Here is a 66,684-nt window from a genome sequence, read left to right as displayed (position 1 = left end):
TGAGTGGAAAATTGTTCCATGATATATCCCTGAACCGTATCTTCACACACTACACAGCAAGCTACCAGAGTTAAATGAGCCACTTTCAAGCTGGCATCCCTGTTTTGGGCATGTCATTATAGGCGGAAATCTTTCAAAGAAATTCCAAAATAGCAGATCGACAAGTTCACAACGCATCGCGACACATTGTGAGCTTTTAGCTCAGTTATCTTTGCTATCTTTGAAATAGAGCTTGAGTTGTTGACATTGTTTTTCTAGAGTGTGATCGCAGCACAACAAAATGTGAGCAAGACAGTGTTTGGGAGCTACAGTGTGTCTCAACTGGTGTCTCTTTAGCTACGTTGTAATGTAGCCCTCTCGCTCTGCCGTTATGATACCATGGATCAAGAGGAAACTAAAGAGAGACTGGATTAAATATTAACAAAACCTGACACAGTCCCTGCCATAGACGACCCCCCCCCCCCCCCACACACACACACACACAAACACACACCGTCCCCGCTAACCACCCCATCCCACACGATAGGCCAACCCAACAATAAAAACATTCCCACACGCGCCGGACAGAACACTCGATCCCCGTCGAAGACTGTCTAGAACACACTTCTCCGCTGACTTAAAATAAATCTTATACCAATCTATGGAGAACCTGTCGAGAGGAGTCTAAGGGTTCCTGGCACTTAGCTGAGTAGAGAGTTGAAAAAGGCGGAGGGGGCCTTACATTATTTATACGTGCTAATGGTGCTGTGACTGGCTGTGTGTGAGTGTGCGTGTGTGCAAATGTGTGTGTGTGTGTATGTATGTATTAGCAACAGAACAATCTGCTAAGACAGACACACAGCTGTAATCAAGGCCATACATTTCCTCTCCCTCTGCCGTCCTCTGCTAACAGCGGGGTCAATTGGAGTCAGTTTTGTAGCGTTCGGAACCCTTGCAGTAGATTATCTTCTTCTAATGGAGACAAAAGACAATGCTGCATAGATTCCCATTGCCGTAGGAAAAGATTAACTCTACTGAGCTACTGTAGGTAAATATGTCTTGTACTGTGCAGTACCGCACACGGTTTCCCGTCCCCAAAGTCACCGCTGCAGACAGAGCCGTGCCAGGCAGAATGTATTGTACAGCACAACTACCACAGATAAGAACAATAGCTCATGTACTTAACCTAGTTTAGTGCACAAAAAGGAATCCATTTGTGTTCTCACTGCACACAGCTCTTAAACAGAGCAGCATCACAGGGGGTGGAGGGGCGGGGTTACTGTTGCACCACTAGATACACACATGTGCCTCTAATTTCCTATGGTAGTCCAGGAGTATCCTTCAACATCCTATTGTAAAGTTTACCACGGGAGAGGTCTGCGTATTAAAGTGCCCTGAGAGAAAAGCTAAATGATCTAAATGCAGGCAGCTGCTCGCTGCTAATATGCCATACTGTAGATAGAGAGGCCCTGGCGAGGCTGGACTATACGGACCAACAGGCTGGCTGTAGGATATAATTACTATAGGATCTCTTTCATGTGCCTTAATGGGAACAATATGAAGACTAATGCTATGGTGTAGGGGCACGGGTCTTTTAAACCAAACTGTTGTTTCGGAACACAACAACATGTTTCGGTCACCACAAACTCTTGTCAATGCTGGTTATGTGCGTTTGAAGTCATGGAAGTGCCTGATATGCTCTCATGACATAACGTTGACGTGGCTGGCTAGGCTGTGATCCTTTGCTCTCGGCAGATGGCAGATGATGTGGTCTCATTGGTGTAGCATAAACATGGCTGGGAACCGTAACACCACCATGTTCCCATTTACTAGCTACACCTAGAGGGATGCACTGCCAGATCCTCTTTAACCCTCAATAGAGAGTACAGGACCTGTGAGAACAGGTGCGATGGGAAATGTTGAGACACACTTTGAGGACATGGAACGAAAGACAAATGGCTCAACAACGCACTGCTTGGAAAACAAATACACCAACACTGTGTCTGATCATCATTTTGATGGTATGCTGACATGCAAACTCTATTAAGCTGTCTTCAAATATGCAAAAATGATATGATTTTACAATGATTACATATTCACTTTCCCAGCTGGCTGGCTCCGAGCGTCTCCATTTGTCATCGACTATTGTGTCCAATTATATGATTAGCTTTGAACACTCCAGCACTTCGAGAGCTCTCGTGTGTTCCGCCGCAGCGAGTGATTCACAAACAAAGTCATTACAACATGTATTCACACATATCAAATAACAAAACAGATGGCCACTGCGCTTGCTGCCTGATTTGTTTTCCACACGAGCGATAGGGGGAGAAAAAAAAAAGTATTTTCTCCTTGCTTTGTTTAATGCTGACTGTTTTTATTCCCAAAGAAGAGCAGCTGGCTGTCGCGCTGTTAGATCAGCTCCTATGAAAGACAATCTTGTTTTCATTAATTTCTCTACAACAAAGGCACTTGTTGTGAAGATTTAGAATTACAGCGGGTAAAGCTTCAGGATAATTCATCACAGGGACTTGACAGGAGACTTAATTGTTTTAAATGCCAGTTGCTGCATGGAGCGTGGTTGGTTTCTCTTTGATGTCAAACAGGTGGGACAGATAGACGACCCTCTGATGTTTCATTTGACCTCTGACCTCTCCCGTATAAATCCTCTTGTAGTCCGGCGGCCAATAAACCCATCATTGTGTGATGAACTGCAGTACCCAGAATTCCACATGTCGCGGCGATTCCTCGATCCATTCCTCCTCTTCCAGGCCTACCATCAGAATATAACCAACTTCTGAAAATATTTTTTGCCAGGGGCACCCGTACAAGATTTGTGTTGTCAATTAAAGTGGACTAATAGATAGACGATGGACATGACACATGTAATGTCAAGGCTTTGCACAAACACTGTTCAGGAGTCTGCAATGAGAATTAGTCCTCACACCCTGGAACCCCCTCAAGGACGCGTTATTTGGAATCGCACATGAGTTCTGGGCGGAGCCGCTCGTTTTCTATTATGACACAGTTGGTCCGACCAGATTAACATTAACCAGGTTAGCATTTAACCAGCGTCGGCAGGTTAGCATTTCACCAGGTTAGTATTCACCAGGTTAGCATTCACCAGCATCGGCAGGTTAGCATTTCATTAGGTTAGCATTCACCAACATTAGTTTTACTGAGGTTAGAGTTAGGATTACGGTTAGGTTTAGGTGGTCGGACCACCCGGCACCTCCTCGCGGTCGAAGCAAACACAAAGGAGCGCTCCCTAGCTCTGGTTCAGCCAAACAGAAGCTTCCGTGGGCGGGGTTTGCCCTGTGCAATTCCAAATAAGGCCTCAAGGACCCCTGGGGGTCAGTGGACCCCACTTTGAGAACCACTGGCTTCCATCATCCCACACCCTGCTTGTTCACTGAATGAAGCTTTAGTGTTAGTTTATGCAGGACACAAGGGTCTCGCCCGCCTCAGCTGTAATCAGCTGTCAGTCAGATCCTTTTTCTATTCCTCATTCACAGCTCTGCTGCTGGTCATTACGTCACACTGTCACACTCCAATCAGAGCTCACGCTCTGTAAGGGAGGCATTCTTTAAATACAGCTTGCACTCACTATAGCTCTGCTTGCTTGTCTTGCTTCCTGCTTCAGATCCGCTGCCGCTGAGCTGCATTGTACTGCTAATGTATGGGGGTTTTGCATAAGGTTCCCTGAACTGCTTGGACAACATTCAGGGAACATCTCCTAAAGCGGAGATCTTCAACCCCAAGTTTAACTGTATTCCATTTGTTGCAATAAATTCCCATTTAGACCTGAACGCAAATCTGTGTCACTTTAGATTTGAACCACTTTAACCATTATTTTATGCTTTAACTATTGAAAAATAGCAGATATACAAGCTCACAACCAAGCTTGTAGATCTGCTATTTTTGAAAAATATTGAACATTTTTTGCAAGTCTTTGAATATTTTTGACCCAATTCTATTAAATGTCTTCTAAATCCTTCTTCTAAATCAGTGGATCTCAAAATATGTTGTTCCAGGGACCCCCCAGAAGCAAATATTTGAGTTTCAAATTTCTCAAATTTTAAAAAGATATATTCAAAGATGTGCAAAAAAATCATGTTTTTTCAAAAATAGCAGATCTACAAGCTTGCAGCACGGCACCCAGCACTTGTATATCTGCACTTGTATTCAATAGCTAAAGCATTAAATAATTCTAGGCCTAAATGGTTAATCTACTTTGATGTGAGTGTTCCTGACCAAACCACCTGACCTGTTATTGGACTTGCTCTCAGTGTGCGCTACCCAATTCTTGTGTAGTGTAAAAGTCAAACTTGCTCAGTCAAATTTTGTACTTGTATAAATTACAAATTACAAAGTACATTTTCTTCGCTTTAATGAAATGTAGACATTCAAAAGGTTGTCTATTTTTTGTAGTCTGTTATTTTAACTCAGAATGTGTTTTTTGTAAGTTTGGGTTGATGAAGGTCTAAATCAGTGGTTCCCAAACTTTTCAGATCGAGACCCAAAAGAGACATTAGACGTTAAACACAGTTTGAGTACCTTTTAATGTTTTTTTTTCTTTCATAAATATGTCCTATTTTATACATTGTCTAATGACAGTGTCACAAAGAGATGCAATACATTATAACTTGTAGTTCTGCTTTTTCCCCCCTCTTTTTGAAAAATCTAGGAAAATGTCCTCCGATAATGACATACCCACAAAAGTCTGATGTGGGTTTTTATAACTAGGCTATTTAACCAATGAAAAGTATTTACACAAGCTTACAGTATGACTAAACAACTACATTGGATCCATTGAAACACTGTTACTTTCCCCCCCCCATTATCTGAAAGCTTCTTTTTGGGATATACAAAAGGTTTCCGCCCAGCAGCAACGATATACGGTACTGTATTTTGTCCAATTTGTAAAGTGTGCATCCTCTGGGGCCATACCATAACAGTTCAGAGAGCAGAGCAGCTATGCTGCTTATGGTTCCACCACAGAACCATGACCCTGTAATCGCATGAGACACTGCCTAGTCACTCTGGGACACTGACTCACTGTCTAAGCCAGTTAGAACTGAGTAGATGTGACACACACTCACACACTCACTCAACCCCCTTCATTATAGCAATAGGCAGCTACAGTCAGGGGCGTCACACCAAATTCTGGGCCCTGGGTACAAGGATTCACTGCGGGCCCCCCATGAATGTTAACTATTGAAAAATAGCAGATATACAAGCTCACAGCGCGGCACCGAGTGCCGCGCTGCAAGCTTGTATATCTGCTATTTTTGAAAAATCGTGAAAATGTGTGCAAGAAAAATGTCAAGGACCCCCAAGATGATATGTATTTGGCCACGGACCCCGATCTCAAAATATTTAGTTCCAGGGACCCCCAGAAGCAAAATTTTAGTTAGAAATGTTCGCTTAAAAAATACATATATTCAAAGATTTTCACACATTTTCACAACTTTTCAAAAATAGCAGATCTACAAGCTCGCAGCGCGGCACTCGGTGCCGCGCTGTGAGCTTGTATATCTGCTATTTTTCAATAGATGAAGTTATTAGGGCCCCTCCACCTTGGGCCCTAGTAACTCAGTCCCAGTGGTCCCACTTTCCTACCCCTTGTGACGCCCCTGGCTACAGTACACAGGATTGCCATGTATCGGCGTATTGTGCTCCACAGCCCGCACAATGTTTATGCGGGACAAAATATGCAGACTATTACAGTCAAACATGATTTTTTACTCCTCATTTGAATTGGAATAACCGCTGTCTGTTTGGTGTTTAGAAGGGACAGGACTAAGGAGTGTTGCAAACTGAATGCTTCTGCTATGCAGCTCCTTCAACCTGAGAACAAGCTAAACAGGGTCATAATCTCTGCAATTTAATTTTTAATGTGCTCCAACTTTGAAAATGTCATTGTATCTCATCTGACATGGAGTTATAAATAAAGGGGGATTCATTTTAATGTGTCTTTACGTAAACAGCTTCATTAGTAAACGAGATAGGCACCATAAGGAAAGGAAAAGTGACACCTACTTTTACACAATGATTGATAGGGCAATGTGAAAACAAATTATGCCACCTTTTTAAAGGGCAGTGGGTAATTACAGTCCTTGGTTGACAAATAACACTTTTAGCACCCAGATCCTCTTAATTTTAGAGAAGTTAAATTATGAAATTTATGTCAAGATATATTTTTCCCTCTAAAATTAATATATATGTTATTGATTGATAGGACCTTTAAATATATCAGCATCTGCAGATATCTTCTCAGGATATTAGTGCACATCATTTCACAGCATATCGGTACTGTTGGCATTCACTTTGTTAAAAAATACATCCTGTTACGTGATACAATGCTATTTACATAAGAAGATAGGGATCATGGTTATTTTATGGAACATCTGATTGTTTTTCATGAGGAGTCATTTAGGCTTCACAGCTCAAAAGTATAATGACTGTTCTTGAAGCGAGTACTCCGTGACATCGTGCAACCAACACAACTTTCTTTTGTACATTTTTCACTCTCTAGAATGATCACAAGGACATGTCAGATCCGGAACTTCCATTTGTCCAGGAAGACAGGCTTGAGATTTGTGTTTTCTGTGCCATGCTGCCATCAACTGGTCACGACAGGAACAACGGTTTTCAAGACTGGTTGTACAGTAGCTATTGTGTCCTGTGTGAAAGCACCTCATTTTGCTCACCAGGATGGTTTGAGAGTACGAATTAAGCTTGAGTCAAACCGTCTCTGACTCATGCTTAATTCATGGTGCCATGGCATTGGTCCGAAGGTTCATTAGTCCTGTTGCTCGCTGACAAAACACAATATTAGTAGCTTGAAAATCAGTTATTTTCAGCAAGTGACATTTAAATACTCCGTCATATGATGGAGTATTTAAATCAAGCTTCAGAGTTCCACAACTGCTGCCCTTGACACCAAGGCAGCTTCTGTTTGTGTATTCTACAATTCAGCTAATTGCATTTAGCTGGCGTCTGAAATCTAAATTAGTCACTGATTAAAGAAGTAGAATGACAACCAGCAAGATCTGCGTTCCCAGTAGACTGGGGTTGATAACCAGTGCTCTCTGTGAATTGATACCATTATGCATAAACATACAACAGAGCAAACATGGCTTAACTTCCCAATTTATATGCAGTGCACACTGTGGGTGGTTATAATTACACAATACAAATGACATACAGTAGTTTGAAGCTATCAGGAAGTAAGCCTGAACACATGCACCGACACAACAAGAGTGACAGTGACCTTAAAGACATCACCGCATGCAGTTTCGTGTCGGTAGCACCTTTCTAGTTCTTTCACCTTGATAGAAGGTAGGGGGGGGTTCTATATTTATAGTAACCATTACCACATTGAAGGCTACATACAGCAGTGGTGTACTTTACTGGAGTATTTCCAATGTTCAATACTTTTACGTCTACTCCACTACATCTCAGAGGCAAACATTTTACTTTTACTCCACTACAATTATTTGACTATTGTTACTAGTTACTTTGTAGATTTTGATTATTATTACAAAATACACTATCCACTTCAGCCCTATATACATTTCGGCCATTTGAAGATAGCTGAACTACAAGCTCACAATGTGTCGTGGTGCGACGCATTGTGAGCTTGTAGATCTGCTGCTATTTTCAAAGATTTTTAATATACATTTGAAATTTAGAAATGGGACATTCTGCATAATGATTACTTTTACTTTTGCTACTTTAAGTATATTTTGATATACTTACTTTTGTACTTTTGCTCAATTACATTTTGAATTCCGGACTATCAGAGTATTTCTACATTGCAGTATTGATATTGCAAGTGCTTTTTAGTATGAACCACTACCACGCTGAAGGCTACAGTACAGCACAATCAAAATGATCAAACCTTCTGTTAGCCTTCACACACCCACACCTGAACTAGAGATGCCGGTGCCTTGTCTGCCAGTGCAGAGATGGGCTGAAATTATAGCTGCTGCAACTCTCATGGGTGAGTCAATCAGCTAAGAACGCAGATGTTGGTGCTACAACAACAATGCTCCCATACTGTGAGTGTGAATTTGCATCTCAGAAATTAATTACAGTTTTTGATCCAGTTGATAATGAGCATCATGTGTACAGTAGAGTTACACTATGCCAGAATGTGCAGGACGTCAGATGAGTCCTATCAGGGACGAGCAGAGAATGCTAGAGAGGCAGGGTCTGACATTTCTAAAAGGGCCTTTTAGTGAAAACAATAGAAAATAGCCGAAAAATAGCCGACCTCCAAGCTCACAACGTGCATGTGATGTCGCAGTTGTGAGCTTGGAGGTCGGCTATTTTCTGTGCTTGATACTGTCTACCACACTGAACTAAGCATAATCAAGTCAATACTGGGGATGTGGCATAATGGAATGGATTTTTACACAGAGAGGGCAATTCCTTCAACATAAGATGCTGCATTCAAGTGTCCAAACTTCAAGAGAGTTTGGACAAGGCAATTCTCTTGAATGCTGCCTTCAGGTACGGCATGGAAAGAAGGCATTTGCATTTCTTTCACCATAGTAAAAACTGCATTCATGGTGTCGAGAGGGCACTTTTAACAGACAGATAAAGGGCAGAGGCTCAAGCCCCCTTTGATTGTATATGTGTGCACGTGAGTCATATCACTGTGCTGGGCAAGTTGCTTAGTGACCGCATGCTGCCCGTGTGCGTGCGTCTGCTCTTCCTCCTGACGCTGCGCAGATAGTTCCTGTACAGAATCACACTGATCACCCTGTCCTGGAACTGCTTGGAGACGATGTAGTACAGAATGATATCCAGCACCGTACTCAGGTTCATTAGGAAGGTGGTGAAGGCTCCCCACGTGCTGTAGACCCCTCCGTCGCCATGGCCCTGCTCCAGCAGTTGGACCACCAGGCACACGTGGAAGGGAACAAAGCACACCAGGACCTGCACAATGAGCGTGATGATGATCCGGATGGACTTCTGCTTCACTTTGGGCTTGAGCTTAGAGGTGCGTCCATGGAACAGGTTGTCCACTATGACGATGTAGCAGATGATCATGATGGCCATGGGGACCAGGAAGAAGAATATGAGCCGCACAAAGTTGACCACGTTATCGCGGCGCATGTGGACGATGTCGCGCAACTTGACGCAGGTCGTGAAGTTGGAGGCGAGGTCGGGGTCCTCCCGAGGGAAGAGCAGGGGCACGGTGCTGCCAAGCGTCATGATCCACACCCCTACGCATCCCACCAGGGCCTTGGGGATGTTCTTCAACTCTTTGCTGTGCTTTGGCTGCACGATGGCCACATAGCGGTCCGCGCTGATCAGGGCAAACAGCCACAGGGCCATACAGGGGTAGAAGACGGTGAGAGCCGCACTGACCCGACAGAAAAGGTCCCCAAATGGCCAGTGGTCCTGGTGGTAGTAGACCATCCTGAAAGGGAGAACTGTGATGTAGACTAGGTCCACTACGGCTACGTTGATCATGTAAACAGTGACTGAGTTCCTCTTCTTGGTGGTGAGAGCAAACACCCACAATGCTGTGAGATTGACTACTACTCCTATGGTGAAGATGAAGCCGTAGAAGACCAGGCCTGCCATGCGGTACTCTCCGGGCACCTGCTCCATCCGGGCTGCACTGGGCTGCACGTGGGGCCCCACGGACATATTGGACATATCCATGTTTATACTGCGACCTCCACATGTAGCAAAGAGAAAAGAGTATTTTATTAAATCCCATTTTCTTTTTCTACATTTAAAAATATATTTCAAAAGTATGGTTAATGAATGATAATACTGCTCCAATGACGGGCGCTGTCTATCTGAAAATACATTTGTGGTTATGGTGCTGTCATGCAGGATGATTTGACCTTCCTGGCCGCATGTGGTCTAAAACTCAACCCCCCCCACCAAACACCCGAAATGCATAGAAAACTAGGCATTTTGGCACACAATACAAACACAACATGCATCAGGTTACTGATCACCATTTTTTGATTGGGTGGGCAGGATGCTTGTGTAGGTGAAATAGGCTCCCTCTCTCCTTCACTCTCTCCCTCCCTCCCTCTCTCTCTCTCTCTCCCTCTATCTCTCTCTCTGCTTCTCTCTTTCGCTGATCAAGCTCTGGTCTGACATCATACACAACAGAAACAAATGGGGGTCCGTGCCACAATACATATCAATTAAGGGGTCCAATTGACATACAGTAGAAACACTGGTATACTGTGCCAGCTGAATAAGTGAAACCACTGGTTGGTAATGTTCCAAAACACTCTCATGGAGAGATGATGTTAAAATGGCAAGGGGTATTTCTGGTTGTGTCTACCGGTATATAAATTACTGTTTGCGGAACCCTGCGGTTGGTAAGTAATTTGAATACTTATTTTTGTTCAGCACGTGCAGCTGCAGTATGCAAAGCGGAAACTTGTGCGTCTATTTCTGTCTGAATGTTTTACCCCAGTTGAAGCTCAGTACGAAACGAGAATGGTCCATGATATCTGTCATGGCACGTTTAACATTATTGTCTCCACCAGCCGAAGGCTGAGGGAGAGTATGTTTTCCCCTCCGTCCGTCCGTCCGTCCGTCCGTGCGTGCGTCCGTGCGTCCGTGCGTCCGTCCGTCCGTTTGTCCGTTACCAGCTAATCTCCGGCGCCGTTGGCCCGGTCGCTGCCAAACTGTGCACACACACTTACTCCCTCGATACCAATTCAGAACCTCTGCCCCAAATATTTCACATGGGCCTGTTCTAGCGCCACCAGGAGGCCGACTTTTGTAAAACTAACTTTTGCCAGTACTCCTACAGATTTTGTCCAAAAATCACGTAAATCAGTAGACAGTATCTCTACAGTCATGTGATCGACATGGATGTGTCAGATTTTCCATATTCCATCCTGATTGGCTAAAACTGGCTTTCAAAGTTTGTAGGATTGGTCAGTTTTGAATAAAATGCCTGAAATCCTGAACGCAGTGTGCGATTTTGGTGAAATTGTGCATGCACATTCCCAATAGGCAGAGGAATAAATGCCACTTAAGAAAAATCAAATCAGCCTCATGGTGGCGCTATAACAGGCCGATTCATGTTTTCACCTATAACTCCACCGATTAGTGTCAAACTTTGTATGCGCACTCTGGTGGAGACCTGTGCTCGGAAGAGCACTGCTTCTAGTTTGAATCTGTGTCTACTGTGAATCAGAACAGAATGAGTAAGATGGGAACGGTAAAAAGAAAAGTGAAAATGAGCAGCATTGATCATCTTTTGGCTGTCTTGGAAATCACATGACTTATTTTCAAGTAGTTTGATGCCTCCACTTTTGCTTTGAGAAAGGATGTTAAATATTATGTGTGTCCATTTGATTCACATAGAACATTTTCATACGAATATGTATACATATTTAATTCTGTATGTATGATTTAGGTAATTACATCGTTTACATATAGAGGAATGTCTAAAAACAATTACTGAAACAATGACAAAACAATTATTTATTTTTTAAACAATTATTTAAGGAAAAGAAATTAAGGAAAGAACCTGATGTTCTCTACAATACAATGATCCGAATCTCAGTGTGACGAAATGATACAAAGTACTGCCTGTGCAATATGTAACATGTTGAAATACTGCTTTTCATCTTCATCTCAGCAATCAAAGAGATCAGATAGCATTGCTTACACAAATAAATAACCACACTTACCACAAAGCTTTTGTTTTAATTTTGTATCATCTCCTACTAGTGATCAGAATCCTGACAACGAGCCCTCACCAATAGGTTTAAGAAGTGGCAAGAGCTGGCAGCCGTCTCACTGCTTTGTTCAGATAGGGGGAACTGAAAGCTTTGTTTAGATGATTTGAATTGATGCAAGAGGTGTTGAGATGGAGCATGAGAATGAAGCCTCTCACAGTATACTTCCTGTGTGAGACTCGTGACAATTCTGTAGTTTCAGTGGCGCATACCGTAGGTGCACCACTACAGTATCTGCAAAGTAGGACACAAAAAAAGTGCTACGGCTTTCCGCATTCTGCAATTACACCCCCTTAAAGAAAATGATGTGCCATTAGAAGTGGGAGTGTGTTTGGCAGGCAGAGAGATGGCAGATTTAGGGCGAGTTATTGATTGGAAAAGTGGGGTCTGTCACAGCACATTAGTTCTCAGGGGAGTAATCCACAGCAGGTTGCTGTGAGAAGCATCTGCTGCCGGAGAGAAGTAATTAAAAACAGGATGTTGAGGCAGTTGCCATATAAACAGGAAATAAGACGGTGGTAATAGACACTTCACGCTGATGCTGTGAGATGGTTTTTACACCGCGTCGACTTAATGGATGCAAAGCGCATACCTCAGGTGAAACACTCAAGGTCACACCGGACCTGGATTGAATACAGATTGAAGTGCTTGTGCGTCTGTTTTTGTTTGTGTGTACTTTGTGTGTGTCCACGCACGCACAAACTTCCACACGGTTGTGTGCATGCATGATGTGTGTGGGTGCATGGAAAGCACGTACGTGTTGTGGGTACATATACAGAAGTGCAATTACACTTACAGTAGGGTGTCTGTGTGTCTGTGTGTCTGTGTGGTTGTGTTGCGTGTGTGTGTGTGTGTGTGTGTGTGTGTGTGTGTGTGTGTGTGTGTGTGTGTGTGTGTGTTTGTGTTTGTGCTTGTACATGCGCAATTGGTATAACATAAGGTGCAAAGTCCAAACTGAATTCAGCATAAGTTCATAGTTGCTCTGTTAACTCATCTTCAGTTCTGGTCAAACTCTAGAACCTTGTCTCCTGTCACATTTTCCCAGACCTTTTGACATTTCCCCAACTGTGCCATGTGACTGCTCTCCACAGTCCATTTCATCTCCACAAAGGTTACATCTATTTGTCACCTATTTTCTCAGTTGGTTAGTTGGGTACATTTCTGATGATATCATATCTGGTGGTAGATTAGTAGCTATCCTCGCCAGGGGATAACTAATCTGTCTGTCTGTCTGTCTGTCTGTCTGTCTGTCTGTCTGTCTGTCTGTCTGTCTGTCTGTCTGTCTGCATTACTGTGATCAGCCAATCTCCGGTGCTGTTGGACGGATTAAAGTGAAACTTGGACTAGCAGTCCAAACATTTTCAAATCGGCCTCACCTTTTGAACCATAAAGAATACAATCAAATTTTCGATTTCTTGGATCATGGCACAACTTCCCATTTGCCACATTGATTTCATTTAACGTTTTCTTCAAAACACACTTTTTGCTACTACTATTCTGTCCAAACATCACACAAATCGGTACATTACCTCTACATTCATGTGACCGTCCTGTCTGGAACAGACAGACAGACAGACAGACAAACAGACAGACAGACAGACAGACAGACAGACAGACAGACATTTGGTGGTTTATATGTTAGATAATCGTTTGGTATATTCATCTTTTATTCTAACTCGTAGCGCTACTAGCGAGACTCAACTAATTGATTCACATTATGTGGGGAACAAAAACAACGTGACGCCAACCTGCAATCCATTTTTTCCTTTTTTCTAAACGGGATCACACGGCTCAGTTTTAGAATGAACCAGGCACTTTGCACACAAACTGCCTGTAGGCCAAGGAAGAGCCTCTTTCGCAACGTTTTCAAATCTGCCAGATGGAGGCGCTATAACAACCACTTCACGTTTGGCCTATAACTCTTGAACCGTGGGTCGTACAATCAAAATATTTTTATCCCCTGGATTCCTTGGATCAAGTCCACATATGGGCCCCAGCCATTTGTGCCTGACTAGATTTTCTGCCAGTTCACATTTCTTCAAAACACTCTTTTTACTATTACTCAGTCAGATTTAGCAGGTTACATTCCAATTGGCTATGATAACTGCCTCCCAAACATTGTGGGCCCTGGGTATAGGCAACCTGGCCTGGCGGGGATCTGCAGTCCAAGGAGTGTACTTTTCTAGTTGATGCATTGTGTTCGAAGAGCTTCATTGTGGTGTCAAAGTAGATGGCATCTGTCTCACTCTCTCGGTAAAACATGGGGTATTATTGGCACAGCTCTTGCATGGAAGCTGTGTATTTAATCTAATTCTTATTCCTGAGAAATAATTATCTATCTGCTCGTCCTCTCAATGTGTCTTAAAAATCTCAGTGCCAGATGGCACTTTGTGTTTATCGCAATATGTTGTTATGACAACAGTCTGTGTGATGTTTTCGTCTCTTTGATACCCATCATGCAGTTGCCTCTGTAAGGCTTCCCCTCCATAATGAATCTCTGGTCTTTATTAATCAAATCATGTCTCATACACAGTATAGCGATGGACTTTTCCCCCCTTATGGGTCTGGGACGATGCCTGTCATAATGAGTGTGGCTTCCACAGTATAAATGAATGTTTTTTTCTCGTATGGGTCTGGGACAATGTCATAATGAGTGACTTCCTATATTGCCTCTTGCTGCGTTTCCATTGCATTCTATCTAATCTGTGCAATTTCACAGTTCATCTGCCAGAGAAAATGATTCTGTACAACTTCATAGTTATTGGTGAAGGCATAATTTTAATTATTACGTTATTTTTTGTCCTTATTGTATGTACACTATACCGGATTATATGAATTGAATTCCTCTGAGGCATCCAGGTGACTTTCTGTACTGATTTCAGTTTTTAGTCTACCAGTACATCACTGTCCTCTAGAGGCTGAAACAGATCACTGCAGGATATCATATTTTAGACCTTTAGGCAGTGGGACAGGTCTGATACAGTCAATTAAACCCAATTCCACCTGATCAACAACAAAGTAGGCCTAACAAGTCACACTTGAGTTTTTAATTACCAAATTAAGAGAATATCCATACATTAGAAGAAAAATACTTGATGGGACATGAAAGTCTTCCCATGTGTGTTCTCTCAAACTATCTACAGATAAATAGCAAGACTGTTTTATCAAACAGTATACTTCTTTCTCCATTTGTTTTTAGCTCTAGTTGTATTCCAGAGCATTGCCTTTACTTTACTCTTCATCATTATATTCTGCAATAACAATGTTGCATTGTTAACTTGACAGTATAATACAAAAATATAAATTGTAAATCATCTCTATCCTTATACAGTAAAAAGACAATATGTGAAAAAAGGAAGTGCTGTTAAAAAAGACCAGAAAGAACCAGGTAGTACGCACATCTTGTAAAAGATTCTCCGGGTGCTGAGCAAAAAAATAATACGTACAGGAGAGAAGGAGAGGCTCGCACACCGTCATATGCTTCCAGGTAAGTTTATTTATTTAGCAACGTTTCGACCACATGTGGGTCTTCTTCAGGCAATGAAGCATATGACGGTGTGCGAGCCTCTCCTTCTCTCCTGTTAAAAAAGACCCCCACATATTTACAGCATTTCAAACCTCTTCCAGGTCAACTTTTAAACAACTTTTGCACAGTGTGTGTGGATGTTCCAGCAGCTCAGCTACACCTCGAACATTTTTCTTATCCTTTTCCACGAGAAGAAAAATACATTCCTATGTACAGTAAAAGCTGACTTGTGTGCCAGACTGTCTGTCATTGTGTGCCAATGTGTTGAAGAGGGAGATCTAACAATTGTCACCTTATCCAAATTGGTTAGAGTATGTGTGCTCCATTTATAAGGTCCTCTATTTCTGACATATCAAGAACACTAAAGTTGCATTGATTATGGTGGCCTCCCAGAGATGAAAATCCCTCCGATCCTGTGCGACTCAGGCTCTCAAGTCCGCTCTTCCCCTGTCCGTTGATTGTACGTGGACTTTGTGGAGCTGTTGAGGCGCATTCTGTTGCCATCGACGACGTCCCTGGAACTACCGTCTGCCGAGGTCCTCACAGCGCTGGAGAAGGACACACTCGTCTGCCTCTTTAGCAGCTTCAGCACCTTCTTCTTGTAGCCCTTACAGGCAAAGAAGTAGATGAAGGGATCCAGGCAGGAGTTGAGGTTCATCAGACACACCGTGATGTGCAGAGACACCTGGAATGCGGTGAGCTCAACGCAGCTGGGCTCGTACACTAACTTGCGAATCATGTACTGCAGGAGGTTGATGTGGTACGGGCTGTAGCAGATCACAAACACCAGGGACACGCCGCAGATCATTCCGATGGATTTGCGGCTGCGTCCTGACTTTTCGGTGATGCGGTTTTTCTTGGCACTGCGATAGAGCTTGTAGGCCAGGATGGAGTAGCACACCAGGATGGTGACCAACGGGATCACATAACCCAGGAAGACGGCACCGATCAGCGGGTAGGCAATGTTGGGCACTTTCTCAAAGTTAGGGTACTCCATGCAACTGATGTAGCCGTCGTCCGCCTTGTTGATCATGGGCATTCCGAGAAGGGGTAAAGTCTGCGCGATGACCAGCAGCCACACGCCAGCACAAATGTAGCGCACGCGTCTGACCTTGCGGAAGCGGGCAAAGCGCAGTGGCAGGCACACAGCGATGAAGCGGTCTATACTGAGGCAAGTCATGAAATTGACCCCAGCGTAGGTGTTGATGTAGAAGATGATCCCCGATATCTTACAGAGTGTGTCACCCAAGGGCCAGTGGAAGCCCTGAGCATAGTACATCAGCCTCAAGGGCAGGGAGAGGGTGAAGAGGATGTCAGAAATGACCAGGTTGAGGGAGTAGATGGTGGTTGAGTTTATCTTCTTCAGATTGGGACGGATGACATGCAGAGCGAGGGCATTACCCAGCAGCCCCACAACAAACACAATAGCATAGAGAAGAGGGATGAGGACCTGGGCATATTTCCTATGGGCGTACAGAGTAAGACACGACTCGTTCTTGGCCAAATAATTGGTACTGAGTGTAGGGGTAAAGCTTGCAGGCTCCATAGAAGAACTCATCTTCATTTTTGGTGTTTAGGGATGCAGTAACTGCAGGAGAGAGACAGAGAAAAAAAAAAGTATTAATGTTAATGCATTTTACTTCAGTTGATGTTCTTTTGGTGATCACTCTTGGCACATAGAGTTTTCGACTTTTAAAGAACAGATTTAATTCTAATCTTTGTCTGATTCTGGAGTGTAGCTTTTTGCAAGTAGTGGTGGGCCATTCTATTTGGACCCAGATAGCTGACAATAGGTGAAAGTCCATGTACACAAATGAAAAGTGCTACTGCAACCTCTTGTACTGCAGGATTCCCCTACAACTCAATGCAGAAGTAAGGCTTTTGTAGACACTCTTGTGCAAGTGTAAAACCACAAAAAGTGTTTTACATATAGTAGCCTGTGTACTTAAACACTGTCTCCTGCGTGGGAAACCCAACATCTACATCTCAGTCAAAGGGGAATCTGCACTGGCCCCAAGTGTAAGTAAGTAAGTGTTTGAAACATTTTTACAACACAACTCTTGTATGGGTGTCCCTGGCATGGAAGCTTTTGATTGGCTGAACTGGCGCTAGGGAGCGCTCCTTGTTTTTGTTCACTTGGACCGCACGGAGGTGCGATCACACACACAAACCCAACCCTAACCTTAACCTCAGTAAAACTATGCCTAACCCTAACCCTAACCCTAACCTTAACCTCAGTAAAACTATGCCTAACCCTAACCGTAACCTCAGTGAAACTAACGCTCTGAGTAACTAACCTGCCGACGGATGTGAAAAAAACCGGCTCCGCCCAGAACTCATGTGCAATTCCAAATAACGCGTCTTTGACATGGGAAGGTTTGAGAGCCAGTGCTATAGTCTAGGCCAGCAAGATGTGTGAACTGTTGCGACAAAAGAAGGCTAGAAACACAACCACCCTAAGGACTATTAAACCATGGATTGACATCTAGACCTACTGCACATACAGTATGAAACAGAGCTGATGCCTTTAAATGAATTTTGAGAAAGAATAATGCTGCTATTTGTACCCTGTGTATATAGGCCTATATAAAATGTCACAATGCGACATAGCTCTGTTTACTCAATGCTGTACCCCCTCCAACTGTATATATGTTCCCCATTTTCAACTGTTTTTTATTGTTTTTGTGATACTTGCTTTGGCAATGTAAACGTATGTTTTCTCATGCCAATAAAGCTCCTTTGAATTGAATTGAATTGAATTGGTTCTCAACCTCTTCAGGCCACAACCCCCAAAATAATCATATTTTAATTTTATTTTAACTGGGGACCCCCCACCCTGACGAAGAGTTGAGGAATTACATTTTGATAACACGGTTCTAGATCTACATGCTCATAATGCCTCGCATTGTGAGGCGTTGTGAGCATGTAGATCGGGTATTTTTCACATTTTCTGCCTCTAATATTTGACAATTTAGCCAATGTTTAATTTGTAATTTTAGAGGTACTAAAAAGTCCTTAAATTGTCACTTTGGAAATATGCAGATACCTCTATAGTCTATACACTTACACTTTATGTTGGTTTGTTTACTGTTGAGTGAGAAAACAATGTTTCACATTAAGATAATCATCTGGGGACCTCCAAAATAATTGCTTTGCTGTGGTTTGGTGTTGTGTCGTGTGGGGACGTTGCATATACTTTAGGTTGAATGTGGTGTGTTCATTGTTCAATCATTACTGCGCTGCCTCATTCTGTCTTCCATTTTTCAACCTCTCTCTTAACAGGACCAGTGGAGAAGTCAAATAAATCGGTTGTTAAAAAGAAACTTCAGCAATTGAACTGCCAATCTGAATGTTATTTAACTTAACATTTATATCTGTAATAATGTGTAGATTTGAGGCTATATGTTCCCCTGGTTATGCTTGGGGAAAAAAAAAGAAAAGGGTACTGACCATGATACTGACCAATATTGACATGATACTGACCATATTATACTGACATGATACTGACCATATACTGACATGATACTGACCATATACTGACATGATACTGACCATGATACTGACATGATACTGACCATATACTGACATGATACTGACCATGATACTGACATGATACTGACCATATACTGACATGATACTGACCATATACTGACATGATACTGACCATATACTGACATGATACTGACCATGATACTGACATGATACTGACCATATACTGACATGATACTGACCATGATACTGACATGATACTGACCATATACTGACATGATACTGACCATATACTGACATGATACTGACCATGATACTGACATGATACTGACCATATACTGACATGATACTGACCATGATACTGACCATATACTGATATATACTGTAGACCATGATACTGACATGGTATTGACCGTGATACTGACCGTGATACTGACCATATACTGACATGATACTGACCATATACTGACATGATACTGACCATATACTGACATGATACTGACCATATACTGACATGATACTGACCATATACTGACATGATACTGACATGATACTGACCATGATACTGACATGATACTGACCATATACTGACATGATACTGACCATATACTGACATGATACTGACCATATACTGACATGATACTGACCATGATACTGACATGATACTGACCATATACTGACATGATACTGACCATGATACTGACATGATACTGACCATATACTGATATATACTGTAGACCATGATACTGACATGGTATTGACCGTGATACTGACCGTGATACTGACCATATACTGACATGATACTGACCATATACTGACATGATACTGACCATATACTGACATGATACTGACCATATACTGACATGATACTGACCATGATACTGACATGATACTGACCATATACTGACATGATACTGACCATGATACTGACATGATACTGACCATATACTGATATATACTGTAGACCATGATACTGACATGGTATTGACCGTGATACTGACCGTGATACTGACCATATACTGACATGATACTGACCATATACTGACATGATACTGACCATATACTGACATGATACTGACCATATACTGACATGATACTGACCATATACTGACATGATACTGACCATATACTGATATGATACTGACCATATACTGATATATACTGTAGACCAGGGCTACTCAACTTAAGATGGCTCAGGGGCCACTCAGCAAAATACAAAAAGTCAGAGGGCCGCAAGATAAAAATGACGGTCGTATTTTTTACATTTAGTCTAGACAATGATTTTGTAACACTGCATGAGTAGTCTAAAAATTAAGGAAATGCACTAGAAAACAGCCACATTTCCATCTGTAAGGACAAACCTCAAAGAACAAAAAGAAGAAATGATTAATGATGAAGTATGAAGAAGCAAAAAAGTCTTGTATAAAACAAGACAAAAATTGTTTCTTAGTGGTTTTGGAGAGTAACTGAAAAATTATCAGAAATTATTTGCCCACACATTAGACAAAATATATTTTAATTGGTATGACCATGGCAGGCCGCATAGACATGCTGTTGGGGCCGCATGCGGCCCACGGGCCGCAGGTTGAATAGCGCTGCTGTAGACCATGATACTGACATGGTATTGACCGTGATACTGACCATGATACTGACCATGATACTGACCATGATACTGACCATATACTGACATGATACTGACCATATACTGACATGATACTGACCATATACTGACATGATACTGACCATATACTGACATGATACTGACCATATACTGACATGATACTGACCATATACTGACATGATACTGACCACGCACATCCCCCTGTCTTTGGTGCTGAGCTATAACTGACAGTGCAGTAATACTAAGAACAAACAAGGTAGCCCGCACTCACCCAGCCAGCACGCCCACATGGGTCCCGCATGGGTACGAGTTGGGCTACTTGGGTACCACGTGGGCATGGGCTTGATGTGGGCAAATTACATGGGTCCCACGTGGGATACATGTGGGATACCTGGGCATGGGTTGGAAGTGGGCTTTCCCACATGGTTCCCACATGGGCTACATGTGGGCTAACTGGGCATGGGATTGAAGTGGGCTGGCCCAAGTGGTTCCCACGTGGGCTACATGTGGGATAACTGGGCATGGGATGGAGGTGGGCTGGCCCAAGTGGTTCCCACATGGGCTACATGTGGGCTAACTGGGCATGGGATGGAAGTGGGTTGGCCCTCGTGGTTCCCGCATGGGCTACATGTGGGCTAACTGGGCATGGGATGGAAGTGGGCTGGCCCACGTGGTTCCCGCATGGGCTACATGTGGGCTAAGTGGGCATGGGATGGAAGTGGGCTGGCCCAGGTGGTTCCTGCGTGGGCTACATGTGGGCTAACTGGGCATGGGATGGAAGTGGGCTGGCCCACGTAGTTCCCGCATGGGCTACATGTGGGCTAACTGGGCATGGGATGGAAGTGGGCTGGGGCACGAGGTTCCTGCATGGGCTACATGTGGGCTAAGTGGGCATGGGATGGAAGTGGGCTGGCCCAGGTGGTTCCTGCGTGGGCTACATGTGGGCTAACTGGGCATGGGATGGAAGTGGGCTGGCCCACGTAGTTCCCGCATGGGCTACATGTGGGCTAACTGGGCATGGGATGGAAGTGGGCTGGGGCACGAGGTTCCTGCATGGGCTACATGTGGGCTAACTGGGCATGGGATGGACGTGGGCTGGCCCACGTGGTTCCCGCATGGGCTACATGTGGGCTAAGTGGGCATGGGATGGAAGTGGGCTGGCCCAGGTGGTTCCCGCGTGGGCTACATGTGGGCTAACTGGGCATGGGATGGAAGTGGGTTGGCCCACGTGGTTCCCGCATGGGCTACATGTGGGCTAACTGGGCATGGGATGGAAGTGGGCTTGGCCACAAGGTTCCTGCATGGGCTACATGTGGGCTAACTGGGCATGGGATGGACATGGGCTGGCCCACGTGGTTCCCGCATGGGCTACATGTGGGCTAACTGGGCATGGGTTGGAAGTGGGCAGGCCCACATGGTTCCCACATTGGTCTACATAGATTTTTCAACTTCAAGCGTCAATCACTGGTTCCCACATCGGCCTATTTTTAAATGTATTTTTTATTTTATTTCAGTTATTTTTTGGCTGTGAATTGGCCTAGGCAATGAGTGGGGAAAACTATTTCCTTTGAATGTTTCCATATGGACTTACGAAGTCTAGCCTAGTTATTAACAACAGCTTGACCAACATATCTATTCAGGGGGTTATGTATAAAGAAGAAAAATAATAATAAAGAAAAACATCCATGACTTTAATGCTATATCAATTCCATGCTGTACCGGTACCAGTAGGAGAGATAACAGGCAGAATGTTGGCCAAAATAACACTTCTACTTTCTCTAATTGTGTAGACTTGTTTTAAATTAAGTAATGCAGATGTTTAACAATAATTTAGTGTAAAATGAAACTGTAGATCTATGAGGGTCCATTTGGTCACCAACTCGCCATCATTTAGCTAGGGACCACCTGGAACGCTCCCAAAAACCACTGGTGGTGTGTGTGCGTGTGCGTGTGCGTGCGTGCGTGCGTGCGTGCGTGTGTGTGCGCGTGCGTGTTGTGACATGTCTGTGTGTTGTGACATGTCTGCTTTATGTGCTGATAGGTACTTTTACAATATAATAATACATAATGCACATTATTTAAAAGTCAGTAGCTGATTATACTTGATGCATTTTGGACAGACAGACAGACAGGCACATTGCACGCACGCACGCACGCACGCACGCACGCACGCACGCACGCACGCACGCACGCACACACACACACACACACACACACACACACACACACACACACACACACACACACACACACACACACACACACACAGAGAGAAAGAGAGAGGGAGAGGGAGAGAGAGAGAGGGCAGACAGACCAACCAGGGACAGAATCTCATTACCATTTGAATACAGGGTGAGTTCACACGTCACTGTGAAGTCCATCTAACCAATCACTTTCCTTCTCAGATTTTGAAAAGTAACTCATAGAATTAGGAACTCATTTTCCACTAGGCTACTGTACTGTACTGTCTTGCGATTTGGCTTAACCCACGGATGGACCTTAAAACATCTAAAAGTATGGTAAGTAGCCTCATTGTCTACTCTATATTCTAAAATGTTCTCAAACTAGCCCAGAGACAGGCTGGTTTTAACTCAAGGTTTGTTGTTTTTGTCAGCTTAACCAAGGACATTATCTTAAACAAGTTGCATGTTTTAGCTCTAGATTTAAATTTGTTATCACATTGTAACCAATTATTTCAATTATTATTATTATTTAATTATTTAGTACAGCCAGATGCTTAAAGGTGGGCCAGAACATAACTTTTTCCCTCCTCAAAGATGTGTAGGCCTACATTGACATTTACATTGCTTTAACTTTTGATGGGGTCCTCAGAGTCACTAAAGGGGGTCCTCCAAATCTTTGTGTGATAGAAACCTTATTTTCTCATTTTTTATATTAACCACTTGAACCCTAGCGTCCATATTCTGAGAACTTGAGCCAAAAATAGCAGATCTACAAGCTCACAACGCCTTGCACTGCGAGGCGTTGTGAGCTTGTAGATCAGACATTTGGGCAAAGAGGTTTTGTAGAGAGGGAAAAGAGCAGACCAAGTAGTGAGTGAAATGTCAACTTTATTAAGTATTGACTGTTCAAGTGGTTAAATATCTGAAACACAAATCGACATGGATCCAAAATACAATGATGATTTTCCTGTCATGATGAAACTATATGGAATCTATGTAAAGGTTTTGGTGGTCCCTGCTTCATCTCTCTCAACTAAGGGGTCCGTGGCCTGAAAACATTGAGCATGCAAAACCAGTTTGTCCACAGTCAGCAGGCACGTAGACAGTAGGCAGCTGATAGCATAGGCCTACTCAACTTGCTTATAGAGATGCAAATTTTTGCTATTGTGGGGGTTTACTTTGGGTCATCGTCACCTGGCTTTACAAAGAATCAAATGTGCACATGCTTGCCAAATGGTCTGTCTCCTGTGTACTACACTATTGGACTAGTTACTTATTTAGAATATTATTAGGCTATAAAACATAGGCCTACATTAAACTCTTCAGCCCTATACATTTTGTCTATTTGAAAATAGCCGATCTACAAGCTCACAATGCGTCGCAATGCACTTCACTGGCATTTCGCCTACTAAAATCTCATTCCTGGTGACGCCAGTGTAAGTGTGTTTAAAGATAGAATGACTACTTTACATTCATATCTTGTGGCTAATCCTTTCTTTGACTTTTGCCATAAACTCAGGAATTGCCATGTCGGAGATATCTAAGGTTAAGGCTTCCTGGGTGAAGGCAAGATGGACAGACCAGTGGAAGGCAGCAGAACCGTCCAGGCTTCACCAATTCATCAAGGATCTCACAGATGTTCCTGACCAGCACCTCCCCCATAAGGAGTGGACAACCCTCAATCACCTGAGGACAGGTGTGGGACGTTTCAGTGCAGCACAGGATCCATCACAGACTGTGGAGCATGTGATGACCAGCTGCCCTATATACCAGCCACTGAATGGTGATCGTGGCCGAGAATGATCATGACCTAGACAATGACACACTCGACTGGATTGCTGCAACGGAGTGTAAGGACATACAACAGAAAAAGAACTGGATGATGTGCCATCCCAATAGACAAACTCTCTCTCTCTCTCTCCCCTGTGGTTGGCTAAAAAAAACACCCACAAGCACAGCGGACCCAGATTGATGAATGCAACATGAATGAACACTGGATTCCAGAAAACCTATGCCCTAAAACAATTTTGTAAAAAAAAAAATCAAGATTTTGATGCACCTCTTACACAATTTATGTTTTTGGACATTTTTTATCCTTTATTTTGTTCTGTTAGCAGTCTGTGGAGCATTATGGGAATATCTCTTTTTGCATTTCAAGTGTGTTTTTTTAAATGTACTGTATGTACACTTGCACATTTGATCTGTTTGCCTTCATGCTGCTGCTATCTTTATTTATATTGTATTTTATTATCTTGTTTATTTTTGTAATAAACGTTGTCAAATATACAGTATATTGTCTATTTCATCCAAAATGTATTTTAGATGTTTCAATAATTAACACAGTTCATGTCAAACACTGTTTTAGTCTACCATTAAAATCTTCCTAGGAGCAAGGTTGAGCCCACTTGGATACCACGTTTATCCCCTATGGTTCCCGCATAGAATTGCCTAGGTGGGGCCCAACCAGTGCCCATGTAGAACCCACCTAGAGCCCACACAGGCTAGCCCAAGCGGCTCCCACCTGGGTCCCATATACATTTGCCGAGGTGGGGCCCACCCAGGACCCATGCAGAACCCACCCAGAGCCCACGTGGGCTAGCCCAAGTGGTTCCCACTTGGGTCCCATATAAATTTGCCGATGTGGGGCCCACCCAGGGCCCCTGCAGAACCCACGTTGATCCCACGTGGGCTAGCCCAAGTGGTTCCCACTTGGGTCCCATATACATTTGCCGAGGTGGGGCCCACCCAGGACCCATGTAGAACCCACGTTGAGCCCACGTGGGCTAGCCCAAGTGGTTCCCACCTGGGTCCCATATAAATTAGCCGAGGTGGGGCCCACCCAGAGCCCATATAGAACCCACACAGAGCCCACGTGGGCTAACCCACGAGGGACCCTTGTGGAAACCGCGGACATTCCCACATAGAACCCACGTGGGCTAGCCCAGGCGGTTCCCACATGGGTCCCATATAAATTTGCCGAGGTGGGGCCCACCCAGCGCCCATGTAGAACCCACGTTGAGCCCACGTGGGCTAGCCCAAGTGGTTCCCACCTGGGTCCCATATAAATTAGCCGAGGTGGGGCCGACCCAGGGCCCATGTAGAACCCACACAGAGCCCACGTGGGCTAACCCACGAGGGACCCTTGTGGAAACCGCGGACATTCCCACATGGGGCCCATGTAGGGAAGCCCACCCTGTACCCATGCGGGACCCATGTGGGCGTGCTGGCTGGGCACTTTCTTGGCTGCTGCCAAAAAAGTGAGTGCGGGCTACCTTGTTTGTTCACTGTCATGATACTGACCATATACTGATATACTGTATACTGTAGACCATGATACTGACATGGTATTGACCGTGATACTGACCATGATACTGACACGATACTGACATGATACTGACCATGATACATGATTCTGACATGATACTGACCATGATACATGATTCTGACATGATACTGACCATGATACTGACACGATACTGACATGATACTGACCATGATACATGATTCTGACATGATACTGACCATGATACATGATTCTGACATGATACTGACCATGATACTGACACGATACTGACATGATACTGACCATGATAAATGATTCTGACATGATACTGACCATGATACTGGCCATGATACTGACATGATACTGACCATGATACATGATTCTGACATGATACTGACCATGATACTGGCCATGATACTGACATGATACTGACCATGATACATGATTCTGACCATGATACTGATATGATACTGAGCGTGATACTGTCACGATACTGAGCATGACATGGGGAGGCAGTGGCTCAGGGGTGGAGTTGCCCTCTTAGAACACGGAGGGTTACCGAAGGGTTCCCAGTTCGATCCCGGGCTCCCCCAGAGTTAGTGTCGAAGAGTCCTTGAGCAAGACTCTAAACCCCTAGCTCCCGGTGAGCAGGTTGGTGCCTTGCGTGGTTTCCTCCACCATCGGTATGTGAATGGGTGAATGACAATCTCTGTAAAGCACCTTGGATAAAGGTGCAATAAAAATGCACCATTCATGATACTGATACTGACGCTAACACTTTTCTCAATTATATGAGCCGTTATATACATTATGGACTGTTATTACATTATGAGCAGCTACGTAAGGTTCTTAATGTAACACATTATTACATTATGCAAAAACCTCATGCACTCGTGATTTTATCACATTATTATTACCTTATGAACCATTATTACACTATGAGTTGCTAGAAATGGTTCTATTAAATGCTTCTGTTCTCCATGGCCAAAAGCACTGTTGGGGAAGTAAAAAAAAAAGAACTTCCAGTCACACTTATTATGAGTTATTTTCCTATTGCTCACAATTGTCAGCAAGGCAAGATATACTGTACAGTAGTATCCTGTGAAAAAAGAAAGACATCTGCACTATAAGGAATAAAAAGGCTACTGTAACTAAGAAACAAACAAAAAAACGCTTTCCATGCACATTTCAAAGAATATTTCAAAGGATAAACAGTGTTTTGTTTTATTTTGTTTTGTTTTGTTTTGTTTTGTTTTGTTTTGTTTTGTTTTATTTTATTTTAACTATAAGGGTCATAATTATTAACATAGGGCATAGGCTTTCTAAATGGATGTCTGGAAATGAAGACTGCAGCATGGTGTATAGTGCCATCTTGTGGCAAAATGGTAAGCTCCACAATGCTGCTGCCTGACTCCTCAACTGTACAATAGAAGGTCTGCTAGTCTCGCCTCCTTAATAGGCCAGTCAATCTAAGCAAAAAAAGGGCCTGACCCAAAATAAATTGCAATAGTAATGGTTCAAGGTTTTTTTATGATCCTTAGAGTCATCCAAAAAACATGTTAAAATGTTCCATTTTATTCTTAGTGGATCAAGGGAATTCAGGGGGTTCACGTTTGGGTCCCTTCACCTATTATACAGGAAAAAAGACCCCCAAAAAGATCTTCTTTAAGTAGCATGTGAGGGGTCTAACTAGGGTTTTTTCATGATTCTGAATCCATTCCAAGCATTTGTTTTGCACGAAAAACATTCCCCGGGCTAAAAACCTACCCCCAAAACAATGTTTTTTCTGGGGTCAGCTCAGTTTTGTTGTGTCCCTTTATAGCCAGAGGAATGTTTTTCGTGCTAAACAAATGCTTGCAATGGATTCAGGATCATGAAAACCCCCTAGTTAGACCCCTCACATGCTACTTAAAGAAGATTGTTTTTAGGTCTTTTTTTCCTGTATGTGAAGGGACCCAAACTTGAACCCCATGAATTCACCTTGATCAAAATACAAAAAAAATTAACATGTTTTTTTGGATGACCCTAAGGATCATAAAAAACCTTGAACCATTACTATTACAATTTCTTTTTGGTCAAACCTCAGATTGACTAGCCTATAAACTGGCTCCCAGTATGTTTTAGAATCAATTTTACAATTGTTTTAATTGCTATTTTACAATTGTTTTAATTGCTTAAGAAGACTCTACTCCCAAACCCAACTTAAATACATATGTCAGACCAAGGTCTTTTAGTTGTCTCTCCAACTAAGCGTGGATCAAATAGGCTGAATATTTGTATGCTTGTAAATCACGGTTATCTTTTCTTTTTCTTTTTTTCTTTTTTTCTTACAAAAACATGCATTGTTTCATTAAATAGTATATCACTGTTCAGCACTTTGAAAACTGCTACATAAATAATATGTATTGTTGTTTTGGACTACCCCGTTAAATTAACAGTCAAGTCTTGCAACAACAGTATATTTTCCACAAGTCAGTGAGGTGCACCTGCTATAGACTAATATCTGATGTGAGACTGCATAACAGATGATGTTGACTTCCTTAGTGATGTTCTCGTAAGTTCATCAACAGCTGTTAAATATCTCATTTTGAAAGACTCCTTGGTCTGCTGTTTTAAGATGTGGCAACAAACAGATTGGGAAATAATTGGGAAATATGATCTAACATAGAAACTTTTTTTAATACCATGTCTACCATGTCTGACATGATAACAGGAAACCAATTATTATGTGAGCACTAGTCTGGTTAGGAGAGCTGGCCATACATAATTTCCAAGCCCTTGTAGGCCTACAGTCACTAACCTATTATTTGACTTATGTCTGCCTACAGGACATAACTGTTCATCCATGGCCTTGTTTGTAGCTAAAAGTGCCATGACGGAAGTCTGTGAACAATTCCAGGGCTTTGCTGTGATTGTGAATACAGCTGCAACACTCACTCTCACACCCCAGAAAACAGAGTGTTGAGAGACAGTGTTGTATATGAGGAAGTCAGCGTCCCTGGAGTGCCCTATGATAGAACCGTCGTCAGTAGGAAAGTTATTGTCTTGGCCTAAATCATGACCCACCTCAGACACAGCATTCTGCTGGAAAAAAAGATGTTTCCTGACTCATTAACACTACTGAAGGACTCTCATTGGGGCATATCACAAAACAATATTTTTCTTATCTTTCTTACAAAGAAAAACTACTTTATTTTCATATAATTATAATAATATGTATATGTATACCATGTCAAGTATACTTTATGGATTTTTTCTTTTTATGGAGAAAGCCGGCTCCTTTTGAAACAGGAAATGAGAACCCTGGAACAGATTTGTATCCAACTGTGGTCATGTGTTGACTTTTATACATTTCTAAAATATTTAATCAATTATGAAAATCACATCTTTGTCAATAGGCTTATCTCTAAGAGAGATTAAACAACCTATAAAAGTGTCATTTGTTGACAAATAAAACACATGTTGATAAACCATGGTTCAAAAAGGTTTGACTGGATTTGTTTGAATTATTGGAACAAGACAAGCATTTCCATTTAAAAAAAAAAGAAAAAAAGAAAGAAGAACACAAGGATGTCCTTTGAAGAAAGGTCTTAAGTGAAATCAACTACTGTAAGCAGGATTGTGCAACCGTCCAAAGATATGTTATTCAACAAAAGTTACTTATTTTGTGGACTGTATCATCACCTGTCTTAACTGTCATAATTTCAAATTCTGCAGGATTTTTCTAGACCATACTGTATAGTTCACATTTCATTTTTCATTTTTTTTCCCAGCCCTATTTTCATCTGTTTCAAAGATCAATTAAAGGCATGCGTATGAGAGGGAACTTACCAGATGCAAGCAGTGTAATGATCTTCAATGTAATTTGAGTTGTATCGGTCCACTTGGCATGACGTTTTAACTATTACTTTTGATTCGGTATCTGGGCTGATAGCAATGACCACGTTGTTGGCATTGCTGAGGGGCAGTGAGACAGGCACGCAAGTCTCTTGTTCTGTTACCATAGTGACAACATTTCCTGTTGTAGTGTTGTACTCCTCTCTCTCTCTCTCTCTCTCTCTCTCTCTCTCTCTCTCTCTCTCTCTCTCTCTCTCTCTCTCTCCCCCTCTCTCTCACACACACACACACACACACATGCACGCACGCACGCACGCGCACACACACACACACACACACACACACACACTCTCTCTCTCTCTTTCCCTGTATCTCTCTCTCATCTACTCACTCTATTTATGAAAGTTTCTCCTGGGCTGTTACATTTTTTTATGACTTACAGTTACAATCTAGACATTTATGGCAGCATCCAGAAAATGAATTGGATTATTATTATTATTATTATTACCCGGTATAAATAATAAATGATAAATAATTGGTATTATCTGTACTTATTATGTATTATTTCTGCCATTGGTTGTAAGTTGGGGTGGGGTACGGGTGGGGTGGGGGTGGGGGGTGGGGGGGTATTAACGTGCTGCACCATGTGCCATGTGGGAGGAAGTGGCTCAGTTGCACATGAGTGCCGTCCAGACAGTCTTCCCCTTAACGTCATTAAATGTCATATTGTATATTGCGGTTTCTCTGTGACGTACACCAGGTGTGTTGTAGGGATATCTTGCTATCTCTGCCCTTCTGATTCAAGTCAGAGTTTTATTTTTTATTTCAGTAAATCAAGGGTGTTTCCTTTGCCTTAACCTATGAGACACTGGCTGCAAACGAGGAAGTTCCACTTTGCCCCAGTACCTGCAGTACCTACACTAACACTGCAATAACACTTGTTTTGGTGGTTATGAAATTGCTCACAGAAAGGAAACACGCATAAAGAGTTTATTTGTTCAAAATCATTCACTGTTTTGATTTGTATCCTGTTTTACCCATCCCATTATTAATGTAGGCCTATGTTATGTTATCAGGATTAATAAAATGTTATGATTAATGATTGATCGCAGTAACACAGGACTAGGGACGTGCAGAGAATGTTAAAGAGGCAGGGGCTGAAATTTCATCTCACATCTAATTTTGAATGTTCGTGCTTCCACGTCAAACAAATGCAAATTGTACTCAGCGTACATAATTAGGTAAGGTCAAAGAGAGAAAATAGACATCATCAAGTGTTAAAAGGCAACAGCACTGCTTAAGTTGTGCCTTGAAATCACCCAACTTCTTGTTAAGCTATAGAAGAGGATGACCAAACATTTTAGAATGTGGCTTTCTTTTGTCTGTCAAAATTAGCATCAACCTAATGCAGGCTGTATGGGCAACTGTTGTACAACTGTTGCTCCTGATGAAGCCGCATGCTTGGCTGACGGTTGTTGACAGAGACAGAGAACATGTAGGCCTATATCGGGTGTGTGAAGTGTGAACTCCATAAACTATTAACCTGTGTTTTTCATTGCAGAGAGAGAAATGCCATCTCCTATGTGGTTTTCACACCTTTGCATGTGCCCCACAGTAAACATGCACTCAGCTACAACATCTCAAGATGGGAGGTACCTGTCTCAGTTGTTATCTATATCCTTTTTTTTTCTTTTCTTTTTTTTTTTTATCCCTTTAATCCATTTTTCACCCGGTGTCAATTATTGAATGTAATCCTGGGCGCTACACTCCCTCTGCCAACCAGGGTAGACAACAAACTGACCTCATGCTTCCTTCTATGCATTAGGAGTCCAAGTTGCTTCTTTTCACCCGACAGGGGGAGTTTCCCTGGTTGAACGTAGCACGTGGAAGGAATACGTTATTCCAACCAGAGAGAACACGCCCCAGCGCCCACAGCGCCCCTGGCGGGAATCGAACCCAGGAACTTCTAGATGTGAGGCAACAGCACTACTGACTGCCCCCCTTGGTTTTCTAGGCCTATATCTTTTTCACATCATGATTATTCCTTCAACATGGGTTGACTTGAATAATTAGGTTAATATAATACTATTAGGTCACAAATAGTTTTAGTAATCACCAGAGGCAACATTCCCTGATTGACCAACCCAACCCATCAACTTCACAGATAGACCAAGCTTTGCTTCACATTTGTACTGCTGTAACAAGTGGTAGCGGGTACAATAGAACTGTATTATTGTACAGAGTTGACCTGTATATCTATATACTTTATATTAGAATTCATGGAATCTCTGTGTGTGTGTGTGTGTGTGTGTGTGTGTGTGTGTGTGTGTGTGTGTGTGTGTGTGTGTGTGTGTGTGTGTGTGTGTGTGTGTGTGTGTGTGTGTGTGTGTGTGTGTGTGCGTGCGTGCGTGCGTGCGTGCGTGCGTGCGTGCGTGCGTGCGTGCGTGCGTGCGTTTCACACAAAATTTGTCTCTGGCATGACTTGGACAGCGTCCGTCCGACCGATCTGTCTCAAACTTGGCAACGTGCCATCCCCTCGGAATCCAAATCTCTACTTTACACCTGAAAGTCAAAAGTGATGAACCATTAGGTGTGTGAATTGACTCGAAGGATGTCAACTAATGTGCTGCATGTTCACTTATATTTGAAATCATTTATAAACCTGTATTTATCGTTGCATGTTAATAATTTAAAATTAAAGTAATTATATATCATAGTCAGCATAACACAGCTTTATTGGCCCTTTTAGTGTATATGTTACAGTCAGTTTGGGTAACTCAGTGAGATCATGGTAAGAGCACTTGTTTTGTCGTTCACCACACACCAATCACCACCAGATGGCGGCAACAGCCGTTCACTAGTGAGGGGCTGACGTCACTCGTTTGCGACTCGTTTGTTCCGCCCCGCGACGCACGACGAGCGCTCCGTTTCTCTATCTAACCGTTTCTCTATCTAACCGTGACATATACATTCACAATTGACATCGTTGGAGTTCTTCTTGCTCCTCTCCTCTTGGACTGTATATCCTTACCCTAACCTCAGTAAAACTATGCCTAAACCTAACCCTAACCCTTAGTCGAACTAATGGGACGTCATAATATTGAGATTTTACCATTTGCTGGAACGCAGAAACGCAAATAGCCGAGGACACGGTGTGAGTCCATCAAGAAAATTGACAGAAATAAGAGGCAAAACCACTTTGTGCATGTCAAACGTTATATTCCGATTAAATGCTTTGAGGTATGTAAATGAGGATTACTTTTATTTTTCATTATTCTTTGTACTTTTTTATTCATTATTATTATTATCCATGTGTAACGGAGGTGATCCGAACCTCCCCACCCGGCTTTGAACCCGGGTCTCCCGCGTGTAAGTCCAATATCTTAACCATCACTCCAAGAGAGCAGATACTAGACTTTTGAGGCTTCAGGCTGGGGCTGCGACTCTCTCCGCCACACTCACCCCCCTTTGACCTCCTCCTACAGGGAAGCCCGAATCCGGGTCACGGCACCAATGTAACGGAGGTGATCCGAACCTCCCCACCCGGCTTCGAACCCGGGTCTCCCGCGTGAAAGTCCAATATCTTAACCATCACTCCAAAGGGATATCCCTATGGAATGAGAGCAGATACTAGACTTTTGAGGCTTCAGGCTGGGGCTGCGACTCTCTCCGCCACACATGTATGTATTATCCATCCGACAGTTACGTTTTGGAATCGCTGATAGGAATTTACTGAGTGTAACACAGTCATGTGATTACTACATAGCTTGTGCACCCTGTTGTTGTCTGACCAAATGTTAATGTCACTTATTCTGACCTTGAACTTTCTGCTAGGTGCTGACTTTGAGAGCATGTGTTTAGTTTTCGGATTGTAATTGCTATTATAAAATCTGGTTAATCTAATTCAAAATGTCCATACTGCATGCCATTAAAGGATGCATGCGAACATATCCAAAAGCGTTATGGATCAAAAATGTAAATTAGAAAATGTTTAAATTAGAACATTGAGGCAAACAAAAGCCAACCACAAAAACTGTTGGAGGCACTAAATCAACAAACTCCAAACAAAAAGCACAAACTGCATTATTTCAAATGGCTTACTCATTACCAACAAGCTGGTGGTGTCAAACTGTTTTAACAGTTTTTTTCACCACCATCACCACTTGCCACCCTGTTCCGGTCTTTATGGTTCTGACCACATCCAAGCTCACTATAAGAAACTAGGTGCTAAAAAATACACTTTCTCATTCAAACCTGTAAAAATTGAAGATGTGCTAAAAATAACGTATAACCAAACAAGGCCACCGGCCAACATAACCCAGAGACACAGCTGTCTCTATTGCTCCCATAGTAGCCCACATTACAAACGTATCTATCTGTCAGTGTCACGTCCCATAAGAATTCAAGATGACGAGAGTAATCCCTCTATATAAAAAGGAAGCAAATTAGAACCATAGCAACCTCCCTGTTTCCATCCTTTGTTCCATCTCAAAGGTTAAAGTGGGTTCTGGCCTTTCTACATTGCATTTTCTATTCATGGCACCCACCACACACTTACAACTATTGTTGTGTCTTTAACAACAAACCCAGTTTTGTGGTAGGGGAAGAGCTCTAACTTCCTCAAGGCCTAACCTTGTGGGGCTGACTCACTGGAACTCAGGTCACACCCTGGGCTAATGACAACAGGCATGGGGTTCTGCCAAGGCTATTAATAGGACACAGAGCGGCTAAATCTATAGAACAGTCACTCACAACCCTTGTTCTCTAATTGGTGTGCAGTATGTTATACCGGTTTCCACTTAAAAGTAGTTTTGAAAGTACATTTTAGTAAGCTATGTAGAGTTTTTGAGCAGCTCTAAAGGATAAACGGGTCAGCAATGACAAACATTTTGTGCCCATACTGTAGAAATGAGGGGTGGGGGGGCTTAGTGCTCCTATATGCACAGCAAAATCCTCCATGTTCATTTAACTCTTCCGGGGATTTTATGTGTGACATTAGTGACATTCACAGACAGTTGCTGTTGAACATCCTGCACATAGGATAGGAAGTTATGAAGGAGAAACTTCAAAAGGACATCCTCTTGAGCAGTGTTGAAATGTACTGATGTGTGAAAGATGAGAAACGTTGTTGATGTGCGATTGCATGTGTTAAGCAGCAACTGTTTAAGACAAGACAAGATAACAGAAGTCACTTTTATTGTGCTGTTATTAATAATTGTTGGCCTCCCCTAAGTAACAAGAAACCTTATGAAATAAAATGTCGCCAACCAATCATCAAGGACGATGATACACGAAAGAAGATTAATAATTGTGTTCAAATAATATAGCCTACTAACATCTACAATATGTTTATTCTCATATCTAAGGATTGATGACAACTAGTCTATAAAGTGATTGGTTATTTGTACAATAACGATATAGGGTATACATTCTGAATAACGTAACAAGATGAAAACCTGTCCTCAGTATCTCAGTTGCAGGCTACTGTTCATTCAAGGAACAGATTCCACATGGAAACAATACCGTTTTGCAGCCATGGTAATAATGGCACACAAGTTTGATTGTGTGCCGCTTACTCATCTAAATCTATCATGATTTCTGGGTACGTATACTGAATTGTATTTTACGGTATAGTTGTTGACAAATCCCTGTATAATGTACTAGCAACATGGCAGCAAGATGATACGCTAACACTTGTGGAGAGGACATGGCTGTGGTGAGGCGGGTACGATAAGATTTCAACAGAAGTGCAGGAAACTTCCCTCTGTTCTGTGGTTGTTTTCACTGACTTCTTCAAAACTCAAAGGTTGAGTAACAGATTCATGATTACCATATTCTTCATACTGTTTACACTTTATCTGTTTCAATACAAACATCCTTCTATACAGTCTCTGCATCTTTTATTACAGTATGGTAGGCCAGTAGTTCTCAACCTTTTCAGGCTGCGACCCCCCAAAATAATCAAATGTGAACTGGGGACGCCCCCCAAACAATTATATCTGAACATCCTGAAAAGCAGCAGATCTAAAAGCTCACAACGCCTCGCATTCGCCTCACACTCGCCTCATCTGGGGACCCCAGGTGGGGACTCTTCACTGGCAGGTGAGTCAGTAGAATGCAAAAGCAGTGACAACACAACATAAATGTGTGTGGGGAGGAAATTGGGGAGAAAAAGGAGGTAGAAATAAGAATTGGCTTCTCTAAATTATAATAATGATTTAGTTTTGGATGACAGTAGGTTGATTTGAAACACAATATTGGTAGTGATCACATTCCTCGTGTTCATCATGTACCATATTCATTTCACTTCTGTATAATAGTGGTGGTGGGGGGGGGGACATGAATAAATAGTTCCACCTGCTGGCAGGAGACAAGTACTGCAGTTTCTTTTTTCTCTTTTTGCAGTGAGGTACTGGTCCTTGTGTTGTAACGTCAGTAAGACACCGGATGGCAGTATAGTAGTGCCTCTACTATCTCGGTTCAGTGGCAGGTGCCTTTTTCAAATACATATAACTAGGGAGAAAGAGAGAGAGAGAGAGAGAGACAAAGAGACAGAGAGAGAGAGAGAGAGGAGAACGATACAATGAGGGAAAAGAGTAGAGGTGTGAAAGAAGATGTGCACTTGTGCAGCGTTAAGAGAGACTATAAGTTTGCGGCCCTTCTGGCCGCTCACATCTAGAGATCACGCCCGCTTTGCATGCGCTCACAGCTACGTTGCAGCAGTGATCCAACTAATATGGCCATATATGGAGATCTGTATCTGTCAGTCCTTGCACACTTGCCCACATGTCCCTAGTACCCAGTTGTCCAGGTACCCACCTCTCCAAGTGCCCACACGTCCCTAGTGCACAGTAGCCTGGCCCTGCACCGCCTAAAGGCCAATATTTGGGGGAAATCTTTAAACATTTTGTGATTATGAGAAGTAGAGACATATCTGAAGGTGGAAAAGTAGATGGTCAGCAAGGCAGATGCGTTATTGATTTTTCTATTATGTTTTTTGAACAACTGCTGAACGTGGAGTTACAGATGGACAAAGATACACACTATTGCTGTGGTACGCATTCTGATTTGGCAGTGAACTATTAGCTATCCACATACACAGTGTTCGCGTGTGCTTGCTTGCGTGCGTGTGCGCGCGCGCGCGTGTGTGTATGCGTGTTCGTGTGTGCGTGCTTGCGTGCATGCATGCACGCACGCGTGTGTGTGTGTTATACCTTCCAACTTTTCTGCATTTTGCAGGATATTCCTTTTATTGTACCATTTCTCCTGTGTGTGTGTGTGTGTGTGTGTGTGTACAAGCTATGGCTAGACTCCTGCAGAGCCACGGTTTCTACATCTTTTCCCAGACAAACATCTGTGGGGACGTGGAATATTTGATAGTGTGTGCGTGCAATATGCTGTTTAATTACCCCCACAAATCACAGATTATCATCATTATCATTTTATTTGTTGATTTATTTCATGTAGATTGGTGGGCCTGTGACAGCACAGATGGATTAACGTGAACCGAGGACTCATCACATAAATTGATTGATTAATTGAATAGTGAATACTTTATTAGAAGTTTGCATAGGAAAGGCACAGTACAGTTCACTGATACAAGGTTAACTAAAAGGATAAAGAAAGCTTTGGGGCTTGTTTAAATTGGGGTCCCTTTTTCTCAGTTCATACAACATTAAATGACAGACAAATAAACCACAGTACTAAGCAAAAAGAAAAAAAAAAACATTAATACAGACAGTTGGAAAAAAAAAAAAATATATATATATAGAAAATAATGAATGAAAAAATATGAATCACAATCCTTTATGCTGATATTCAGGAAGCCGTGTTTGATGGTAAATAATTATAAGTCTGACTTTTAAGCATCACGGTCTATCCCTCTTTGAAAATAAGAGGTATTTATTGTGTCCAAATAGAATCTAATGACATCCAATTACATGCTTTGCTGGGTTCTAATTGTTTACGCTTGCCTTTCCCCACAAATTCATTTCTACACCAAATGAAAAACAACCAATTCATTATTGTAGGCAACCTCATTTAATGGCCAAAAAGCTTTCACAAATACACTGTTGAAAGCACGTTTCGCTGCCAAGTAGACATCCTCAATAGGTCAGAGGCAAACAAAATGCTGAATGTCATCCCTGGCAATGCTTACAATCTGGTCCCTGGCAATTGCTTATACTGGGTGAAAAAAGGCATCACAATACATACAAAAAATATATATATATTAAATGAATTGCCTATGTCAGAATTTCTGAGAATACATTGATCATACAAGTAGAGTGTTTTTCATGGTGTTTGCAGCATGTGTGTGTGTGTGTGTGTGTGTGTGTGTGTGTGTGTGTGTGTGTGTGTGTGTGGCTGGGTTTGGGGACTGGGTAGGCCCCTAGGCCGGGTCATGACAGTGTGTCCTGGGTATGACGTTAAACTGCTCCGTAACTACCATCGTCAATGTAGTACCGGTAGGTGCAGTAGATGCATTTGCAACTTCTGTGTACTATAGGCCTACTGTAACCCAGTGGTTCTCAACCTTTTTACACCAAGTACCACCTCAGAGAATATCTGTCTCTCCATGTACCACCATAATAATCAAATTATTGGCTTAGGAATGCAACAAAAACAAAAACATCACCATGAATTCAAAGCTTCATGGAGTGTGCAACTGATAGAAATTTATTTTTGTGAACTACTCCTTAAACTCCTGCAGTTGTCACACAATGAAGCAGACACTGAGACGAACATTGAGACAGACATTGAGACACGACATTGAGACATACTGTACATTGAGACATACATTGAGAGCCTTTTTCAACCAAGTGCTTGGTCAGAACTACCAAGTTCTGTAGTATAATATAAATATTTCACTACACTTTTGTATTTTTTCTTCTTATTTGGGAGACTCCTCTGCGTACCACCAGAGGGGGGCTCAAATACTACCTGTTGTACATGTACCACAACAAGTTGAAAACCACTGCTGTAACCTATACTGCGTCTAGAATATTTGTGTTACCTGTATGCTTTCCCTGTGCGTGGACATGAATACATTCTTAAACTGTGTGTGTCAACTTGTTGTCTCCGCCAAGTTTGACCGAGACGATGTTTTGCACCCTGTCCGTCTGTGTGTGTTTGTGTCCGTCTGTTACCAGCTTATCTCCAGCACCGTTGGCCCGGCTGCTGCCATACTGTGCACATAATACACTCCCTGGATGCCAATTCAGAACCTCTGCCCCATTTTTCACATTGGCCTGTTATAGCGCTGCCATGAGGACAATCTTTCCAAAACACATTCTTTTATAATCTTTAAAATCTTCAGTAAATAATGTAATAATGACTTATGGTACATTATATATTTTTAATTTATGTTAGCAAATTTCTGCAGTGAACTCATCTCCAGTACAACCACATCACAACTGTTTTCATACACATTACTTTAAGTACTGGAAAAACTGTTTCCGCCCACTCAGGATGTGTTCAGGGTTAAATTTAGAGATGGGGCTCAGAGATATAGTGCACTGTAACTGACACCATGCACCTGCTTAGACCATGCAGCAGCCACACCACAAGATGTGGAAGTGAGCAGGAACGGGGCCTGTGTGAGGAGTAGGACAAATGGGTGAGGAAGTGGTGAGGTTTCATGTACAATGCATACACACCCACTCTCGTTGGTGATATGTAGAGTAAATGTGTATTCAAAAACAAATCATGTGGATCTCGGTATCCACATGGGAAAGGAGGATCTCAGACTTTCATGTGGCCAGCCTGTGATGTCAGTCATCTATGACATCAGCATCGAATTAACCAGTAATCTATCAAACTAATACAACTAATAATGCCAAATAATTAAGCAATGTTACACAAGAGGGTGTGGGTTATCATGAATATTGGCACATGCACCTGCATTGCTGCAGGAACGAGCCGAAGGTGAGTTCTGTATATGCAGCGCTAAAAATAGTAGAAGCTATTTCAACCAATCAGATTGCTTCGTCGGAACTACCTGTTGTATAATACTGAATAATCACAACTACAATAATGATAATAACAATAATCTAACAAACAAAAACTGTTAGTTAGTCTATGATAAAAGTAAATTGAAATAAAGTTAAATATTCCAAAATATATAAAGTCTGTGTGAAAGAAACATTAGTGGATGTACCTCTCTGGCCTACTGGCAGTGTGCACAAGACATTGGGTGCTGACTGCTAATCGGACCGGACCACCCAGCGGTTGTTTGTGAGATTAGCTCCGGACACACAAATAGACACAGACCACCCTCTAACATACAGCTATGGCTAGACTCCTGCAGAGCCACGGTTTCTACATCTTTTCCCAGACAAACATCTGTGGGGACGTGGAATATTTGATAGTGTGTGCGTGCAATATGCTGTTTAATTACCCCCACAAATCACAGATTATCATCATTATCATTTTATTTGTTGATTTATTTCATGTAGATTGGTGGGCCTGTGACAGCACAGATGGATTAACGTGAACCGAGGACTCATCACATAAATTGATTGATTAATTGAATAGTGAATACTTTATTAGAAGTTTGCATAGGAAAGGCACAGTACAGTTCACTGATACAAGGTTAACTAAAAGGATAAAGAAAGCTTTGGGGCTTGTTTAAATTGGGGTCCCTTTTTCTCAGTTCATACAACATTAAATGACAGACAAATAAACCACAGTACTAAGCAAAAAGAAAAAAAAAAACATTAATACAGACAGTTGGAAAAAAAAAAAAATATATATATATAGAAAATAATGAATGAAAAAATATGAATCACAATCCTTTATGCTGATATTCAGGAAGCCGTGTTTGATGGTAAATAATTATAAGTCTGACTTTTAAGCATCACGGTCTATCCCTCTTTGAAAATAAGAGGTATTTATTGTGTCCAAATAGAATCTAATGACATCCAATTACATGCTTTGCTGGGTTCTAATTGTTTACGCTTGCCTTTCCCCACAAATTCATTTCTACACCAAATGAAAAACAACCAATTCATTATTGTAGGCAACCTCATTTAATGGCCAAAAAGCTTTCACAAATACACTGTTGAAAGCACGTTTCGCTGCCAAGTAGACATCCTCAATAGGTCAGAGGCAAACAAAATGCTGAATGTCATCCCTGGCAATGCTTACAATCTGGTCCCTGGCAATTGCTTATACTGGGTGAAAAAAGGCATCACAATACATACAAAAAATATATATATATTAAATGAATTGCCTATGTCAGAATTTCTGAGAATACATTGATCATACAAGTAGAGTGTTTTTCATGGTGTTTGCAGCAGGCAGACAAAATGTACCATGTTTGAGAGCGCAGGTCTGAGATCGTCGAAAACTAGACAAGAACTATGGCATGAGACTGAATACACAATCCTAGAGCTGACTCTACGTATGTACCGTACTTCACAGAAACCAGGATAATGACCATGATACTGACACCAGGATACTGACACCAGGATAATGACCATGATACTGAAACCAGGATAATGACCATGATACTGACACCAGGATACTAACACCATGATACTGACACCAGGATACTGACCATGATACTGACACCAGGATACTGACACCATGATACTGACACCAGGATACTGACACCATGATACTGACACCAGGATACTAACCAGGATATTGATCAGGATACTGAAACCAGGATATTGACACCAGGATATTGACAAAGATGCTGACACCAGGATATCCTGATCAATATCCTGGATAGTATCCTGGTGTCAGTGGGTCAGGATACTGACACCAGGAAATTGAGCAGGATACTGACCAGGATACTGACCAGGATGCTGACACCAGCTAGGATACAGACCAGGATACTGACCAGGATACTGACCTAGATATTGACATCTACTGACACCAGGCAGAACCATTATACTGACAACAGGATACTGATACTGATACTAAGCTTGTCCAACCATTTATGGGTTTTGCAGTAATGTAGTTATCACAAAAGTAAACTATCTTTAATGCATGAGAACATTTTCATGAGGCTTCTTTCACCAGTTGTGGCAAGGTGACATGAACTCTGCCTCTCATTTGTGGTTTAATTTGTTGGATAAACGAATCAAGGCGTAGAGGAGGAGTAGAAGTGTTTTATTTATTTATTCCACAATATAAACCTGTGTAATGTTTAAAATGTATCAATTTGAGAATACAATTACATAACATACTGTATATTTTATGTATTTAAATACAGAAAATACAAGATCTGAAAATATCTTGAAACAAATTACATCTTATTTATTTCAGCAAAATACAAATGACAAAAGATAAATATAAAATGACAAAGAAAAAATACTTATTTCAAAATACTACCCATCTCTGACTCCCTGTCAGTAGCCTATTTACATAATGTGTACATATTGTCCCAGTTTGAGCAAAAAAAAAAGGTCTATTTTTAGAAACAACAAAATAACATACGATATACACACCTACATTAAAATGCAATAGAATAGACATCTACTGTATATGTAAGCCATTACTGTGTTCAACTCGAAAACTAAATGTTTGTCTGACTGACCACTGTGTACGATTGTAGCAAAATTGTCTACAAACCCCAATCAAAAATAAAACGGCACATTCAGCGTGCCTTGGAATAAGCCAGGCCTGTCTTCAAGGCCATAGTCCATGCATTTTTCCTGTGGAGTTCAGCCGCGGTGCTTCTCTCAGGCAGGGACTGGCAGAGAATGTTAGAGAGGCAGGGGTTGAAATTTCGAAAAGGGCCCTTTGGTGAAAATACTGTATCGAAAATAGCCGACCGCTGCGACGCGTTGTGAGCTTGGAGGTCTGCTATAGGTCTGCTATAGGTGCTTGATACCACACTGAACTAAGCATAATCAGTTTCTTTCACGATTGTAAAAACTGCATTCATGCTCTAGAGAGGGCACTTTTTAATAAATAAAAGGGCAGGGGCTCAAGCCCCCTTTGAAGTGTATGTGTGCACGTGCGTGCTCTCAGGTGTTGCTGCTACTGTTGTCTGTGGTGTTCTTGGGGGAGGCACTGGAGGGAGACAGATAGCCCTTAAACAGTCTCAACACCCTCTGCTTATAGGTCTTAATGGCAAAGAAGTAGATGACTGGATCCAAGCAGGAGTTGATGTTCATAAATGAAACTGTCACCTGCAGGGGAAAATAATTATTAGAATTATTCAAAACCTTTCAAAAATGCAGATCTACTAGCTCACAAGCTCTACAAGTGACGTGTTGTGAGCTTTTAGATTTTGATGATATTAACCAATGTTGCTGGGGACCCCCTGCTGGAACCCCTTCAAGGGCCCTGGGAGGTCCCCACTTTGAGAACCACTGTTCTAGTGCTGTGGTTCTCAACCTGCGGGTCGGGACCACTAGGGGGGTCCCCACATTATTTTTGGGGGTCCCCAGATGATGAACTTAATGTGCAACATTGTTTTCTCACTCAACAGTAAACAAACCAACATACAATTATGTTTATTATGAGTATAGAGGGTATCTGCACATTTCTAAAGGGACAATATAAGGACTTTTTTTATAAAGACCTTTTTAATACCTCTAAAATGAAAAATAAAACATTGGCGAAATTGTCAAATATTAGAGGCAGAAATTATGAAAATATTTTCACAATAGAACTGTGTTATACAAAATGTAAATGCCTCAAGTTCCTCAACTCTTTGTGCTCGTCAGGGTGCCCAGTTAAAATATAATTATGTTGGGGGTCACAGCCTGAAAAGGTTGAGAACCAGTTTTCTAGTGAGCCACTGCAGATCCTACCTGTAGGGAAACTTTAAAAGCCCTCAGCTCCCGGCAGGTGGGCCGATGGTGTATCTTCCTCAACATGAACTGCATCACGTTCAGATGGTACGGGCTGAAGCACACGACGAAGGTGAGGAGGATGAGGAGGATGATGGTGTTGGCCCTGTGGCTCCTCCGCGAGCGACCGCTGAGAGAGCTCTTCTTGGCCGTGGCTCGAAGTTTCAGGTTGATCTTGGCGTAGCAGCTCAGGATGACCGTCAGCGGGCAGAAGAAGGAGACGGTGCAGGCCAGGAGCAGGAGGTAAGGGGTGGCCGGTGACCCCTCGAAGTTGAGGTACTCCATGCAGGTGCGTCTGCCCTGGCGCTCGTGGAGCATGCCGCGGAACAGCAGCGGGGCCGTCTCCAGGGACACCAGGGCCCACGCGAGGCCGCAGACCCCCCGGACCACCCCCACACTCCGGAGACACTGCAGCCGGTTTGGATGCACCATGGCCAGGTATCGGTCCAGGCTGATACAGGTCATGAAGGCGATGCCTGTTGACAGACACGGTAGAATTGGTGATATACTGTACAACCCCGCCACTCCGACATGTCTCCTTTCCGACATGTCTCCATTCCGACACTAACCCTATCTCTAACCCTTACCCTAAACGTAACCCCTATGGAAGTGTCGCCACTCCGACAATAAGAAGTCAATTTAAGGAGTGGCGACATGTCGGAATGGAGAGCGACACCCTGTACAATGCATACTAAGGCTGGGCAATATTTCGAAAATATATCAATATCCAGGTATCAGCATGTGAGGTGTACATATCGACGAAGGCGGCTTGAAGTGAAGTATTGGTGTATGTGTCAATTAATTGACACACTATGCATGCACGTAGCACATGCAAAAAAGCAGTCCATCTGTAACCAGGTGTGGTTATTTCAATAAAACCATTGCTGGAAAATGGAAATAAGACATTTAATTTCTTTATTCTATGTGTACTGTGCAGTGTGCATGCATGGTTATGCTATTCATTATCTGGGTTAGGCAAACAGAAAAATATTAAAAACGATATAATGCAATTGTTTTTACTAATGTCGTGAGTAATATCGATATCGAGGTATTCAACAAAGTTATCGAATATCGAAGGTTTTCCTAATATCGCCCAGCCTTAATGCATACTAACATTACAATGGCAAACAAGCACACAAAGAGAGTTTCAGAGAAAAATGCAAAGAAACATTAACATTACCTGCATAGGTGTTTGCAAAGAAGAGAAGGCTGGTCAGCCTGCAGAGCATATCACCAAAGGGCCAGTCAAACTGACGAATGTAGTATATGATTCTGGCCGGCAGCGCCAGAGTGAACAGGCTGTCAGAGAGTGCCAGGTTGAGCAGGTAAATGGATGTGGAGTTGAACTTTTGCCTCTTCTGGCAGATCACATAGAGGACCAGGCCGTTGCCACAGACACTGATGAGGAACACCAGAGAGTAGAAGATGGGGAAGATGACCACCGCAGCACTCTGGTAGACAAACACATCACAGCTGCTCTCGTTGGTCAAAGGATGACGTGAATCGATGGACTCCAGTGTGATGTTGTCTCCAGCCATTTCTCCTGTCATTTAAGAAAAGGAAAATCTCTGTAAATGCAAATGCATACCTACTGAAGAGAGGAAGGGAAGTGAAAACAGCACAGCTGTACAGTATATAAGAAGCTGAAAAGGAGTTGGCCTACTGTGGCAATCTGTAATGTAAGATTGTGTATGATCATTGTGTAATATTACAATACTCACAAGAGATATACTGTAGGTGCTGCACTTCACGAGAGGTGCTATGGTGCTGCACTGTTTGTGTTCTTTTGTTACATGTGTCAGTGTTGATGCTGAATTGAGCTGGAGGGCGTGAGGCACCTGAAATGATTTTAAAGTGTGTCAAATGCCATTGCCACCCCCGCACATAACATCTGATGTGTGACACATAGCGTGCTTTTGTAAGATATTGTAGATACAGATAAGGAGAGGCTCTTTTTTTACACAGTTTAGATATGACATTACATTTAACACACTTGTACCAGTCTTTTCACACAAACTTGAGCCTTTATTTACCTTTATAAATATCTATGCTTAATCTTATAATTTAATTTCTATATTTACTGTAGGTAGTAATTGCTTTTGAGCTACCCTAGCGTGGGGCTCTGAGGATGGCTGTGTCGGTCGATCAGTCCACCAGCCTGTTGGTCAGTCGTCCACTCGTCCTTCCAATACTTTGGTCCCAAACATAACCTTTAAAACTACTGGTTGGTTTGCCATGAAATGAGTGGAGGCTCTTATGGTTCCATGCTTTTGGCTGCCCCATGGCCTTCCCTCTGGCGCCTCCTTTTGACAAACAATATATGGTTGTGTACAATAGGCCTATCTCAATATGAAATGGGTGGATTGCCATGAAACTTATACCCAACTTCTCCCTGGAGAATGAACCCTGATTTAGGTGACCCAAAAGGGATTTTTTGGCAATTCACGGTACTCACTTTTGCTGTTGTTTACAATAATGTGGTGATCTGTGAATATACAGTATATACAGACCCCAAATAATAATAAAATAAAACATAAAATAAAATAAATAATAATAATTATCAAACTTGTACAGCTTACCAGATAATCCATACAACAGAACAGAAAAGTAGTGACCTGTGTGTCAGGCACGCACACGCACACACGCACACGCACACGCACACACACACACACACACACACACACACACACACACACACACACGCACGCACGCACGCACGCGCGCGCACGCACGCACGCACGCACGCACGCACGCACGCACGCACCAAGGGAATGCACATAAAAGTATCTTTCTTTTCAATCAACCAAACCCATATCGCAGTTGGACTGTTACACAGAAATGTTGAGCTGCTTGTTTCAGAAAAGAAAGGTTACAGTAAAAGTGTGAGCGATAAAGTCTGTGGTTTTATAAGGTTGCCTGTGGGTTCACAAGATATGCACACAGTGGATATGAAGGTGCGTGTATTCCGTGTAAGGCCCAAGGTGGATCTGATGGGAGATATAGGAGGAAGTGTTGCTATAGCGCTGTGGAAAATGTCACAATCTTGTGATGTGTGGATGAAACATTGGCAGTGCGAAGACACGTCTATTTCTCAACCACCACCAACCACCAAATTAAACAGAAAAACACTTCAGAATCCTTAGTTTCTGAGAAATTTTGCTGATGCAAACAGAGTTACAGAAAAGTGGTGGCGTGTCACTGTTATAATACACAAAATAATGAATATACAAATAAATAATTACAGAGCATCTTGTTTTGTAAAATGCTGTAGCTACACCAGGGGTGGGCAATTATCTCTTTTCAAACAATAATCTATCATTATTGTTTGATTTGAATAAAACAAAACACTTTTCTACCAACACAGTCAACATGTATTTACCTTTATTGTTCATATAAAATGAATGACCCATTCTTTGTTAGGTTTTTATTGGATTATTCTAGGCTTGTAAAACTTTTGGCACTGGGTGATGATCACGGCAGCCTTGGAAAACAGCTAAGAATTAGAATCATTTTATTGTCACTAAATCATCACAGGTTTACAGGGGTGACGAAGTGGGTGAAATTATTTTTTGTGTGCAGGCCATCATTCATAGTTATCAGGGAAAACAAGGAGGGAACAGAGAGAGGGAGAGCAAGGAGAAAACATTGGAAAGGAACAGCAAATGTGTGCGTGTGCCCCTTGTGTCTTTCCCTTGTCTCTCCCTTGTTTCTCCCTCTCTCCTCTCTCTCTCTCTCTCTCATGGCTCTTTAGCCTTTGTAAAGTGTCTTGAGATAACTTGTTATGATTTGACACTTTAATAAAATTGAATTGAATTGAATTGAACAACAAAAAAAGATTTGTAAATGTATACATACCGGTAGGTAGCAGGTATACACAAGTTACTGTATGTACAAGGTAAAAAAACAAGGTAAAAAAATAAAGAAAGAAGGAATGCAGTATAGTCACTAACTCTGAGAGTGTACAAAATGGTTCCATTTGTGCACATGTTTTTACTGTCAGACTACAGCATAGACTGCAAAAGGACTGTCTCCAGACAATTTCAGCTGGCTCACCCATAAAGCTTTGCACTTCCTGCTTGGTGTAATCGAAATGGATGGCTCTGGACTAGCGAAAGGTCACTAATCGTCACCAGTCAAATGTGGTTATGATACAGCTCACTTAGGTCACAATGCGACTTCCATGCAGACAATGTCACCTGCAGGTTAGGAGCCTGCTGCAGTTCAGGGCTGCATTTCACGCTCCATTAATTTAGAGCACAGAGTTAAACATCTCTCACCATCCGGACAGTATGCTGAAAACTAAAAAAAATAAAACACTTTTTGAACTCTCACTGGGAGTCTTGAGGCTCTCTCAGAATATACTGTCTGCAGGAGCACAGGATGAAATGCTGTGCAGGGGTTCATTAGCTACTTCTGGAATGTCCCCCACCCATTATACATTGATTCCAACAGCAAGGATTACATCAGTTTTAATTACGAATGTTGTATTCATTGACAGCTTAATAGCAATAATGAAAATGTCAAGAATCAATCAAGATTTGTCACTCACTCATACAGTACTGGTATAAGCATCAAAATGTTTGTGTGGCATGTTCCGCAAGACTGCACAAACAACAGCAATACAAATAAAGTTAAACCCTATACAGGTAAGTCACCCTCATGAGAACTGTTAGCAGCAAGGGCATTTGCTGCTAACATAATGTACAGTGAGGTACGGTATACATATATCAAGTACACTTATGTATGTAGCTAAATAGATCATGTAAACAGGTGAGAGAGCCAAGAATAGCCTGTATTAGATTATATTGGCTGAATTTGACACGTCAACCGTGAAAATGCACTGGGCATAGCGCTCACAGTTTTGTGAGTTGATGGGTGGGTGACATGAAAGGTCTTGGGAAATTGAAAGTGACGACGCAGCGTGGTACTTGCCTGCAAGTCACTTCTCAGAAATGTGACCTTTTGTGGTTGGTGTGACTCAGGGAGGGAGGGAAGGGGCAAGGCTAGGGAGGGGAGGTCAAACTGATTCGAAGGGAATTATACGATCAGGGACGTGCTGGCCATTGGGAAAAGCGGGACAACTCCCGAACGGCCGGTTCATTCTCGGCCGGTCCAGGCCGGTCCATTAGGAAAAAATTTAACTGTTTGCACAAAAGTAAAAATTAAACTGTTTGCACAAAAGTAGTGAAAACAGCAGATCTACAAGCACACAACGCCTCGCACCGCGAGGCGTTGTGTGCTTGTAGATCGGCTGTTTTCACTAGTTTAAATCATTTTTTAAATGATAAATACAAAACAAACGGTTTTGGACATACAAGGTTTCCACCCGACAACAAGGAAATATAGGCCTAATTCATGTAATTGGCCCACTGGCTTGTCACTTGTCATGATCTGAAATGGCAAATCTTTGAGTAGCAGCAGCGCTATAGAGAGAGATCTCTCTATAGCGCGCAATGAGGGCCTCTACAACTTTTTCCCGGGCTGAATCAGGGGCCCAGCACGTCCCTGTATACGATAGTCAATGGGCACAACTGCAGTCCATAGAAGAACACCCCAGAAGGCATATCGTTTTAAAGGCACCCTTGTGGTAGAAGCTAGGGGACCGACCGGTGGTGTGTTTGTGAGGCTAAGTGGGGATGGCTTCTGGTGTCCACAACATGCCTGGAATCACCAGCATGGTACCACAAAATGTGCCAAATCAAATTTGGGATGTTTTTTTTTTGTTTTTTTGCCAAGATTAATTTTATACATAAAACATTCCTCACAGTTTCATGTTGGCCATGACGTATCAAAAAATGTTTTGCTGTGCTATTTTTTAGATATTCAGTTAAGAAACGTGTTGAGGAAATGCTTGTAGATAGGAACATGAGCACTCTTTTTTTGTGGTATTATTTAGCATCACTGGATTAACACTTGTTAATATATTTTTTATACTTAGGCCTACTAATTAATTATTGTTATGACATTAATAATTACATTTTGGAATTAGTTAGTGTGGTTGCTATAGGCAACACAATATTGCTAGGTCCGAGAACCTTTATGCCAGCTAAAGGAACCACGTTTTTGTTAACCTTTCATGTTCAATGGACGGTTTTGTAACCTTTTCTGTAACCCCAAAACTCAACTTTCTGTGCCTTTTCTGATTGGACAGTATAATGTCCAATCAGATAGGAGTGACATCATAATATGTAATATAAATGGCAAGACAGAATTCATCAAGAAGAGAACTTTCTAGTACAAACCCTTGAATTACAAGAGTGCAAATGGTTTCCCACATGAAGAATAACTGTCTTGGGAAGCCAAGACGGAATACATTTCCCAGCGGAATCCTCACGCTCGCGTCATCAGTGCAACCACACTTGCAATTTCCCAGAATTGCACCTATCTCGTTCTTATTAATTGTTGTATTATTTTGTTTTCTTTTTTAATCTTTTCAATGTTTTAAATTTGCACTCCTAAATGCAGGTGTACAGTAAACAATTGCTATAAAACACAAGGCCACTAGAGGGTGTACAATCATTAAGTTTCAGAGAAAGAAAATGCCAGATGCAGTTCCATCCCAGTATTAATGGTACAACAAGACCAAAAAAGAAAGATCAACTAAAATATGTTGGCTTTACCATTTTAGGAGAGAACAATGCATTGAAAAGGGTACAAATCTGGGAAGGTGTAAAGACATAATTCTCTATCATTCATTTCCTTGGTTAGCTGCTGAGCTCTTTAAAATTACCTAAAAATTGAAGATGATGTTGAATTTATTCCGAATTTATAATTTAATTTACTGTTATTGTAAATGTGATGGCATGTGTTAGCTATAGTGCTTTACTAGTGTGTAAGCACTTTCGCGAGCGAATGTGCGTGTGTGCATGGTTGCGTGTGTGCATGTGCGTGCGTGTGTCGAAATATGAACAATAATCTATGCCTACTGTTGTAGGCTATAACTCAGGTGTGTGTGTGTGTGTGTGTGTGTGTGTGTGTGTGTGTGTGTGTGTGTGTGTGTGTGTGTGTGTGTGTGTGTGTGTGTGTGTGTGTGTGTGTGCGTGTTAATATGGACAATATCTATACCTACTGTAACTCACGGAGTGCATGTCTATGGTGCAGCCTAAATGGACTTCCTAAACAATACTGTAAAATGAGGGCCTGTGTTATGCATATTTGAATGTAGGCTACTTGAATGCACTTTATACCTATGCCGGATGATATTTGTTTTTTCATCATGCACTTTTGTCTCTGCACTAGGCCTACTGTATATATTTCATGTGGCAGCCAGTATGTATAAACAAATAAAGTTACAGTGAACTTTGCTGCGAGATGTCACTCACACACTCAAGTGAGAGACTGTTGTGTGATAAAGTATAAGAGTGTATGAATGTGTCAGCATTATACGTGTGTATACGTGCACATGTGGCTGCACGTTAAGTCTCATGGATGGACCGCGGGGGTTTCCTGCCCTGTCAGGGGGCCTCATGTGGCTTGTGTCTGTTCTCATCATCACCATCCCCCCGCCAAGGATCAGCCGGTGTCTGCCCGGCTTGGGCCCCCTGTCCCCTGGTCCACTATGTTGGCGTGAATGAAGGCTCTCCGTTCACACTTAGCGACACGCGTGTCACATTTAGCGCTGCTGTAATCTTTTTTTGGTCCTTATTGAAACCGCTTTAAAACAGGCAGCCCTTTCAGATTCAAGAAATGCATATTGCTATAGCCTATAGGCCTTGACGTTGGAAAAGAGGCTGCAAAAGTGTGAGAAGGGTATCATGCCTCAGAGCTTTCCCTTTCTGACCCACACAGACAGAGACACACACGCGCACACCATACCACAAGGCTCGAGGGGGAGATGGTTGTGTAAACGGCAAGCAATACGAGTGATAAGCTCAGGTTTGAAGGCTTGTGTGAGTATGCATGAATGAATGTGTGCGTGAGCGTGCGTGCGTGCGTGCGTGTGTGTTTTAGCAGGTTTCTGTATACATGTCTTCTTCTTCTGTCGTCTAATTCCCATCGGGGTCGCCACAGCGGATAATCTGTTTCTATTCTTTGCATATTCCTGGGTCATTCCAGCCACCTGCATCCTCTCTCCTCTTGGGCCTTTCTCTTCTCCCCTTGCCAGGCAGCTCCATCTGCAGCATCCTTCTCCCAATGTACCCCTCATCCCACCTCAGTCTGCACATGTCCAAACCATATCCCCAAACCTTATAACCTGGGCTGATCCTCCGGTTAGAAGGTTTGGTGATAAGACAAGAGAGGCTAGGATGAGATGGTTTGGACATGTGCCCGTGGCTGTATGTATGTACGTAACATCTTTTAATGTAGTGTTAACACTGCTTTAACTGCCCGCGAAACACACCGTGTTTCACTGTTGCAGACTGCAGAGCTTTCCTTTGAACTGCTCATGACTTCACACCCATGAGTAGTAGGCCTACACTGTGGTTCTCATCTTTCCCCTCTACTGTTGAGAATGGAGTAATGTTCCATGGTACATTTAGACACCACATTGCTAAGCAAACCATCATGTTAGTATAAGAAATGAGTCACATCCACAGACATTGTATTTACAGTAAAAAAAAAAGAAAAAAAAAAGGATTACATTCAGTGGTTTTGACAGGTTTCTATGGTATGGTATCCTGGCTGAAAATCCAACATTTCTTCATGTAGGCCTAATCAAAAGCCCCAATTTTAAAAAACAAAGTGCTGATTAATAGCACTCATGGTAAACAGCATTTAATATACATTTTTAATGTTATTTTTTTCTTCACTGTAAAGGTTTTATTTATTGCTGCTGTTGATTCACATAACATAGTCACAAAAACAATGCCTTTAAATTACAAATCTATACAATGTAAAATGTTTGCTGTCTGCTCAGATTGTGTGCAGAAAATGTATTCAAACAGCTGTTTCTCAGCTTAAAGGGGAAGACCACCCATTTTCAATATTGAACTATGTCATTAATATACCTTAGAGGAGTAAAAAAAAAAAAAAAAGGTTCCCCCCTTCTGTGTTGCCTAGAACTGGAGGATTGATTTTGGGGTTTGTATTGTAAAGTACAATGTTTGATGTCATCAAGTTGTAATTTACAATATAAACCCCAAAATCAATCCTCCAGTTCTAGGCAACACAGAAGAGGGAGAACTTTTTTTCTCTTTCCACACAACTCCTCTAAGGTATATTAATGACATAGTTCAATATTGAAAATGGGTGGTCTTCCCCTTTAAACTTGAAAGCTGAAGCCATGTTTTGCTGGGGTTTAACAGGACGTGGAGTTGTTTTATTTTTTTGGCCAGATCATAAGACAACTGTGTGTGTCAACAAATACTGTAGCCTACTCCTATTGCGAATAAAAAAATGTTTGACTATAAATATTAAGGTACTTCGAATTAAAGTTAAATAAAAAATAATCTGCCATGTGAGTTCTCGGGAGACTCTGGGTGCATGTAACCTTAAACGCCAGCTGGTCTGCGTGAGATCACAGAGGCAGAAGAGAGAAGTCTCCCCTCAAGGCTTAACTTCATCATATGGTGTCACACGCTAATGCGCGCCTATCTAAAAGTCCACAAAGCATCGCTGATGCAGCGAGTTGTGGGCTTGTAGATTAGCTGTGCTTGCCATGCGGCACCGTCAAACAATGAAGGATAAATCACCTGCCTAGCTGTAAACACAGACTTCACACCGCAGACACACAAACAAACAAACAGTAACCAGACAATTGTCACATTTCTCTTGTTGTAGCCTGCCTACCATTATTTGATTCAAACAAATGATTACTGGGGGGCAGACCTCTATTCAGAAACACCTCTACTTAGAAACATCCTTATTCAGAAATACCCCCACTGAGGTGGGCACGTACCTTTTTGGCGAAGCCCGAACTGGCGAACAGGGGAAAAGAGACCTACCGTAGCGATCTGGCGAAAGAAAAAGGGGAAAAAAAACCTTCTGCATATTTTTCGTCTTTTTCGTTTAATCCTTCTGGACAGGGCGTTTATCGTGCGCTTGCCCAGGCCTTACGGCCTGGGCATAAATATAACGATTGCATTCACCACGGCTTCGTAACTCGCGCGGCCGGCGGAGCGCCGCTGCGGCGCTCGGGGGCGAAGAGCAGGACCAAGGTCCGCTGGCCTTCGCGCCGCTTGCAGTGTCGTGGACAATCGAGCGGCTCCGCCTGGAGCTGCGGCGTCATTTACAATAACGCCAAATGCCTTAAAACAGAGCCATGTTTAAGACAATAAAACGATTCGCCAGATCGCTACGGTAGGTCTCTTTTCCCCTGTTCGCCAGTTCGGGCTTTGCCAGATCAGGACTTTCCCACTGAGGTTAGGGTTTGGGTTTAGGTTAGGTTTAGGTGATACCTCCATTTAGAATAATGGAAGTCAATCTTCTGAAGCAATGTTTCTGAATTTCGACACTCTCTTTTTCTCTTCAGTTAACGTCATCATGCTATCCCAGACTCCCAGTACTTTGATTTATATCGTTTTCATATGGAAATTTTTATTCTCCCAGTACATTTCAGAGAAATTACTAGGTATCTCGCCGTAAAATTTCAAAAGACAAAACTTCCGCCACAGAGGATCAGTGGCTGTTTTCACATTTCCGACACGCATTACTCCGATATTGCGTTTGTCCGACTCTCCCCATTACTAACCCTATAGTATCTCGAACCCTAACCGCACCGCAAATTTGACCCTATTTGATAATCAAATTCCGGCCATGCAGAATTCCTATTTTCAAGGTGGCCACCAGTGTTGAAAATGGCTGCAACTGGGCCTACATTTTAAGTGCTGTTCACACAAAGTAGTTTTCTAGAAAAAAACTGCAAAATAAAATGTCAGATATCTGTGTAGATGACAACGCCGTTTTCTGGGGTTGCAAACGCCATCCAGGGTGGAAATCTTTCATGTCATGTCATGTCATGGCTCAAGTGCAGACTACATGCAGCCATGTTGAGATTCTTTTGTGATTAGGTGTGAAGGTGCCCGTTTGTCTCGCTCACAAACACACTTTGCGACATCATGACACGCAGTATAAACGGCACACAACAAGTTCTCTCATTCTTGATTTTTTGAAACAACACAGCAATGTCGAACGGGAACGGCTCCACTGTCTAGGTGGAAGGACAATACATCACTCAGTATCAGGGAAATAGAAGAGGCACTTCGCGTCTGCCTTTTTCCTGTATATGGTTGGATCTGACACTTTTGGCATGAAAGAACTTTTAAAATGTCCACCCTTGTTGAGAGAGTATGGGATTGTAATCGCAGAAATTTAACAACATGCTTTGTTCATCGATAACTTCTTCTAACAGAGATATGGCAGGATATGGCAGTTGAGACAAGCTTGCAATATGAACTGACTCCCTTCCCTTGTTCAGCAACAAGGATCTGAAAATGAACAAGGCAAACAAGGCATGCTTTTCCAAGTCTAGTTTGAAGGAGTTGACCAATCAGCTTGACCTCACAGACCAACCTTGCTCCAGCTGGTGGTTGATGGTGGATGGCGTCTCTATATGGTAAAGTGGGAACAAGGTCAGACTCGGCAGGAGATTGCTGAAAGTTCTCTGAGCTACTGTACGTGCAGTGTCTCGGCAGTTGCTCTCAGGAGATCACTGGTTTTTGATGGCTATAGCAGCTCGCCAAAAGATCATGACCACATCCGGCGTACCAAGAATTTGTGCTGTGATATGATATATATATATATATATATATGATCCAGATTTGATCGGATATGGTTCATTTCACACCGAGGGCAAAGTTCCTGGACAACACTGATTGATTTATTATTTGTAAACAACAACACCTTCTTATTCCCATATGAGATACAATAATCCATCACACAGAAATAAGACAGGAGAGTGATCAGAGTGAGAATGGAATATTTACTATGGAGAGAGAGTATTCAAGACAGGTATACAGTACATAAATAATGGTTCGTGCTCTCTCTGACAAATTATGTTTTGACATGAGTATAAGTATGGTCATTTCATCAGTCAATGGATGACGTTTCAAATCACAAGACAAAGAGTCCATATACAGGGTTCCTGGGGGAAGATGTCCTTGCTGGCGTCTGGATGACACCAAACGTCCCAGACCGAGCCTTAGAATACCAAAACAATTCTCATTGTTTAGGTACTGGCTCCAGGCAGTTGATAAGGTCTGATTTCTACCAGACGGAGACCTTGTGTGTGTACTGTACATTACATGAGTATAACGGGACACAGTCACTGTGTCTTTAGGGTCAAGTGGTCAACAATATGTATTGATAAAAAGATGATATGAACCATAACAAAATACCTATCAAACACTCATAACAAGAGTGAGCTCATCCATCTTCTCTGTTCAACATTCCAGAAACATCATATCACTGTGGAGCAGTGTGAAATGATGCTGACACTTCGATTGTGAGAGCAGCATTGGCTCCTGTTACAGCTGACTCCATAGACGTCAGTAAAACTTTGTGGAGGAATTTTAAATTCATTGTTTCTGCAGAGGTGCTTTGCTCATATTCTGCTTTATTTTCATGCAGACTTTTTGATAATGCTGGTGCACCATGGCACCAGCCATCCACTCTTTGTAACCACATCGAAAGGCTCTTATTAGATTGAAGATGAAAGTTCATATTATTACAAGGGTGATCCAAGGAGCATGGGCGAACAGAGTGACTCAGTCTTAAAATGCAAACATCTTGAGATGGACACAAATCCGAATGTAACATAAGTGGGCAAGTACTTTCATGAGGCATATCAGAGGTGAGGAGTATAATGTATGCAGAATATAGCACTTTATAATGTGGCATATTTCCACACACATTTACAGGGATGTTAATATAATTGGCCAATATGAACACACATTGTTGGTGCTGTGTTTTATGCAACACACAACACCCAATACATACTTTGACAGTTGATCAAGGACTAAATAAGTCAAGAGCTTAATATAGGCCTACTGTATGTTATATTCCAACTTTGATCCCTGAAGATAAGAACAAGTGGTCATAACCGTGGTCAAAATATCCAATTTTATTAATATGATAATTGGCGTAAATAGCCCATCTACAAGCTTATAAGTTATGTGTCACATTGTGATGCGTTGTGAGCTTGTAGATCACCAATTTTAATCGATGAAACAAAATAGCTCTTTCAGTACTAAGTCCCAAATGGCCTATTGGCCTCTACATTCCAATAAATTAAACACACTGCACACTGATACAAGAGAACTCCAATAAAACAATACTAAAGTTTAAAGGGAAATAAAAGCATGCAATGGTTTATAATATCAAAACAGTGAGGACTAATAACTATAAAATGAGCTAAAAGTGCCCCAAAACAGAGCCTTTACAGTGAGTAGGAATTATAGGACCAAATAAAAGGAATAATTAAAAGGACTAAAATAAGGAGGTTAAAAACAGCACAACATTCGCAACGCAGGTATCATGAGTCGTAGAGGGGACTTAGCTTTAGAGAGGGGTAAGTCGCGACTTAGTCCCTCTGTTGCGTGTATCCAGCCTCTCCTCTTTCACTCTGGCCTCGTGGGGAACGGCACCACCGCCACCGTCTGGTCAGCGCGGCTGCTGCCTCCATTCTTTGGAGCTGCACCGCTGTGCTGCTGGCCATTTCAGGACGTTTCAATCGGCGTTTCAACGTGGTTCTGGCTCTGCTTTCCCCCCTTGGCTGCATACTCTGCGTCGCTATCTGTGTGTTGACATCTCCATAGGTGTTCCTCCTCAGCACCCCACAGACGGGTCCGCTCGTGGGTGACAGGCCCCGGCACCCGTCCATGGCCGCTTTGCTCTGCTCCGCTCTCTGCCTCAAATGCACAGCCTGCTCTCACTGCAGCCTGCTTTTAAGGGCCACACCCAATTCCAGGTGCAGGCAATTTCCCAATCAGCTCCTCAAGACACACAAAACCAGCCCCGTTACATGTACCCTGATGTATCTGAATTTTGTGTACACGTATCCTGCCATAGGCCTATGTACACAATAAGAAAAAAGGTTGTAATGGAACATTTTTCATATTTGACTTTACTGCGTGACAGTTCCTCCATTCTCCTCAAGTTTAGTACATCCCTGTCACCAGGGGGCGCTGTTTATACTGTCCTGCTGCAGCTCCATTGCCACAGGAAGTGTTTGGAGTTTGACCATTTCTCTTTGAAAGAATGACAAGAAAATATCGTTTTGGACTGTTAACAATCCTTAGCCATTCAGTTTGTTTGCACCCCTTTGAGTGGCAAAATAAGTAAGTAAGCAACATTGTGATAATGTGTACTTATATTGAGAGATATTTCTATCTTGTATGTTCCTTTGTGATATTTGGCACTGCAGTGTTTGGAAGTTCAGGCTTAGGCCTATTTTGAAATTACCTGTGGTGTGGAAGCAACAGTTATTATTATTACCATACTTACCTTGCTTACCTACCTAGTTTATATGAACAACTACCTCTTTACTTCTTGCTACCTGTTTGATTAACACATTCCTGACATATGCAGTTTACCTGTTATGTGTGTAACTTAACTGTAGCATTGCATTTCTGTATTTTATTTTAAGATGTGCCTTTCTGTATTTTTTTTGCGTTTCAGTTTTACACTTTCTTGTATTAACACCGGCCCTTTACAACACCTGCCTGTTACTTGGAGACAGTGCAGGGGAGAGTTAAATCTGGCTGTGAAGCCCAATACACGACAGTCACATTGGGTGCAACAGCACAAAGGTTGTTTGTGAAAATGGGATTATAGTTCGTACAATAGAGGGTATGAGCATACATAAAGGCCCTTGAAAGGAAAATAAGGTAAAAATGTGGTAAGAGTAATATAAAGTAATATAATGATGAACTGTATAAGATGAGGTGAGGTCGCTGGTAATAGTAACTCACTTGAATCTGGTAATATAACAGTCAGGGACCAGTCAGGGACCAACGCCGGTGTCACGTTTGAATAGCTTTAACCTATTTTAAAGTTAAAGTCCCTTTTCAGTTCAATTGACTAAATTAGTCTTCGGTTCTAGTTATATTCGGTTCTACTGCAGTAAGTAAAGTAAGATACAATCTTATAAGTAATCTATTCTAGATGGTAAATCTAGTGAATACTGGGAGATAATACGAATCTCTAAGGAACTATAAAGAGATAATCTACGAATCTCTAAACTGTTGAGTGATTATCTAAGAATCTACTGCTAATCTCTTGTCTTCAGTGACATTTATAGTCGATGGTGACGTCATGCCGTTGACGTCACGCATAATGCTCGTTTCCTCGACAACACTCCCCCGTGAATCCGATGACATGATGATTCACAATGTCTGATTAGAGGTAGAACGTGTTTCATTTTCACGTCTCCTAGTCCCATTGCTTGGATCTGATGTGAATTATTCCATTTGGGATTTTCTTCTTCTGTGCTGCTTTGCTCTTCGCTGAGACAGATCAAGATAAGGTTGCGGTGGAGTGGGGCTGCGATGGATTGCTCCAAGTAGTTGCTCCATGTGGTTGTTTCAAGTAGCCAGTAGCTTCTTATGCTCTGGACTATTCCTATTCTATCTCTTGTAGGCTGGATGCTGATTGTGATGATTCTACAGCAGGTGGAATTAGCATAAATTCATGTATCGATGTTGATTCAGAAAGATTGTTTTTGAATGGAGAGATTGGAGACACTTCTTGTCTAGAAGGTGAACAAACATCAAGGAGGGTGTAAGAATCTTGCATCTGGGTTCATTTCATGGAAAACAAATAGATGATCTCCTGGACAAGTGGAACATGATTTAGGTTTCAAGGTGCAGTTCTCTTGAAAATGTTTTCGACCGCATTTCAGACATCTGTTGTTTTCATTAATCCATTTTTCTTTCTGTTCTCTGGACATCGTTTGAAGAATAGGACACTTGTTTGTGTAATGCTCTTTAGAATCACAATATGGACAGAATCTATTATCTGTGTTAGGTTTTCTGTGTCCTTACTTCTTTCCTAATTGGTTGGTTAGTTGTTCTAGTCTGAAAGTTGAGAATTTATTAACGTGGTGCAGATAAAAAAAAAATTGCGTACGCCGAAATATAGGCAAGTGTTGGCATTTATCATTTCAACGTGACTTTGACATTGGCGTAGGGTAGGATCAAATCTCACGTCAAGTTCTGAGGTGGTGTAGGATTCATACATGCGGAGTAGCATTGTCTAACTATATGACACATGTATCCTCTCCAAAATGTATATTTAACACACTAATAAATAATCCCTGTGAAAATATAACATTAATAAAAGCAATTAAAATCTAGCGATATGGAAGCAATCTAAAACAAGTGCTTTAACAGTCATTCAGATAAGATTGCCGATCTGGCTCAGAAGAAGCTTATAGGACACTTATGACTCGAGCATTTTGAGAAGTCACGGTTTGAGACAGGAGAGGACCCAAATGCAGGACTCAAGTGAAAATAAGGTTCTGAAGTGGTTCTTCAGCACTAGGAGATAACAAGCAACACTGTACAATGCAACTGCTATTTATAATCAGACAACAAGCAAACTGAAGAAACAGGGGAGTATCTATAGTGTGTGCCAGCGACTACGTCATTGTAGTCCTTAGCGGCCATTTCTTGGGTCAAAACACAGGTGTTTCAATTGTTTGATTGCATAGAACTAATACTATAGTCTAATCAGAACACCTGTGTAAGGCTGTGTTTACCCAAGAAATGGCCGCTCTTAGAACTACATTTTGCACACCCTATTGACACAGGTTAAACTAACTGACAATCAACACAGGGATAGGCTAGAACTAAAAGGCCACAGGTGCAAAACATTGGCTAATCACAGGACTGGTGAGACAAGACAGGTAACGGTAGCAACAGAGGAAACCAGGAGATACTAACATACTACAAAATAAAAGGTAAAGTGTAAAGTAAATCTCCAACTGCAACTAAGAAACAAGGAAGGCAATAAGAATAAAAGGAACACAAAAGTAAAACACCAACTATAACTAGAAAAATAGTTCCTCCAGAAACTCTGTGGACTCACTGAAAACACGCACAAAGTATATTATGTACAGTAGACATAAAGATTTAGAAAGACAGCATGCTCTGGATGAAATGGCTATTTTGGGCATTTTATTTTGAAGTTTCAGTGAAACACAAGCCTGTGTGTTTCGTTTGCCTGGCTCCAGCCAATAGACCCGCCCACTCTCTGAGTGGACTGCTTCTCTTGGTCTGGAATTAGCATATGAAGCGCGTCTTTATGTCGGTGTCTTGGCAAACCGACCGGCACCGACCAATGAAATCAATGCAAGACGGAGGAGGGGTGGGTCTAACTTTTGAAAATCAACAGAAACAGTGGAGGGGGGGGTGACTCACCAGAGTTCTTAATTGCTCCCTTTGAACTTCAAAAGGGTTCTGAACTGCAGTCAGTGATTGAGCCATACAAGCTCGTTAGTGATTCTCTCTAATCAATGAAACATCAGAGACAATGCCTGTCATAGAGAAGAGGGGGAGGGGAGAATGTTTTGTGTACACAAGTCAAACACAACCCCTCCCACCAGATGTCTTGTGATTGGGAATTTCAAATTTTAAATCCCCTCCCCTTTGAAATCTCTTACAATGGGGACCATAGACATAGAAAGGTAGACGCCTCCTTCGACTCTGATGCATGTGCATCGAGGGACTAAGGGAATCACGTGTGCATTGCTTCCACGTGCATCACACATAGGGAAGTTGCTAGGCCAATCAGAGGTAGGTGGGGGCGGCTCTTTACATACGCAGCCTGTAAGAACAGCTGAGCCGCGCAACATCGGAACTGTCTCTGTTGAATTGAATTGTAGTCCTTGGATAAGTCCCTGAAAAGTCGCGCTGTAGTCACTTTGACTGACAGCGTTCCCTTAGTTTTTCCAGGATGTCCGGACTACAACTGTTGCACGTCGCTCCAATGAACTGCAGAAAAAAATACACAAATATTGTTTATTTTCAATTACACGGATAAGCTCTAAAATTGTGAACAATTTATTTTTTATTTCACTGGGTCTTTAAAACGGGAGTCTCTCTCCATTCCGACATGTCGCCACTCCGAAACTTCTTTTTGTCGGAGTGGCGACACTCCCATGGGCCTAAGGTTTAGGGTTAGGGTTAGAGATAGGGTTAGTGTCGGAATGGAGACATGTCGGAAAGGAGACATGTCGGAGTGGAGAGATGCACAATGAGCTAATTTTTCCATACACAATCCTGTATAGTGTATACTGTGTAATAACCTCTATCGTGCCTATAAATTCAAAGTAACACATTACCAAACGATATCAACTTGAATTGTGAGCACCGCTCACTTTACACTAGGTGTTTTTTTGTTTGTTTTTTGTTTCTTTTTGTGGCCAAGCCTGAAAGGGCTTGAGCCCCTATTGACCGAATTCACGTTACATAACTTCCTGGCGCTGAGTGACGTCACGGTAGAAGGGGAAAAACTACTAATATCCCATAGAGTTAACACAGAAATCGCAAATTTAATGCAATTTCCGAATAGTAATGTATAAAATACGGCTAGCATGATCAAGAACACAAGATAGTAAAAGGCAAAAAACTGTATAATTTACTTTACCGTTCGAAATAATGATTTGTTGGCTTTAAGTCCAGCTTCTATGTTATTTTACCCTCCAAAGCTGACGTCAGCACCAGGAAGTTGCTGAGAAATTCGCTGAGTGCGCATGCGTGGGAGGGCTGTGAATAGGGTCTAATGTATTAGGCATTCTTCTTCCGGATTAATTTATTTATGTTTTTAACTCTTATTGTGCCGATCCCGAACAAGTTCGACTTTATTTCAATCCAATACAATTTTCTTTTATTATTTTACTTACCCTGAGCTGCTTGTAGAGCCATGGGTGGTCCTGGCTCGTCCTACGCTTTCCAGCGAGCCATTTTACATGGTCCGACGATATATTCCATTAAAAATGGTTTAAAATACATTTTTGAGCCCCCAATGTTCAACGAATGTTCGGCGCCGCCGGCGGTACGACGTCCAGTGTGCCGATCCCGAATTAATGCGGCTTTTTTAATGAAATGAATAAAATGATCCGAGGCCTACTGAAGCCCCGGCCTAAATTTTCCATCCAGTGACCGAGATCCGGCCGCCCCCCCGGCCGGCCGTAAACGAGTAACGCCGCCGCGAATCGCCGCCGAATCCAATGCAAACCCACATCTTTGAAGGTCATTTTCTCTGGATTGTGTTTTTAGGGAGGCGGCGTGAGGTTTATTTACGGCGAAATCGCCGAAAAATGATCTTTTAAATGAGAAAAAGCTAATAGCTATTTTGTAGCCATTTTCATCCGGGACCTTTTCATGACGTGCACGAACGTGAGCACGCGCGTCACTGCAACGTGAGTCCCCGGATGCTAATGCGCTCGCCTATGGGAGATACCCTGGCATTCTTTGGAGCCCTCTAGGGGCTGGCACTGGAAGGGTTAAAGTTTTTTTTTTCCTCTTTTTTTCTTGTTTTTTTAAGGGCTAGGGAAAGTTACATGTATGGTTTGCGCAATATGAAATGTGAACTTACCATAATCACAGTAATCCTTAATCAATTCAGGGCTTTTGGAGAGAAATTAGACAACAGTCACTGCAGAGTGGAGGTATGAACGTCTCTGACCCAGCTGATCCTTGTTGACACATCGTTAAAGCATCAAAGAAGCCAATTATGTGTCTCCAGTGTCAAATAGGTCAACATCTATGCTTTAGATAGCATCAAAGCATTGGCCATCACTAGTGTGATGTAGCTACTGTAGGCTAGGTTTTAAACAAAAAACCAAGTTTACTGTTGTTTCTAAGAAATTAAGATCTTTTACATGAAAAGGTGTGTATATAAATCATGATATATATCATATTTCCCTAACAAATTAGGCCAATCTCTCAGTTGAATCATGCAAAAAAAAAAAATCACACCCAATGTGAAGTGAGCGGTGGTCGTGCTTGCATAACGTAATTGGTGATGTAATATGGCTACACACACACACACACACACACACACACACACACATTGCTTTGACAAAACGCTGAGGAAAACACATTGCTATGGCAAAACGCTGAGGAAATGTGGCTACAGATAGGTCTAGGATGTAATTGGTGATGTAATATGGCTACGCACACACACATATTGCTATGGCAAAACGCTGAGGAAAACACATTGCTATGGCAAAACGCTGAGGAAAAGTGGCTACAGACACACGCACAGCCACTCTATGGAGCGGTTTACCACCGCTCAAAAGGGGGGTGGGGGGGGAGAGAAAGTTATTCGACTAAAGACTCCCTTGTTGACTATTCGACTAATCAAGGTCATCCCTAAATATTATATGGGCATAAAAGGGACAAGGACTGGGAAAATCGCGCTCTTTCGAACGACCATCATTTCGACCGGAGGGTTAGCGACTCACTCCACGGAGGTGAGGGTTAGAGTGGGGTGTCGAAAAGATGACATGTAGTAACAGCGACACGCTCCCCAAGGACTTACACAGAGATATCCATATATGGCCATTAATGTATTAATGAATACATTCAAATGGTAAGACAGAATTTGTGTCACGGCAACCACACTTCTTCCTAGTTCTCAGTTAAAGGGGAAGATCACCCATTTTCAATATTGAACTGTGTCATTAATATACCTTAGAGGAGTTGTGTGGAAATAGAAAAAAAGTTCCCCCCCTTCTGTGTTGCCTTGAACTGGAGGATTGATTCTGGGGTTTGTATTGTAAAGTACAATGTGTGATGTCATCAAGTTCGGAGCTTCACTGTACAGTTCAACATTTGACAATCCAAACTAAAATCAAACTGACTTTGTCCGCCTCTGTAAAAGGAAGTGTCTTATATTGCGTGAGCTACTGCTTATACGTATTGGGTCAGTCATCTATGACGTCACTGCTATGAAGGCTGTAGCATCATATCTTAGAATCTCTATATGGTTAAAGTTTCAGGCCAAATATGGAAGCTCTTTGTCTAGTCGGGGAACGGCTTACTCGGGAACAAGGTAAATAGGGAATGAATGCCCCGCCCTTTAATGCAAACCCCATTATACGTGTTGTCATTGGACCCATTTTGACCATCTGTTTGCCTGTGTCCATGTATGCCCCTATATGGAGATATCTGTCTGTCTGCGTCCATTTTATGCCCATATATGGAGATCTCTGTATCTGCCTGACGGGCGGCCGAGCGTCTAGTCGGGGAACGGCCTACTAGCTAAAGGCACTAGTTTGCAGACAATTGGAATCTTCCACAGTGACCTTCAGTCCGTTGGGTGTAGCACTGAAGATGGCATGGTCTTTTAACACTATGCCAGCCGAAATAGAATGGCTTGTTGTAGATTAGCTGTGAAATTTCTATTATTATATTATGATCTGAGACATAATATTATGTTTATAAACATTAGCGCACTCCCTCTCCCCCTCCCCCAGCGCCGCCGGTTTGTTTTGGTTTGAGGTCCCCCGGTCGTGAACTCACCATAACTATCTTGATTTCCATTGGCATAGAGTGGGGATTTTGGCCGAGTCGTCTTCCCCCCGTGGCGAATGTAATCCCGTCAATATGAAGACCCTGTGACAACTTTGATCTGGTCGAAAACATCCCCGAGATGCGCTATGCTAACGCTTCCTCCTCCAATGAAAGTGAACGGAAAATTTGTTATAGAGAAGGGATAGTCACCAGAAGCACTTCCGGTTCATGTGCAGAGAAGAATGATGCAATTAGCCCTATTCACGGCCCGCCCACCTACTTCCGTTTCTCAGTTTTCCCCGGGTGCTGACTTCAATTTAGAAGGGGAAACTATACTGGACTTAAAGCCAACAAATCGTTATTTCTAACGGTAAAGTAAATTATAATGCTTTGTGCCGTTTACTATCTTGTGTTCTTGATCATGCTAGCCGTATTTTATACTTTACTATTTGGAAATTGCATTAAATTTGCGATTTCTGTGCTAACTCTATAGGCTATAGTAGAATTTACCCCTTCAAAACGGGACTTCAGCACCCGGGAGATGCTGAGTGGGCGGGTCGTGAATAGGGCTAATTGGTTAGACGGGTGGTGAGACAGAGAAGGGGTAGCGATCTTTTTTTTTTTTATATATCATTATCACTTATTTCAATTCATGTTACAGCAAATGATAAAAAGCTCTAAAAACCACTGTGAACATACACAGACAAGAACATGGACATGGACATGGTCACAAGATCCAGATAGTATAAACTGTGTAACAACAACCATCCATGAGAATAAACAACTACTTGTTGTTTTTGTTGTCGCATTCCTAAGCCAATACTTTTATGACCAGCAGTGGTTCCCTTTTCCCTATGGCCGGGGCCACACATTTCAAGAACAGGCTTGATGCTTTACCTGGGGGAGGCGGGGGATAAAGCAGCGTTCAATTCATTCCCTATGGAAGTCACGTGTTTTGAAGAGGAAAGCTTGCTCTGTGGCTTAAGGACAGCCTTAAAGGTGATACACCATGAAAATTCACTTTTCCTATTTTAAAACCTTTTTTGGGGTCCCACTAGCACCTTCTATCCTCACAAAGTCCCATTTCAGACCGTTGTGTCTTTCTCTGGTTTTGGGAAGGTGGAGGTTAAAAGCATCCCACGGGTTCTCAAAACAGGCTGTCCAGATTTGCTGCTGTTTGTGACGTCATAAACGGCCGTTTAAAAAAAAAAGTTCAGGCCAAAGGTGGTACTGCAGCTGAAAATGCTCTGAGAGGCATTCAAAAATGAGAGGCTCTCTATTCAGGAGTGGTAATTTAGCCTCAAACCTTTTGAAAAACGTTTTTGGGACATAAACAATATGACATAAATACTTTTTAAATGCATGGTGTATCACCTTTAAGAAAAGCTCAGAGCAAGCTTGCCTCTTCAAAACATATGACTTCCATAGGGAATGAATTGGATGCTGCTTTACCCCCCACCTCCCCTAGGTAAAGCATAAAGCACATGCTTTAAATGTGTGTCCGGGGCCTAGGAATGCATCAAAAACTAAAAAAATATCCATGAATTCAAGTCTCCATGAGGTGGGTAATCGATAGAAAAAAATCATTTTGGGGGTGAACTATCCTTTTAAAAGAGATCTTTGACACTATGAATATGAATATAAGTAGGCCTAGCATCCCTAATCTGGACATGTCATTATAGCCATTTTATAGATTAGCAGAGATTTGATGCAGATGGAAAGAAAGGAGGGGACGAACACAGACACCAGGGAGGCGCTTATCAACCTTAGTACTCTACTGTAGGGTTTAAATGGTTAAATATACAATAGCATTGTCATGATT

The 66,684-nt window shown here is 42.2% G+C and overlaps 2 protein-coding genes across 2 annotated transcripts; both read right to left on the bottom strand.

Moving 5' to 3' along the window:
- Positions 1–8,634: 8,634 nt before the first annotated feature.
- gpr18 (G protein-coupled receptor 18) lies at positions 8,635–9,645 on the bottom strand (the record flags this gene model as incomplete). The annotated part of the gene is made up of 1 exon (XM_080753545.1): positions 8,635–9,645. The coding sequence occupies one exon, from the start codon at positions 9,643–9,645 to the stop codon at positions 8,635–8,637; it is 1,011 nt and encodes a 336-aa protein (XP_080609671.1).
- A 6,028-nt stretch (positions 9,646–15,673) lies between these two features.
- Positions 15,674–45,002, bottom strand: gpr183a (G protein-coupled receptor 183a; the record flags this gene model as incomplete). The annotated part of the gene is made up of 5 exons (XM_080753544.1): positions 15,674–16,757; positions 39,218–39,248; positions 42,651–42,798; positions 43,426–43,940; positions 44,645–45,002. 5 exons carry the CDS (start codon positions 45,000–45,002, stop codon positions 15,674–15,676), a joined length of 2,136 nt encoding a protein of 711 aa, XP_080609670.1.
- Positions 45,003–66,684: the final 21,682 nt, after the last annotated feature.

The sequence above is a fragment of the Nannobrachium achirus genome, assembly GCF_963921795.1.
Source record: "Nannobrachium achirus genome assembly, chromosome: 22".
Classification (NCBI taxonomy): domain Eukaryota; kingdom Metazoa; phylum Chordata; class Actinopteri; order Myctophiformes; family Myctophidae; genus Nannobrachium; species Nannobrachium achirus.
The sequence above is the reverse complement of the archived record's forward strand: the minus strand, read 5'-3'. Positions and strand labels throughout refer to the sequence as shown.